The sequence below is a fragment of the Scyliorhinus canicula genome, chromosome 20 (genome assembly GCF_902713615.1).
Source record: "Scyliorhinus canicula chromosome 20, sScyCan1.1, whole genome shotgun sequence".
Lineage (NCBI taxonomy): Eukaryota > Metazoa > Chordata > Chondrichthyes > Carcharhiniformes > Scyliorhinidae > Scyliorhinus > Scyliorhinus canicula.
The window spans coordinates 41903193-41975281 of record NC_052165.1 but is presented as its reverse complement, the minus strand read 5'-3'; the positions used below and the strand labels follow the sequence as shown (position 1 = coordinate 41975281).

Here is a 72089-nt window from a genome sequence, read left to right as displayed (position 1 = left end):
ACTAGGTGCTGCACTGGAATCCAATCCCTAAACCAATAGAAATTGGATAAACAACTACATAATCTGTTCTTGTGATGTTGGTTGAGAGATAGAGACTGGTCAGAATGTGAGGTCCTTGTCACTGATCTTTAATTTTCATTGTTTATGAGCTGCAATGGGGTTTTTTGATGTAAGAATCTATTAAGAATGCCTGGCTGAGTATCAAATGCTACAAGACCATTGATCTCAGCATATTTCATATTTTGACTTACAGTTTTAAGAGGTTATTAAAGGATTATCTGTCTTTAATAGGGTAAGTGAATGAGTATTGATTTGTTTTATAACAGATTGAACATTTGAGAGATTGACATTTTTTGAATAGCTTCTGTGAATGAGAGTTTTTATAATTATGAAATATGTTTGAATGACAGATCTTTTTTTGTTTGGAATTTTTTTAACACCCATTTCAATGACATCCTCAGGTTTTCCCATCATGAATACTGGGCGAATGGCCATGGAGGATACATGGGGGTCATGGAGGAGGCATGTGGGATATGAGGGGACATGGAGTGACCATGGTGGATATGAAGGAGCAGGGGGAGATGGAGGGCGCAGGGACTGGGATGGGGATATGAGGGGACATGGGAGGTATGAGGGGACATTGAGGCGACATAAGCATATAAAGGCCATGGAAGATGTATGAGGGGTGTGTGGGGTGTAAGGACTGAGTTATGGGTGAAAATGAATGATATTGAGCTGCTGTTCATGAGAACGAAGATGGGCTTTCTTACCAGCCATTTTCTACACCCACACTCTTCCTGCATCACAGCTTGTAAAAACGGACAGAATTGCACACTCTCAGTGCTGCTTTGAGAGGTTCTGCCTGGATTTCAATGCTCACGTCTCGAGTGGGTCTCAAACCCACAATCTTCTGACCCAGGTGAGAGTTCTACCATTGAGCGACAGCTGACAAGCCATAGGAGGAGCAGCAGTACTCCTCCAGATATAAGAAAAAATATTAACAAGGTCATGAGATCAAATTTTGATCGTGTCTCAGTCCCTTTCACCGTCTTGCATTCCATGTGGGATGCAAGTCCGAATACACTTCCACAGCTCTTGTGTCATATGAAAATAAATCTTTGCAGTGACAGACCAGCAATCTGAGATTGTTTTTCCTTGTTTCTTGTCCAGGTGATTAAGCAGTTGCAGGATGCCTATGCTGGGACCATTGATGTGAGCAGCCCAGATGCTGTTGACTTTAAGTGCATGATCAACGCACTGCACAAAACTGTAGGTTGACTGTTTTCTCAAATATACAATGTTACAGCATTAGTGTACGTGAGAAAGTGAGCTTTGAATCACACCAGGTGGTTTGAGAATTTGAATTGAATTTGAAGAGTGGCCAAACAATATTTCAGAACAGAAGGAGGCCTTTGGCCGATTGTGTCTCTGCTGGCTCTTCGAAGGTCCTGTCCAATTTGGGCCTACTCCTCAGCTTTCTCACTATCACCCTGCACATTACATGTCAAATAAGAACAAAGAACAATACAGCACAGGAACAGGCATTTCGGCTCCCCAAACCTGTACTGGTCATGATACTACCCTTGGCCAAAACCTTAAAGAACAAAGAACATATTTACATTATTATATTACATATTTTGAAGCAGTATTCAAAGAGTCATCACAAATGTGATGGACTGAATGGCCTCCTTCTTTGACCTATGATTCTGTCTGCAGTCAGTATGGCCTACATTTGACTCCATGCTCACATCAACATGTTTGACTATTAACTGCGCTCAAAGTGACCTGGTCATTCAGTTGTATCAAACAGCTAGAATTCATGAAGAAGGCCCACAACACTGTCTCAGGACATCTAGAAGCATTAAAGATAACTTGTAGTCTTGCCAGCAACCCCCATTCTGAGAGTGAGTAATTCACATCCGGGAATGTTTTCACCTGAATGGAAAGTGGGAAATTGTGAATTGCATTCTGTTAGTTTTAATTTATTCTCTCATGGGATGTGGATGTGGCTTGCTCGGCCATTTCAGAGGGCAGTTAAGAGTCAACTACACATTTCTGTGGGTCTGGAGTCACCTGTAGGCCAGACCGGGTAAGACTGGCAGATTTCCTTCCCTAAACGACATCAGTGAAACCAATGCATTTTTACGACAATGATGGCCACCATTACTGAGACTAGCTTTTCATTCCAGATATATTGACTGAATTTAAATTTCACCAGTTGCCATGGTGATCCCAGAGCATTAACCAGTCCCTGGATTATTGGCTCAGTGACATTACCACTACACCATGGTATTGACATATTTAGCACATTGCAAAAAACAGGCACTTCACAAAGAATTCTGTGGCAATCCGTTAGTTCTAGAGGCAAATTCTAGCTGGGAAATTTAGCCTTTGTTTAAGGCCTCCCTGTTACTCTATGTAAACGGTGTGGAGCTGCGAGTGTGTGATGGTGACATCCCATATGGAGCTGAGCTAAAGTGTCATCCACTCAATGTGCGGTAGTCCCCACGGCACTATTCCTAATGTGGTTTGACCAATAGGCCAGCCTTCAATATCCTGAAAGAAAGAAAAACTTCAGTTCATAAAGCAATCTCAGGGCCACCCAATGTGATGGAATAATCTTCATTTACCTGGATAAGTCCTGTTCCAACAGCATGCAATAAGATCAACACCATCCAGGACAAAGCAGTCTGCTTGATTTGAGTCCCATCCACTACGTTAAACGTTCAATCCCATCACCACCGACACACAGTAGCAACGTGTGTACCATTTCCAAAATGCATTGCAGGAACTCACCAAGATTCCTGAGGCAGCACCTTCCTTATCCGTAAGCTGTACCATCTAGAAGGACAAGGGCAACAGAAGCCTGGGAAAACCACCACCGGCAAGTTCCCCTCCAAGTCACTCACTAACCTGACTTGGAAATACATCTCGATTCCTTCACTATCACTGGGTCAAAATCCTGGAACTCCCTTGCTAACAGCACTGTGGGTGTACCTACACCTCATGGACTGCAGTGTTTGAAGAATGTGGCTCACCCTAACTATCTCAGGGTCAATTAGGGATGGGCAATAAGTACTGGCTTAGCCAGTGACGTCCAAATTCCCTGGATGATCTTGTGTTTGAGGAATTGGCGCAGGATGATGGATGATCTCGTTGTATCTGCCTCCCTCCTGGAATCAACATCTGCTGTGCCATTTGTATGAAAACTGGGTGTACTCCAATTTTGTTCCTGACATAATTAGCCTGGGCGCATTTTCCGCCAACACTCAGAAGTGGACTCATAGCTGTTTAAGCCAGAATACGCTGTCTCAGTGACCCTCCTCCATGGTAATAACACTGGACTACATAGGGATATTGTGTTGAAACATTAGCTGAAACAATGAAACTGAATGGTTATTTGGCCAATTGTTTGTTAGGGTTTCTCTTTTGAGTTGTATGGTGTAAATGTTTTCTCCTTTCGTGCTGACTAACAGAAATATTTTTGGGTTTCAGTTGGGCTGCTGTGGTTACAAAGATAAACAGGGCTCGGTGAGAGGATGTACCACCGGATATAAGGTAAGGGTCGAAGCCTTAATATAATCTTTGCGGAAGCTGAGGTTGGTGTATATTGGAATAAACCTGGTGGACACTGCTCACTCCTCTTAACTGCTTTGGTTGACATGTAGCAAAGGGAAGGCAAAACATTAATGGGAAAAGAGGAATAACACAACTTGTATTTATGTCACTGTTTGAAGGTAATGATTTCCGAGTACTTCACAGGAGCGTTATAAACAAACTATAACAGTGAGCCACATAAGGCGATATTAGGTCAGGTGACTGAAAGCTTGGTTATTAATAAGTGTCTTAAAAGAGGGGAAGAGTTGCGGAGAGGTTTAAGGAGGGTATTCCAGAGCTTGAACCAGGGCAATTGAGGTCAGAGCCAATCACATTTAATTAGACTGGCTTCTCATTTAATATCTTCTCCGAGATACTACCCGGTGGCGTCGGGAAGTGCCAAGGAGGTGGATAATATAGGGCAGTGTACGGGAATGCCACATAGGGCGACCCATTGGGAAGACCCTGCTGTCCTGAGGCTGGCGATCTGTATTTGGGGTGGGGGGGTCGGGGTGGGGGGGTGAGAGGAAGGGGGCGGGGGGGGGGGCAGTGGAAAGATCAGGTCAGCGATCTATGTTTGTAAGTGGAATCATGCTATCCATGGAGGAGGGGTGTCCCCAAGGGCAGCACGGTAGAACAGTGGTTGGCATTGTTGCTTCACAGAACCAGGGTCCCAGGTTCGATTCCCGGCTTGGGTCACTGTCTGTGAGGAGTCCACATGGGTTTCCTCCGGGTGCTCCGGTTTCCTCCCACAAGTCCCGAAAGACGTGAATTGGACATTCTGAATCCTCCCCCTGTCTACCCAAACAGGCGCCGGAATGTGGCGACTAGGGAATTTTCACATTAACCTCATTGCAGTGTTAATGTAAGCCTATTTGTGACAATAAAGATTATTATATCCATGTGGGGGAGGGGAGGGGGATGTTTAATTTCACTTTTGAGTTTGGGGCACCCTTTAAAAATGTCGCCTGATTTCTGTGAGGCCAGGCTTGCTGGCGAGCTTAGGCTCTGCCCCTCACAATGATGGTGCCAACCCCCACCCCCCTTTCAAAAAGTGGCAAAGTGTGGGACGATCTGCAGAGAAACATGCCCGTTTTCTGACTGAACCTGGCACTTTGCCATTTTATTTTCAAAAATTCCGCACATCGTCTGACATTGCCCCACCCCTCTCTCCCACAGCACTCTGATTGGCCGGGTGTGGGAGGGGAAGACAAAATTTGGCTCTGTGTATTTATGTCCTTATGCTGGCAGACTTGAATGGAATCAATAACCTTTCTGAAAATCACCCTCGATTAGGTTTGTGTGATGTTTGCTGGCAAAGTTTGAATTGTGATCATTATTCAAGAGAATTTGCATGACGTGACCCTGAATAAAAAGGAACAACCATGCAGAACTCAGATTATTGGTAACTATGGAAACAAAATTTATATAGCACCGTTCATAGCCTCCGAACAGTCCAAAGCATTTTACAGTCAGCGAAGTACTATTTGAACTAAAATAATTGTTGTAGAGTAGAAACCAGAGCAGCCAATTTGTGCACAGTCAGTTCCCATGAACGGCACTGAGATAACAAGGAGATAAACAGTTTTTGGTCACATTCGTGGAAAGATAAATATTGGCCAGGTCATAAGGGATAACTCTCCTCTGGGGCTGAGCACAAAATCCAGGCTGACACTCTAGTGCAGTACCGAGGGAGTGCTGCACTGTGTGAGGCGCTGCCTTTTGGATGAAATGTTAAACCGAGGCCTCATCTGCCCTATCAAATGAAATGAAATGAAAATCGCTTATTGTCACAAGTAGGCTTCAAATGAAGTTACTGTGAAAAGCCCCTAGTCGCCACAATCTGGCGCCTGTTCGGGGAGGCTGGTACGGGAATTGAACCATGCTGCTGGCCTGCCTTGATCTGCTTTCAAAGCCAGCGATTTAGCCCTGTGCTAAACAGTCCCTTAATGAAGTTACTGTGAAAAGCCCCTAGTCGCCAGATTCTGGCGCCTGTTTGGGGTGGCTGGTACGGGAATTGAACCGTGCTGCTGGCCTGCCATGGTCTGCTTTAAAGGCCAGCTATTTAGCCCTGTACTAAACCAGCCCCCTGATCAGGGGCAGGGGCAGGAAATGATCAGGTGGACGTAAGACACTCCGTAACACTACAATGAAGAAGTGAAGGGATTTTCTCCCCAATGTCCCAGCCAATATTTATCCCTTAATCAATAACACAACAAAAAACAAATTATTTGGTCATTGTGGGAGCTTGCAGTGTACAAACTGGTCACTGCATTTTCTACCTTGCAACAGTGACTACACCTCATTGCCTGTAAAGCATTTGAGATGTCTGGTTGTTCTAAAAGATGCTACTTAAATACAATTTTATCTTTATTTTTATCTCTCTTATCTAAAGTGCCCAAACAGTCATCGGGAGTGACAAGAAATTTTATGCTTTCATGGATTCAGTCTGGGTTGATTGTGGAGATGAAAAGGCAATGTTCTGTTCCTGAATCATCACACTTCTTTCGTAATCCAGGAGGTTAAGTTCCCTCCAATACAAAGAGGTCATTAGCCTGAGTGGAAGTAGGGCTGGCTGGTAAAATGGTGTTGGGGGGGGGGGGGGGGGGGGGGGGGGGGGGGATTTGTCACTGCTCACAGATTTGAGCACCTAATGGTCAAACACAGCATTCAAAGTCCAGCACTCCTAATCCCCTGTTTTTGCAACAACCTTGAGTGGGATTCGAAACCACAACCTTCCCCTTACTGAGGTAGGAATGCTACCCATAAAGCAAGGCTCACTCCTAAATTATCTAGGGAGGGATGAAATTCAGGAGCTATGTTTATGAGCTAACTCTTATTTTCAATGTTTTTATGCAGGACTGTCTAGAAGCCATTGAAGAAATCATCAACTCCAAGCTTCACATCTTTGCAGCAATTGCTTTTGGCATTGCCCTCATTACAGTAAGGGAGATCTGTGATGTTTTGATTCAAGCCTTTACTTCAGGTTTCCTGTTTGTTGCTGATGTTTCTTTGTTATATTTCAGGTTTTCGGGATTATATTCACGATTCTGTTGCAACGATCTATCAAACCATCCGGTGTAATCTAACAATCAGAATGTCAACCACAAAGTGCCATTTTGAAATCAAATCTGTTTACTTTTTATAACACAAATGCTATTTAAAAAAAAAACTTTTTGGAAAAGTCCAGTCATTCATTTCCATGTACAAATTATGATTATTTTTGGCTAAAAGTTACTTTTGTTGTAGGGGTTTGGCTCTGCATTTCTATCCCCTTCTAGATTTTGTTACGACTTCTGCAGAGACCAATAACTTCTCAAAAGATTCAAACCACCAGTTATTAGCTGAAAGAGTGACAGGACAAGATTTTACATTTTAAAAACTTTTACTGTAACAAATGACTAAAAAAAAACCCACTATGGCCTAAAGACTGCATAATTTTGTAAACCTTAAAGAAGAGAAACATTTCCCTTTATCGCCCATTACACTCTCCACAGAATTACTGCCCTTTTATCAAACATTCTAGAGCTTCCAATGGGTTCACTTATCCCCGTTTCGCCGAGAAGTAACTTTGAGTGATTTTCCCCAGATATTTCGCTCAGTTTTCGGAGTGTTTCTTGAACGCATCGCCAGCAGTAAAAGCTGTTCCGATATGATTCTTCTTCCTCCTGCAAAGTGAGCCAGGCAATTTTCCGATACTCGCTACTGATCAGCATGCTCCGATTGCTGATCCAATAAAACAAATTGCATTGATACCACAGAAGTGTGATTTTAGGAATCACGTTCTGTAATTCCATCCCATTTTACCAGGAAGACCGCTGCCGGTAATGTGGTGGGAGAGCTGTTGGTAATTATAAAATAGATTGCGTTTAACATGATTAACAACTTTGAGTTCACCCGTGGGTTAAGGTTGATTACAATCTTTACTCTGCCAGTAATAAAATGCAGCTTTTATTGGTTACCACTTACCGCACGATACAGGTTACTACTGTCAGGAATAAAAAATAAATGTAAATGTCAATAATAAAGAGTGAAAAAAGATGTTTCTTTGTGTTTTATAAAGAATTACAAAGTAATTCAGGTATTTATGCTTCACACGCCCCTCATCCCACATCGCTTCACCTCATTTTGCAGCATATCTCTCTATTCCCTTTGCTCTCGTATTTTTACAATCCACTCAACCAATCCATGTGAGAGTAGGATTCACATTCTCACCACTCTCTCTGGGTGTAAACGTAAGTTACTTATTGAAGGATGTGTGGAAGGGCAAGTTTAGGCTGCTAGCAGTTAGTACCTGGTTGCAAAGGCTGCTGTGTTTCCTACATTATGACAGTGACAACACTTCAGAAAGTGCACTATTTGCCCCAAAACACTTCAGGATGTCTTGACGGTGTGAAGGTGTTCTGGAAATGCAAGTTCTATTTTTTCCTCCTGATCCCTTGAGATCTGCAAAACCAACTGAAGACCCTACCTAATCTTTTACACTCTCAGCCTGCCCGTTGCGGGAGGTGGGGGGGGGGGGGGGGAGCAGGACGAAGAATGATGAGCCCCGAACCTCCATGGTCCTGATATGAAGAGCCCTGAGGGAAGTCCTGGTGGTGGGGAGTGGACTGGATCCTGGTGGCTGATGCCACTGAGGTAACTACAGGTTTTAAACTATTTCACAGGAGGTGAGTGTCACTGCCAAGGCAGCATTTGTTGCCCATCCCTAATTGCCCTTGAACTGAGTAGCAGTGGCCAAGCGAATGGACCAGATGCCATAACTTTTTAAAGTTTCAATTTGGTGCGGAAAGATAGATTTGTTTCAGGAGTGATAGTATGAGAAATAGGGCTTGGTTATTTTATAAACAAAAATTGTTGGCAATAAAAAAACAGAAAACAATACTTACACTTGTAAACTTCAACGCTAACATTAACAGATTACATACAGTTTCTTAACTTTAAACCACTAGTTCCTATGAAATATCACTTTTAAATAAACATGCCGCTCACCTGCCAATTGCACAGAGTAGCAAAAACAATACTATCATTTACAAAGCAATATTTCTTCTGTTAGGGATATATTCAGAACTCTTTTCTAAAGCCTGCTTTGGTGCCAACTTTCATGACCTCTCTGGTCGGTTTCCACGGCCTTTTGGCTGGGACTGTTCAGAACAGCATTCTTTCTCTCTCTCGTTCACCCAGCCCCTCAAACAAAGATTCTCTCTTGTTTTGAACCAATTATCGAAATCTTGGCTGATTGCCCAATCCCATTTATACAAAGGAATAGAGCTATGCCATTTATATGCAACTAACCTTCCACTGATGGACAAATAGGTCATCCGATTCTGTGATGGGCTAATGACTGATCAAACAAGGTTATCCCAAATGACAATGGATCTTGAGTGCATCATCCCGGCTGAAGCAAGGCATCCTGTGTATTCCCACCAATGAGGTTAGGCTGAATGGGATTATGGTAACACAGGCCGTGGGCGTATCCCTCTGATTCTGCCTCTAGCAGTCTTTACCTTAAGTCTGTTTAACCCTAAAATTTAACCAGATGACTTTATTTTCTGAACCCTTTTCTAATCGAAACATTTTGTAAGATTATATATAGTTTACATTTTGTAAGGTATATATAATTGTACATTTTGGCATGCAAACATCACATAATATAGTCCATTGTAGGCTTTCCCCATATCACGGCCATGACAGGACACCAGAAAACAGCTTTTTAAAAATAAGTTTGCATTAGTTCTGTACAAGTAGTCAGACCTGAAAGTGGTCTCGGTGACAGTCTCCACACTTTCACAGAACAAAAATTCATCAATACTTCAGTTATATGTAGTTGTCTGGTTTTACCAGCTGAGTTTTCTCCTTAATCACATGATAGATGTTGATCGTTGTTGCAACATTCATCATCAGTTCATCACACATACAGTCGGCACAGTTTGCATATCATTATAATGATAATCTTCATTAGTGTCACAAGTAGGCTTACATTAACACTGCAATGAAGTTACTGTGAAAATCCCCTAGTCATCACATTCCGGCACCTGTTCGGGTACACAGAGGGCGAATTCAGAAAGTCCAAATTACAGAACAGCACGTCTTTCGGAACTTGTGGGAAGAAACTGGAGCACCTGGAGGAAACTCACGCAGACACAGGGAGAACGTGCAGACTCCGCACAGACAGTGACCCAAGCCGGGAATCGAACCTGGGACCCTGGCGCTGTGAAATAACAGTGCCAACCACCGTGCTCCCATTCCGCCCTAGCGGGCCTGGCCGGGTATTCTCCGGGGCAACCGCAATTCTCCGCCTCCGATGGGCTGAGTTCCTGACGGCGTGGTTCACTTGCGCTTTTAAAAATCGTGAAACCGGCGTGGCAGCTGCTGAGGGAGAGAGGGGGTACTGAAAATGTCCAATATCGCCATAGTGTGCTGACAGTTCTGCGCTGGCTGGGGAGCTTCTGCCAGGACCGGGGGGAGTAGTGAGGGGTGGCCAGGAGGTGTGCTGTGGGATCAGGGTGGACGGGCACGGAACACCATTGCCCCAGCTGGCAAGGCAGCCATTCAGCTGTGCACACCACTAACAGCCCACTTTGAACTTAGTGCCACGGGTCTTATAGGTGTCCCCCTCAGGGCACCCCACTGGCCCCAGCCAACCCATCAGCTGTATGACCATACTCCAGCATAACCAGTGCCATCTTGTTGCTTGGGATAAGTGTGTGTCGGGAGTGTAATGTGTCTGTACGGCTGCAGCTTGTCAGCCTCCTGATTGTCAATCACGGACCTGGCGAATCCCGTATCGTTTTTCATTGGAATCGATTGCATTCCACACGGCACCGGTGCTAGCCCCTCAATAGTAGCAGAACCGGTCCAGTTGTGGTGCCAGCTTTTCTGTTGTGAAAGTCCACGGATTCTGCATTGGCGTCAACACTTAGTCTCAGAAACGGAAAATCCTGCATCACATATCTCTTTATCTCTCACCATTAAAGATTGATTTGCTCCTGTATCCTGTAAGATCTTAATCTCCTTGCCTACTCCTCTTTGTACACATGAGTGAACTTTACCCTCCTAAATAAAATCCTTAAAAAGTTCTCGGGCAGGATACTGCCGGAATCAGCGGGGCGGGCAACTGCGGCGGGAAGGAGTGGCGTGAACCACTCCGGCGTCGGGCCGTCCCAAGGTGCGGAATCCAACGCACCTTCAGGGGCTAGGCCGGCCCCGGAGTGGTTTCCGCAGCGCCAGCCGGTGGGGAAGAGGCTTGGCGCCACGCCAACCGGCGCTGAAGGGCCTCCGCTGGCCGGCACGAGTTGGCGCATGCGCGGGAGCGCCAACGTGTGCTGGCGTCATCCCAGCGCGTGCGCAGAGGGATTCATCTCTGCACCGGCAATGGCGGACCGCTACAGCCGCCGGTGCGGAAGAATAGAGTGCCCCTATGGCACAGGTCCGCCCGCGGATCGGTGTACCCGATCGCGGGCCAGGCCACCATGGGGGGACCTCCGGAGGCCAGATCCCCCCGCGCCCCCCGAGAACCCCAGAGGCTGCCTGCGCTGCCATGTCCCGCCGGTAAGAACCTACTCTAATTTACGGCGGCAGGACCGGCGAAAAACGGGCGGCCACTCGGCCCATCGCGGGCTGGACAATCGCCGGGGGATCGCTGCCAGTGGCTGCCGACCGGCGCGATTTCCCCCCCCCCCCCCTCATATCTGCTTATCCACCAGCTTCTGAACAGCTTGTATACTGTAGCACCGCTTTCACTGGGACAGTGTTTTTTCTTTCCATTTTAATAAATCCTACCGGCTTATCCTGTTTTACCCAGACTGTCGTCCCAGTACATTTCAGAAGCCACCAATACTGCGACTTCACATGTCCAGCTTTATTACAATGAAGACACTTGTGTTTTCATGTCTCACTACCACTATCATTGGTTTCCTTTTTACTGTGAGGCGCACTTTCCTTAACATCACCAAGTACACCTCCTTTGCATGGACACCCTATGAACTTCTCATGTCCCCAGTTTTTATCCTTCGCAGATTGGAGTTGATGTCAGACACTAAACTTTGCTTTATGAACCAACTCAAATGGTGGGGGGTGGGGGAGGGGTCTGGAGACAATGGTGGGGTTGCTGAGGGGGGCTGAAAGATCAGGGCCACCTTCAAAAACGGCGTCCCGATCCACAAGTTGTATTCCTGCACTGGTGAGCTGAGCCCGTCAGTCCATGACTTTCTCGGCGCTGTAGGTGCCAAGAAACATCCCCCTCAATGTGCCCAAAACTGGACTCTGTTTTCTTCTGGTTCAATTGCACCCGAAGGTTAATGCAGAAGCGTGTGAGGTGATGGATTTTGAAAGGAAGAATGAGGTAATATAAACCCAATGGTATAACGTTCACGAGAGTGTAGAAACAAACATCAGATTGTATGTCGGCAAATCTTTGAAGGTTAACGTAAAATTGATTCGAGGTGTTCACTATTCTAAAAGATTTGTGTGAGGTATCACTGAGGAGACTTCTGATATAACCACAAGGTTTATTGGAAACAAGAAAAAGATTTAACTATAAACAGGCACAGTGGTATATCATACACGTCTGCACTCCACGATCCCTGGGTCCACACTACCTGGACCCCTGCTCCTAGAGCTCCGTGCGTTTCCCATATTAGCCGAGGTTTGCGCGCTACGGCGTGATAGGTCCCGAGCAGGTCAAGTGGCCCTCAAAAGGCTGTCCCTTAAAGGAGCCATACCATAACAGTTTGGATGGACAAAATAAGGAGAAATAAGTCAGCTCGCAGGGATAGTAACCAAGAATGCAGATTTAAGATAATTGGCGAAAGAGCCTGGGGTAGGGGAGATGGCCGGGTGAAGGAAATCTTTTCACGCATTTGAGTTGTGGTGATCAGGAATCCATTTCTTGAAAGAACGGTGGAATCAGACCCAATAGTAACTTTGAAACAGGAATCGAATGAGTACTGGAAAAGAAAATATAGATTGCAGGGAAATGGGGACAGAGTAAGAGAATTGAGAGTAATTGGATACCTCTTTCAAAGCAGCACAGGCACGATGGGCTGAGTGGCCATGCTGTAATGTTGTCTGGAGTCATGCACTCCCTGAAACAAAGCAAACGGAACAGAAAAGCACTAAATTGGGTTGAGGGTTAAGGTTAGGATTTTGACAGGATGTTAAGCATCAACAGCATTCTGATTTAGTAGATCAGATTTTTTAGAAAGTACTTCCTGTTTTTCTGCACATCACAATTTACGGAACAAATCCCTTAAATCATCTTTGCAGAAAAAATGAAAACGCTGAGATTAAATATTCCCAACAAAATGGGAAAAATAACAATGATAGGAAATGGCACAATATCCTGTTAATGAAAGATCCTTGCACTCTTTTACCACTGCAAAGCAGCTGAAAACTAAGATAAATTCAAGTTGATTGACTGAATACACTGAACATTTCAAGCCAAGGGGATGTTGAAACATTTTAAGGCGAGAAAAGTTATGAGAACGGAGAAACAGGCAGAGAAATAATCAGCCAAATAACTAATAATCAATGAGGTGGAATTAAATTGTGAATGGGATCAGGAGCTGTTCCAGTGCGATCCTGGACACAAAGGAACGTTCAGTATCACTGACAAGCTGAGAATATTGGGGAACCATTTTTGTAAATAAGAACTGTTGTGCTTTTTTAAAAGAAATAATAAGAAAGAAGAAACAACACAAAAGCCAACCGTGGCAACAGCAAACATCCTTACCCCCCCCCCCCCCCTCCCAACCCACTGCCACCCTGGCGTCTGGCCGCCCATTTTTAGCCTTTAACCTTCCCTGAACTGAAAAAAGAAACCCCCGCACCGTTGGCGACTCACTACTCCTTAAAGAAGTCAATGAACAGCCTCCACCTCGAGGTAAACCCCTCCTCTGCCCTCCTAATGGTGAACCTGATCTTCTCTAAGTGCAGGAACTCTGCCAAATCACTCACCCACACCCCTACGCTTGGCAGCCCCGAGTATTGCCAGCCCAACTAAATCCATCCCCGGGCTATCAGTGAGGCAAAGACCCACATATCGACCTCTCTCCCCATCGGAACTCCCGGATCCTCCAACACTCCAAATATTGCCACTTCCGGACTCGGAGCCACCGTTACCCCCAAAATATTTGATATTATATCCACACACACCTCAAAATCACCCCATTAACCTTTCTAAAAAATACTTGGGCACAATGACCGGAAGGTTCTGAAACACAAACAAAAACATTGTCAACACCATCATCATTACCGTCTGGACCTGGCCAGCTGATCCCACCTCTTAAAGTCCGACTTCATTCCCTCCACCATTGATTGATTGATTGATTTGATTTATTGTCACATGTACCGAAGTACAGTGAAAAGTATTTTTCTGCAGCCAAGGGAACGTACACAGTACGTACATGGCGGACAAAAGAATAATCGACAGAGGGGCAACAGGGTAGCATGGTGGTTAGCATAAATGCTTCACAGCTCCAGGGTCCCAGGTTCGATTCCCGGCTGGGTCACTGTCTGTGTGGAGTCTGCACGTCCTCCCCCTGTGTGCGTGGGTTTCCTCCGGGTGCTCCGGTTTCCTCCCACAGTCCAAAGATGTGCGGGTTAGGTGGATTGGTCATGCTAAATTGCCCGTAGTGTTCAAATAAAAAGTAAGGTTAAGGGGGGGGGGGTTGTTGGGTTACGGGTATAGGGTGGATACGTGGGTTTGAGTAGGGTGATCATGGCTCGGCGCAACATTGAGGGCCGAAGGGCCTGTTCTGCGCTGTGCTGTACTGTTCTATGTTCTATGTTCTAGTACATTGATGTGATGCATTGGGCTGGGTTCACCACACTCTGCAGTTTCTTGCGAACTTGGGTCGAGCAGTTGCCATACCAAGCTGTGATGCAGGCGGATAGGATACTCTCCATGGCACATCTGTAGAAGTTTGTGAGAGTCGATGCATACGTGCCGAATTTCTTTAGCTTCCGCAGGAAGTAGAGATGTTGTTGGGCGTCCTTGACTGTTTCATCAATGTGAGTTGACCAAGACAGACTGTTGGTGATGGTGACTCCCCAGGACCATCTTCACTTCGGAGCCATTGATGCAGATGGGGGGTTGTGTCGAGCTACGCTTCCTGAAGTTGATGGTCAGTTCCTTGGTCTTTCCGACATTTAAAGAGAGGTTGTTTTTGGTACACCATGCAACCGCGCCAAATTCAACTTATGCAGCTGAGCCCAACTCCGCGCCATTGTATCCCAAGATAATAAAAACCCACCCCTACCAACCGAACCACAGCACCCACACCCCAAATTCCTCTCCTGACCCTGGGCATTAATTGGGAATATCTCACTTTTCCCCACGTTGGGCTTATACCCCAAAAAGAGACCAAACTCCCCCAAAAATCCCCATGATCCTGTCGAAACTCCCGACTGGGTCCAAAATGCACAGCAGGAGATCTTCTATGTAAAAAGAAACTTGGAGCTCCACTCCCCCCTGCCCAGCCAATACCCCTCCACCCCCTCGAGACTCTTAGCACCATTACTAACGGTTCTATTGCCAGGGCAAGGATAAGCGGGGACAGTGGACACCCCTGCCTCATCCCCATGTGCAACCCACAGTACTCCAAGCTGACCCTGTTCGTCCGAACGCCCGCCTTAGCTGCCTTATACAACAGTCAAACTCAGTCCACAAATCCCTGCCCAAACCTAAACCATCCCAGCACATTGAATAAGTACGCCAAGTCCACCCAATGGAAAGCTTTCTCCGCCTCCATCGCCACAACCACTTCCACTTCTCGGCTCTCCGAGGGCATCATAATGATTTTCAGAAACCACCGCACATTTATCAACAGCTGCCACCCCTTCCCAAATCCTGTCTAGTCCTCACCTATCACCCCCAACATACAATCCTCTATTTGCGTCGTCAAAACCTTCACCAGTAGCTTTGCATCTACATTCAACAGCAAAATTAGGCGGTATACCCACGCTGCCCCGGATCCTTGGCTTTCTTTAAAATGAGGGATATCGAACCTGAGACAACGTGTGGGGGAGGGGGCAACCCCTCCCTCAACCTCGATTTATTATACATCTTGACTAACAGGAGCCTCAGCTCCAACCCAAACATCTTCTAGAGCTTGGCTGGGAACCCATCTGGCCCCAGGGCCTTCCTCGTCTGCATCGACCCCACGCAATCCATTACCTCCCTCAGCACCCCCCTCTGTCTCCTTGTACCTTCCCCTCCGCCACCCTCGGGAACTCCAGCCTATCCAAAAGCTGCCTCATCCCCTCATCCCGGTGGCCTTCAGTGCCTTCCACAACATGGAGGCAGAAACCTCCCCCCGTCTTATTCTGCTCGACATAGTTCTGGATAGACATCCGTATCTGCTCATAATCCTCTTTATCCGTCATTAACCCCACATCCAACATCCACTATGGCCATTGGGACTCCCCTTTGCCCCTCACAAATCCACCAAATACGATGTATGATTAGTCACCACAATCGCTGAAAACGCCGATCCAACCAACCCTGCCAACAGTGCCTTGTGCAGGACAAAGAAGTCAATCTGGAGACGTGTGAGAAGTACAAAAATACCTTCTCCCTCAGCCTCTCAAACAGGTCTGCCCCTTCCACGTGTTCCATAAAATCCGACAGCTCCTTTGCCATGGCCGACACCCTCAGGACACGACCGCTCCAATGTAGGGTCCTGCAGCATATTAAAATCCCCCCCTCATCCCCCCCTCTTAATTGGCCCATTCAATCACCAAACATTCCACGTAATCAACTTGGTTATGGAAGGGGGCCTCCCACCCCTTCCCCGATCAGCCATATGCCCTCTTTACCCAGCTACCCCAGGTCCATGCCTTACTCACCCTTTGGGCCTCCAGAGGATGCCCGCTGCCACCCCCCTTAACCAACTGTGCCACACGAACTCCACCCATGTCTTCATCGCCCCTTCCCTAATCCCAATTTTTAAACAAAGAACAAAAAACCACCTGGGAGGGAAGATGGGTCCTTCCTTGGTCTGACATCTCATCAAGAACGAAAAAGTAGCAGATTGAACAGTGTAAGTCCGGCACTGGAATGTCAGCCTGTTTTTATAGCCTTGTGTTTTGTGCTCAAGCCCTGGAATGGAATTTAATGCCCTTCCCCCATGTTGAGTTTGTGGAAACTGAACTGCACCAGCCATATAAATACTGTGGCTACAAGAGCAGGCCAGAGGCTGGGAGTCCTGTGGTGAATAACTCACCTTTTGATTCCCCAAAGTCTATGCACAATCTACAAGACACAAGTCAGGAGTGTGATGGAATACTTTTGTGATGAATGTAGGAATTTCAAACATATTGTGTTGTAAGTAATTGGTGAAGTCAGGGTTAAAGGCCTGACTTAGAGTGTGTGTGTTGACGTCTAAAGTCATGTTTTAAAAGATTCTTAGGTTGAAAGACAACAAAACTGTTAGGAGCCAAGGGTGTAATTAGCCATTATAAAAAGCTTGGGCTAATGCAATTTTGTTTTGATTAAGGGGATTCCCTGGGGAGTTAATTTGTTTTCAGCTTGGTAAGATGATGTCATTGCTGGGTGGAGTTTTTTGAGAAAGCATTTTCAGTTCAGTTCTGTTCTGGATGAAGCTGAGAGCGCAAGACAGGGTTTGCTTTCTGCAATTTAGGTCGAGATTAACAGTCTTTAAAGCAGTGCAGGCCTGTCTGAGGACAAGTGGGAGCTGAAACACGTCAGTTGAAACAGCTTTTGAAGCCACACTTCTAGAAGTTCTGACAGGAGTCAGGGCAGGATTCTCCGATTCTTGGATTCTCGGGGTGGCGGAGTGAATCCCGTCCCGCCATTCCGACGTCGGCTGCCGAATTCTCCGGCGCTGGTTTTTTGGTGGGCGCGGGGATTGCGCCGCGCTGGTTGGGGGCCATTGGCAGTGGCCCCCCGGCGATTCTCCGGTCCGGGCCGAGCGGCCACCTGTTTTCGGCCAGTCTGCTGGCATGGATTAGATCAGGTCTGTACTGGCGGGACCTGGCTCTGAGGGCGGCCTGTGGAGTCGGTATGGCCTGCCTGCCGGATACCGGGGAAGCCTGGCCAGATCTATTCTGTAAAGCAGTGTCAAAAGATCTCCTTCTCTATCTCTGGAAAAGAAGCATTTCTCTGTGTCGTTGGTATTGATGTTGGATTGGGAGCTGAGATGGTCTATGTTCTTGTGCTTTAAATGGGAATAAAGGTAGAAAATAAGGGTATGGTATTCACTGTATTTTTAAAAAATATATTTTTACTCAACAAGTTGTAGGAGAACATCACAGTGATACGACTTGTGAGCACCAGTATCCTTTAAGGGATCATTGTAAGCCATTTTCTAGTGTGATGTTAAAGATTGTAACGCCGTGTTAGTAATAAAGTATGTTTTAATATACCATATCCCTATTTCTTCGTGCAATCACTCCTGGGGCAAAGTATCCTGTCCTCATCGTCTTACAAAATTAAAACAAAATTTTGGGGTTTCTGTCCAGTACCCCAGCCACTGTTGGGGTCTGGGCTGGGATCGTAATACTCTCCACTTACCTGGATAAATGCAGCTCCAAAAAGAAGCTCAGCACCATCTAGTACAAAGCAACCCACTTGATTGGCACCTCATCAACCAACTTAAACATTCACTCCCTCCACCACTGACGCAGAGCAGCAGCAGTGTGCACCTTCTACAAGATGCACTGCAGCAACTCATTAAGGCTCCTTCGGCAGCACCTTCCAAATCTGCAATCCCCACCATCTAGAATGACAAGGACAGTAGATGTCTGGGAACACGATAGGAACATAGGAGCAGGAGTAGACCATTGGGCCTACCAAGCTTGCTCCGCTATTTAATACGATCATTGCTAATGATCCACTTCAATGCCTTTTTTCCACGCTATTCCCATATCTCTTTATGTCATTGGTCTTTAGAAATCTGCCAATCACTGCTTTAATGACTGTGCTTCCACAGCCCTTGAGGGTGAAGAATTCCAAAAATCCACGAGTCTGAGTGTTGAAAAAATCTCCTCATCTCGGTCCTAAATGGCTTCTACCAATTTTGAAATTGTGTCCCTTGATTCTAGACTCCTCAACCAGGGAAAGCATCTTATCTGCATCCACCCTGACTATTCCTTTAATTATTTTGTGGTTTCAGTGAGATCACCTCTCATTCTTCGAAACTCCAGAGAATACAGGCCCGGTTTGCTCAATCCCTCTTCATAAAACAGTCCCGCCATCCCCAGAAGTCTGGTGAACCTTTGTTGCACTCTCTCTATGTCAATAATATCCTTTCTGAATTAAGGGGACCCACTGCATACATTACACCAGGTGTGTCTAACCCAGGTTTGATACAATTGAAGCAAGACTTTGCGACAAAGGCTAACATATAATTTGCCTTTCTAATTGCTGCACCTGTATGTTAGCTTTCACTGACTTATTGATGAGGGTCCTTTGTACATCTACACTTTTTAAGACCTTATCATTTAAGAAAGATTCTGTACACCTGTTCCTCCTACCAAAGTGGATAACTCACATTTTTCAATCTGCCATGTTCTTGGTCACTTACTGTGTCTGTCCAAATCCCCTTGAATCCACTTTGTATCCTCCTCACAACATACCCGTGCCTAGCTTTGTGTCATCCGCAAACTTGGAAATATTATGCACCACTGCAAGTTCCCCTCCAAGCCACAACCATCCTGACTTGGAAATATATCACCGTTTCTTCACTGTCACTGGGTCAAAATCCTGAAACTCCCTCCCAAACAGCATTGTGGATGTACCTACACCACACGTACTGATTCAAGAAGGCTGCTCATGGGCAATAAATGCTGGCCTAGCCAGTGATGCCCATATCCCATGAATGAATAAATCAATAAAAAGGTGGGAGGTGACAGGCGGGGGACACTACCACCTTCTTGCCATTGCTCTGATTATCTGTGGCAATTAATGTCCAATTAAAGGCTTCATACTGATATTGCTGGTATTCACACAGTGGCATGTGAAGGGCATGCCATGCGGGTTTCTGGGTGGGGGGGGCATTGTTCGAAGGCACTCGGAGCCTTGCCCTTGCCCCTCCTCTCCAGCAACCTACATCCGTTGATCCCCATTCAACCATCACTCACTGTGTTTTTTGGCGATCCTAGACCTCAGGTCCGTATAGTACCAGCAGAAGTCACTGCCCCCTTGGTGGCACTGATGAGCAATAAAGTGCTGCTGGCCTCTAATTGGTTGGCAGTTCTTGGCGGGTGGGACATCTGGCCCTGCGACCTTGATCCTGGGGAAGTTCCGCCCCTGTCCGTTTGAGTGCCTGAGTGCTCATATTCAGTGGGTCTTCCCGAGAAGGAACAACACTGGGCTTTTGCCAGCACTCCGGCCAGCAGTCAAGACCCCCATTGCCTCCATTGAATACTGCTCCTGGAGTGGGACTTGAACCATAACATCTATTACATCTGATCAATTGTTTTTGGTGGTGGTGTGTAACCATTCACTCAGGCAACTAAAGTTGGATTTGGAGTTGATTTCAATTTAATTTATTGTCACAAGTACTGAGGTACAGTGAAAAGTATTGTTCTGCGTACAGTCCAGACAGATCGTTCCATACATGAAAAAACATAGGACATACGATAAATACACAATGTACATGGACACAGCCATCGGGTGAAGCATACGGAGTGCAGTACTACTCAATAGAGAAGATGTGTGGAGAGATCAGTTCAGTCCACAACAGGGTCATTCAGGAGTCTGGTAACAGCAGGGACGAACCTGTTTTTGAACCTGTTAGTGTGTGTTCTCAGACTTTTGTATCTCCTGCCTGATGGAAGAGGTTAGAAGAGAGAATAACCCGGGTGGGAGGTGTCTTTCCCAAGGCAGCGGGAGGTGTAGAAGGAGTCAATGGATGGGAGGCGCTTTCATGTGATGGACTGGGTTGTGATCACAACCGTCTGTAGTTTCTTACAGTCTTGGGCCAAGCAGTTGCCATATCATCGCTTCCATGCTTTCTATGGTGCATCTGTAAAACTTGGTAAGAGTCAATGTGGATCTGCCGAATTTCCTTAGTTTCCTGAGGAAATATAGGCGATGTTGTGCTTTCTTTGTTGTAGTGTCGACATGGGTGGACCAAGACAAATGATTGGTTATGTGCACACCTAGGAATTTGAAGCTGTCAACCATCTCCACCTTTGCTGTGATAACAGGTGCCTATACATGCTTGTTGTAGTCTGGAGCTATGGATAGTGGATGGTAGAGGCTCCAATGCGTTTTCCATCACGGCTGACCTGGAATTTCTATTATTACTGCCTGCAATTAGTGTGAATTGCAAGGATTTGCAGGTTGACACTCGACCTGTGTCTGGGATGGGTCTCGCGCCCAGAACCTGTAGTGAGAGACATGGACACTACCCACTGCACCGCAAGACCACTTCACAGTTCTCTGTGCACTGGAAGTCAAGAGACAGAATGACCAGATAATTCTATGTTCAGTAATAGACCAAAACATTTTATTATCCTTTTAACAGAGATGATGGGCGGCCCGCGACCGACCAAACGCGCCAGCGTAAATGGCGCCGATTCTCCGCTCCTCGGAGAATCGCCTGCCGACGTCGGACCGGCACTGCAGGAAAAAAATGGCGCGGACGCCGATTCTCCCATACGGCGCGACATTGGAGAATCCAGCCCCATGTCTGGAATTCCTTAGTGGATGATCAAATCTGTAAAATCAATACGTTTATTATTTTTTAAGTTTCTCACCACGTGATGCACTTGGTCTGATTACATTTGTAAATATGTTCACTTTTTAAAAATATGGGCTGCGATTCTCTGGTTCGCCAGATGTGTGTTCCTCGGCGGCGCACCCTCGCTGACAGCGGGATTCTCCATTCCCGCCACCTGCCAATGAGATTGCCTACTGTGGCCACACCACACCCCTGGAAAACCCACGGGCATGGGTGCACTGCCGGCGGAATGGAGAACCCCCGCCCTAGTTTAGTCTCATGATTAAGCGGCAAAAGCAATCACTATTGCCTATTAAATCTGAATTAAGCTGACTGCTTGCTTTGCTCCAACTGCGTTCTCTGGTCTAATCCTAAAAGCTGCAAGTTCGGTCACTTGAATATCAAAACTGATGCAAGCTTTCGCATTCCAATTTCAAAAATAGCATGATTCCTGATTCTGCTGAACTTGTTTACTTCAAACTTGTTTTTTTTTTATCAGCAATGTGAGGTAATTGGAAAGCAGGAAAACAATTACATTGTCTGTATAGCCAACCTCAAAACCCATCAGAATTATCTGCCGCCTGAGATAATGATTTTTTCTTTTACAAATTTAGAGTACCCAGTTATTTTTTTTTCCAATTAAGGGGCAATTTAGCGTGTCCAATCCAACTAACCTGCACGCCTTTGGGTTGTGGGGGTGAAACCCACGCAAACACGGGGAGAATGTGCAAACTCCACACGGACAGTGACTCAAGGCCGCGATTTGAACACGGGACATCAGCGCCGCAGACCCATTGCGCTATGTGCCGCCCTCGCTTGAGATAATGATATTGTTCATTCTTAAATGTAATCACAGAACGATTACAGCACAGAAAGAGGCCCTTTGGCCTGTCATCTTGGTGCCAGCTCCCTGGGAAAGCAACTCAGCCAGTCCCATTATTCTGACTGCCCCTCTTGCCCTCCAGTTCTTTTCTCTTCAGATAATAATCTGATTCCCTTTGAATGCTTTGATTGGCCTTGCCACCACTACACTTGTGGCCAGTGCTTCCCAAACACATACCCACATGAGAATGTTTTTCCTCATATCACCATTGTTTCTTGTAAAGGGTTGATGATTATGTTGATTAGACAATTATATTAATAATGATGTAAGCACGATATCAGGGGCAGATGACCAAGAGTCACCAAGGGAGCAAGACACTCTAGTGTCCACAGAACAATACTTACATGAGGCTTTGGAGATAAATAGTGTCAATAAATAATTTTAAGAAAATTTAAATACTGACTATCTCCAAGTCTCTCTTAGAGCAAGTGAAACCTCATCTAGACAGCATACAACACGGGTAAAGGGCAACAAACCAAACCATTTTGTTTGTTAATTGTCTTAAATCAGTGTCCTCTGCTTCTCAATCCTTCCAACAACGGGAACAGTTTCTCCTTAACTATGGTGTCCAGACCCCTCATGATTTTGGACACCTCTAAGAAATCTCCTCACAATTGCTCTCCTCCAAGGAAAAGAGTCCCAACTTCTCCAATCTATCTTCATAACCGATGTTCCACACTCCCGGAACACCCCAGCTTCTCCCATCCTCCCACATAACCGAAGGACCTCATCCCTGGAAACATTCTCGTGACTCTTTTCTGCACTCTCTCTCTCTCTAATGCTTTCACATTCTTAATTCAGACCGTTATAATATTCAAATACAGGTCCTGAACTGAAATGAAAACAGGGAAAATCGTTTACATGTTGCTGTTTCTGAAGCACGGTGTTGACAGGGGGAAGAGTGTCTCACAAAATTGGACATGGATGCCAGGGATCACTTCCTGCCCTTTCAATCTGCTGCCCTTTAATGTTGCCTGAATGGTTGGTGTATGCAGCCCTTGCTCCAACTTCCCATGGCAATGTTCTTCTCATTGAGCGCATTTTGTTAGGTGCTCAAACATTTCCACAAAACAGCCTGCAATATGGCACAGGGTCTCTACAACTGAATATTTATCCAGCCCCCTTCTAAAATAACATTTTGAGATGTAAATATGATTAACTTGAGGCCTGACGCGCCGTGAGTAGTGAATTCAGGATAAACCGGTGAAATCGGACTTATTCCCAACATTCTTCAGCACTCAGCATTTTCCTCACCTCATAGGCGCCGTCTCAGCTCATCCAATCAGGTGTCAGAGGGTCAATTTGTTGTTCTCCAGTCGGGGATGCAAAGGGGAGCTCGGCGCTCAATCGGTACTGTAGGCTGGGACAACATGTGGCAGAGGGGTAATGGCGCAAACAGGAAGCCAGTCACAGCTAGAATTATAAAGGTTCCCTACTCTGAATCTTTCTTAATTGTTTATGGCAGGCCCCTGAAAGTAAACACTTTTTAAAAAAAGACGGTCACCTCCACCTTCAACAGCAGAATTTGTTTCTACATCCAGCCATGGTCCTGGTGGCTGTTCTTGGGCCACCTTCTCACTGCTGCTGTAAAACCTCCCAAATCTACAAGGCACAAGTCAGGAGTGTGATGGAATCCTCTCCACTTGCCTGGATGAGTACAGCTCCAACAACACTCAAGAAGCTCAACACCATCCAGGACAAGGCAGCCCGCTTGATTGCTCCTCCTTCCACAGACATTCAAACCCTCCACCACCGACGAACAGTGGCAGCCATGTGTACCATCTACAAGATGCACTGCAGTAACTCACCAAAGTTCCTTCGACAGCACCTTCCAAACCCACGACTACTACTAGAAGGACAAGAGCAGCAGATGCTTTGGAACCCCACAACCTGGAGGTTCCCCTCCAAGTCACTCACCACCCTGACTTGCAAATATATCACCGTTGCTTCGCTGTCTCTGGGGCAAAGTCCTGGAACTCCCTCCCTAACAGCACAGTGGGCGTACCTACACCTGAAGGACTGCAGTGGTTGAAGAAGGCAATTCACCACCACCTTCTGACAGGCAACTAGGAATGGGCAATAAATGCTGGCCTAACCAGCAGCGGCCACATCCCGTAAATGAATTAAAAACAAAAAATGGTTTCACATCCGATATTCAAACAATGGAGTGGGCAACGGAAAATTGCTGATGAATGGATCGTTAACAATCTTGCTAATTGGTCATTTTAAAATGGCAGCATGCTGCCAATTTCCACAGCCGATTGCCCTTTGTAATTTTGGAGGCTGACGTGGTATTGCCAAACTGGCGTCGCCATGCCCTATTTCATGTTTGCGCAGGGTCAGATCGCCCAATTTGCAGATATAAAATCCAACCTCATGTCTGAGTCTGCTGTAGCCTCGTTGATAGAAATTGTTCACTGTGATGAGCCAATAACGTCACTATTGTTGTATCATGTGACCACTAAGATGGTAGACTTTGAATGAATGTGTTTTCTCATGTGCTTTAGGAGAAGCATGTATTTTGTGTTTATGTAATGTTCCCTTTAAAAGCTGGATGATCTGGGGAGTATTTTGAAAGTGGGTTAATTGGTTTCCTGATGATTACATCATCAGGTTCAAAGAAATTCCCATGTGACCTGAGGTTTCCAAAACAGCTCAAATGAAAAGGGTGAATGGAAAGCTAATTGCACCGGGATTGGGATAATCCCTGTTTCTGTTTGTTAGTTCAGCACATGCAGAGAATTCAAGCAGAGTGGAAATAAGCGAGGTTCTTTCTGAATGGAACAGTTTTCTTCTCGAAAGCCTTCAAACTGATCATGGTGTTGAGGCACTTCTCCGGAGAATAAAGTAGAGACTGTGGGTGAAATTCTCCCATCTGCAACTAATTCCCGTGGCAGGAGTAGGAACGGAAAAGGCGAGTGTTCCCCCGCTGCTGGGGGAAATCATGGCCCCGATCTCATTAATTGTGCACTGTGTTGTTACTCGTGTCTTAATAAAGCTCGTAGTCTCAAGTGTGGAGAAGATGCTTTATTGTGGGTTCGTTCAGTTTCCAGAGCTCGACCTAGAACTACCTTCCAGTGCTATCTACCAGCTTTGCTTACTGTGTCCTGCTTACCAGCCCGCCTGCTGTGAAGAGTGTATATGTGTTGCTCCAAGTTCTGCCCTCAATGAAGTGTGTCCTCACTTCCTGTCCTGATCTATTTATGTGGCTCTCCCGTGCTCCCTCTAGTGGTTGCTCAGTTGTGTTGCATCTGGTTAACTTGTGATCACCACATCCCCCTTTTTCTCTTAACATATTTTCTGTACATCGTTAAAGAAAATTGTACATCCTGTCCCGGTGTATTTGTAGCTCTCCCTCTGGTGTTTGCTCAGTTGTTTTGTATCTAGTAAATCTACAATCACCCCATCCCCCTTTTTCTCTTTACATATTTGCTGTACATCATTAAAGAAACAGTATTGAAAACAGTTACTTATGATATGCGAATCTATACAGGTGATGGTGCTATTGCATATTGTACAAAGCCACTGTAGTTATATGTCCAATCTCAATAAAACATTTATGAGTCCAAACTTGATGAATTTGTTCAGAGCTTTTTTTCTTTTTTTTTTTTTTGTTGTTGTTGATGACGTGGTGATATTGATATTGCAAGTCCGCTGTGAATGTTGTTGGTGTTCTTTGTTATTTTAAGTACCCAATGCATCATCCCGAGGTGTTTGCATGGTCACCTCACTGATGTTGACTGGCATGGCCTTTTTTCTGTGCTTGTGGTGTTGATTTATTGTCTCATCCGCCTTGGATGCTGGTGTGCTTGCTCGTTCTGGAGCAGACGTGAGTTTGTGCGATTCGTTGTCATCCCATGACATGTTTGTAGTCTTGTCATCGTTTTGCCATGCGCTGTGGCATTGTCCGTCATGTGCCAAGTAGTGCCATTGTGTACAAGTCGTTGTTTCATTGCTGTTGTTTCTGTCGTTCTTGTTTTTGTTGTTTTCATTGCCGTACTGGTCGCTGTTTTTGTCGTTTCCGTCTTTGGTGTTGGCACTGTTGTTGTTCCAGACTTTGTTGTTCTCGTTGCCGGTCTTGGTGCTGTTTTTGTCGTTTCTGTCTTTGGTGTTGTCGCTATCTTTGTTCCTGACTTTGTTGTGTTTGTTGCCATTCTTGTTGTTTCTGTCTCTGTCGTTGTCGCTATCTGTGTGCCTGACTTTGTTGTTTGTCTTGTCGCGCTTCATGTTGCTTTTGTTCTTGCTGTTGTCGTTCTCGTTTCTGCTGTGCTTCTTGCTATTGTTGTTGGTCTTGTCGCGCTTCATGTTGTTTCTGTTCTTGCCGTGTTTCTTTTGACTTTTGTTTTTTTTGTTATACTCTACGAGTGTCCCGAGTGGATAATTTGAGTCATTTAGCATGCCGTCTCGCGAGTGGTGCGAATGATCTGATGTTGCATCGGTGCAGGTGACATCAATCAGTTGTGGAGAATTGGATTCCGCATCTTTGCTTTCTTGGTGCTCCTCTTCCGGAGTCAAAGTCTTCTCGATTACATTTGACGCGGTGTCTGTGGACTCTTGCCGCTCCTCTTCTGGAGTCAATACCTCCATGATTACAATTGACGTGGTGTCTGTGGACTCTCGGCGCTCCTCTTCTGGAGTTAAAATCTTCATGATTTCTGTTGATGTTATCTCACTGGACTCCAGGTGCTCCTCTTCTGGAGTCAAAATTTGCATGGTTTCTTTTTGTTTGATGTCTCTGGACTCCAGGTGCTCCTCTTCTGGAGTCAGAATCTGCATGGTTTCTTTCGGCATTGTCTCTGTGGACTCCAGGTGCTCCTCTTCTGGAGTCAAAATCTGCATGTTTTCTTTTGGCGTTGTCTCTCTGGGCTCCAGGTGCTCCTCTTCTGGAGTCAAAATCTGCATGTTTTCTTTCGGCATCGTCTCTCTGGACTGTTGGGTGGCCCGACTCTGTGCTTCTGTACAGACAAGCTGAGAACTGTCAGTCTCACTGTGATCCTGTACGTCGAGTGCGAGCACCTTGTCACTGTTTTCGCTCTGTGCTTCGGTACAGACAAGCCGAGAACTGTCAGTCTCACTGTGATCCTGTACGTTGAGTGTGATCACCTTGTCACTGTCTTCGCATGCAGTGGGCAGAGGTGCATTGTCTTCTTCTTGTTCCTGTGAGCGTGTTGGACTTTCATAGTCCGCTCTTTCTTCTTGTTCCTGTGAGCTTGGTAGACTTTCATAGTCTGCTTGCGGTTGCTCAGGTACAGCGGGTTTACCTTCATGGTCTTGTTCATGCTTGGTGTCCGCCCGGGAGTGTTTGCTTGCATCCCTGTTGGCGTCTTTCATCACTCGCACTGTGGAGCCTGTCATCGCTCGCTCCGTGGAGTCTTCCTGTGCTCTCTGTGTGGCGTCGTCTTCGTCTTGGGTATTGCTGTCATCCAATGTATCGACGAGCTGCCATGGCACCATGGTGTTGGATTCATCCACCATGAGTAGAGTCGTGTTGAGCTTTGCAACGGTGTCGCTGATGCTGTGATCAGCATGTCCAAATAACTCCTCCATGTCTGAGTAGTATTCCTTGATAGCCATTTCATCTTCGTTGGCTTCTTCTACCACGAGTTGATTCGTGTTGAAGTTTGCGACCGTGTCGCTGATGCTGTGAAAAGCATATCCGACTGACTCAGCTGTGTCTGAGTAGTATTCTTCGAAAAACAAATCATCCTGGTTGGATTCTTCTACCACGAGTTGATTCGTGTTGAGCTTTGCGACCGTGTCGCTGATGCTGTGAGAAGCATATCCGACTGACTCAGCTGTGTCTGAGTAGTATTCTTCGAAAAACAAATCATCTTTTGTTGTTTCGGAATTCTTTTTGTTCTCTTCACTTTGGGTGGTGCAGACTGCTTTTTTCAGGGTGTTGTGCAAGTTGTTTTTAACTGTTGGTGTAAGTTCAGGCGTTTTTCTGTGTTCTGAGGCAAGAAAATTTGTGTTTACCACTTTAAGTGTCTTATTTTCAATTTTCGGGCATTTCCCTTTTAAGTGGGCGGGGTCAGGATGCTCAGACGTCATGACGTCACGCGTTGGCATGACTTGCGCATGCGCAAATCGGCTTTCCTCCTGCACTGTGCGGTTTCGTTCCCATTGCGCATGCGCGGATTGCGCATGCGCACGACGATCCGCGACGACGACTTTTTTTGACTGCGCATGCGCGGCTTGCGCATGCGCATAACGATCGGCGCTGCGATCTTTTTCAAACTGCGCATGCGCGACTTCCGGTTCCGGCGCATGCGCGACTTCCGGTTCCGGCGCATGCGCAGACGCGATTTGTAGTTCTTTGCTTACCAGAGACTGCACAATGTGCTCCGACGCCATTTTTTGCCGTTTTTCGCGGATTTCAGCGATTTTACTGTCCCACCAGGACTGCAAAATTCGTAAGTGATCTTCTCTTCCCGATTTGGACAGGGTTTCAGCGTTTTGGCTTTGTGAGAAATTATTTTTATTTCTTCTTTTTGATCTGTACTTTCCATTCGCGATTTCTTGCTCTCTTCGTGATTTTTTAAGTTTTGCATCACTCAGTCTCTGTGCAGGTTGGACTGTGAGCATGTCTTGCTGTTCAAATTTCTCACAGTACTCTTCAAATTTGTTTAGTACCGTTTGTAAGCTGTTTCTGTCTTCACCTTTTGAGTATTTAAATCCATTATAAACTTTCCAAGCTTCATTTCCTTCGATGAGAATTGCTATTTTAATTTCGTCTGAGGCTGCCGCTGCATCATATGCTATGATAGCGAAATCGAACATTTGTTTAAACCTTTCCCAGACACTTCTTACTTTTCCAGTCGTGTTCAGGTGAAGTGTGTGTCCAAGGCACATCCTCTCATCAGCAATGTCTTCCCCAGTCGAATGTCCAGCAGGAGATCTCCATGCCATTCTTGGTTGAGATTTCCATGCCATTTTTTTTTTGTTTTCTGTATCTGCAGCTGAGTTGTCCTGTCATAAGCGTCTGAAATCACTCCTAGGTACCATGTGTTGTTACTCGTGTCTTAATAAAGCTCGTAGTCTCAAGTGTGGAGAAGATGCTTTATTGTGGGTTCGTTCAGTTTCCAGAGCTCGACCTAGAACTACCTTCCAGTGCTATCTACCAGCTTTGCTTACTGTGTCCTGCTTACCAGCCCGCCTGCTGTGAAGAGTGTATATGTGTTGCTCCAAGTTCTGCCCTCAATGAAGTGTGTCCTCACTTCCTGTCCTGATCTATTTATGTGGCTCTCCCGTGCTCCCTCTAGTGGTTGCTCAGTTGTGTTGCATCTGGTTAACTTGTGATCACCACATGCACCAAGTATTTAGCAACGTATTCCGTGGCAGGATGGGCATGAATGCATGGGTCCCACCATATCTGGGTGCCATATTGAAAAGATGGCCAACATCACTGGTCCTCTGTTGAAGAAGGAAGAAGGACTTATTGAAAAAGAATATGGAAGTCCAGGGACTCTCTGAGGCTGAAAGATGGATTGCCTCAATGAGATTAAATCTGAAATATCCACCTGTAGGTAACCCCCACTGGCCCACTTCTCTGGTGTTGCGGGGTGCAGGGTTCCTGGCTTCCTCCATCCCAAATTCTGGGGCCCACCTCAGGCATTGTTCAGGGATGTTCCAACAACTGTACATCACGTTGTTCCCAATGTGTTCAGGACTGGTGTGTTTCCCTGCAGGCTTCATGGAGAATCGGGCATTGAGGGAAGATTCCAGTCAGGCCTCCATCCGCATCCTATGAGCAAGATGCAAATCAGTTTCACGCTGGTCTGCAGTGGGATTCCTGATCTGCCATGTTCCGGGCACCAGCAGAAGATTCTGTAGGAAATTAACAATAGTGTAAAACTAATTTTTGGACTCCCGATGAATTCTACCCCCCCCCCCCCCCCTCCCCCTCCCCCGCCCCCATCCACCACCACCTCCCCGCCCCCCTTGTCAGGGGCCAGAACACATTGGAACTGTTGGTCCTGGACAGCCCCTCTTCCACTTTAGGTTGCACTGATTGTCCTGGGTGTCCCCTCCCCAACCAATATCAGGAGGAATTCTGTTTGAGGTCACATGTAGCCTGAACCATGCCAATCTGATATCTTCTCATTAATCCCTGTAAACTCTGGCAGAGTCAGGGCTGGAGGACTCCAGTGAGGACAATTCTGGTGTGGTCTGTGAAATCCTGAATCTCCCAGGTTTCTCGACTTTCCAACATAGATAAGTATATTCCAGCAGAAGAATTCTTGTGGCATACATGTTGTAACATGGTTGGTCTCAGTACAAAGACCAATTTAACATCTTTTCTGCAAATGTTGTTAGGGAACCAGGGAGTAAAGAGAATGGGAGGAGGCTCAAGTGCAGCATAAACACTAGTATAGACTCTGTGGACCGAATGGTCTGTTCCTCTACTGCACATTCTCTGTAAATAACACAGATGATCTTCCTGAGTCTTTGCTAATTCAATTCCTAATGCCTCATATTCCGATTGGCAATTTGCTCGCATGATTGGTTAAAATGGGTGTAATGAATCCTGCTGATGTTCAATGTGAGGGTATTTCAAATCCCAGAAGGAAAACTTGGAATGTTGTTTCTTAATAGTTTATTTCTGTGATGAGGAAAATGAATCAGCCTTGTTCTAAATTATTCAAATAACAAGACGTTTATTAAGCATTAAAACACGCAAGAAAGGCAACAGTAAAGAACGACATTTACAATTAACTACAAGAATGCTTACCCAGACAGTATACTTAAATTATCCCCAAATTCAAATCTATCTACTGTCCCAAACTCTGAGAATGCACCTTCCCCAAAACAACATCCCATAGGTTCCAATACTATGAGCCAAATCCAGAAATAATTACCACACATGACCTGTAGTTTTCTTTTAGGAGGCCTTCATCTAGTTTAGAGTTGAATTCCTGTGGTCTAGAACAGTCAGCTTCTTCTGCTTTCCATACATCAGCTGGATGCCCTCTGAGGGAGAAACAAAGCGTTGTTTGCAAACTAGGTGTGGCTATGATCTAGGCCACTTGAGTGTTGGATTCCACTTTGCTAAACAAAGTATCTGTTTCACCCTGCTACTCGTCACCTTACGGCCCCTCAGCACAGATTATTTTATTCAATTCTTGACTTTTTATTTCATTCCAACTTCCTAACTCAGGCTTGCCTAACCTTTTCAAGTGGGGGGGGGGGGGGGGGGGGGCACTTTGCTCCAACATTAAACATGAAATTTTAAATAAAGTTGAATTATAAAAAGGAGAAACAGCTTCCTGAGCAAAAACAAAACCACGTCAAAACAAACATTGATATTTAAAAAAATGAATAAAGTAATTAAGAAAGATTACCATTGGTGTGTGAGAGGACAGAGCTTGTTTTCCTGGCTCACTCGCAATCTCTTGATGCTCCCACACTCACCCCACTGTATGAATGGGCGTGGTTTTGTGTTGGTGTCTGGGGGTGAGTATGAATCCTGAGACTGCCAGTGAGCCAGACACATGTACAATCCCACAGCTGCTCACTCATTCATTCTCTCCCCGTCACTCTCTTGCTTTCTCTCTCCCACGCACTCACATTCACATTCTCTCACTCTCCCACATTCACTCTCTCCCACAATCTCTCAATCTTTCGACTCTCTCTTTCCCGCTCACTCCCAAACTCTTTGAATCTCTCTCTCTTACACAGTCACTCTTTTTTGCTCGCTCTCACAGTCTCTCCCTCTCGATCACTTCCCACAGCCATTTTCTCTCCTACACTCAATCTCTCTCTCCTTCCCAAACACACTCCCTTAGTCAATCTCTCCCACACTCCAGGTAGCAAGTCGCACCCTCACCACATACCCCTCCCCACCCACACCATCGCATCCAGCTTCTGTTGGCCCATCAACTAGCCCCTACCCCCACCCAGCCCAGCACAGCATGGTTCGGCGCAGCATGGTATGAGCACCCTGATCCGAAATTCCAAAAACCAGAACATTCCAAAATCCTCACTTTTTTTAAAGTGCCGTCGTGTTGTCATGAGTTCCTGGGAAATGTGCAGGTCCCAATGCGTCACACATGCACAGTTCCCAACATGTCGCGCACGCACAGTTCCCAACCAGCTGCACATGCGCAGTTCCCAACACATCATATGTGCACATTATATCCCAAAATCTGAAAAATTCCGAAATCCAATACACACTCGGCCGCTGAGAATTTTGGATAAGGGATGCTCAACCTGGAAAGCAAGTGATCGTAATTCAAAACATAGCTATAGAGAATAATTACAATTAAAGTATAAAATAATAAAAGGATTGCACAATAGTGCTCATTTCAACATACGAATTATTACATACATTGATAATTTACAGAAAAGAAAGAAAGGACTGCAGCACTTTACGTTTTCTATTTAAGTCCAAGAATCAAATGTTCTCAAGATTTAGTTCATTAAATTCTCAATCATTTGCATACTATTTCTGAGTTTTAGAAAGAAGGTGATGGGGCTGTCTCCTAGAGACAGACCGTTTCCCCTGGGGGTGATAGTGGGGCTGCATGGGGAGGCAAGAACTAAGGAAACGGAATCTTAAAACTATCACATTCTGGTGTGAAGCCAGGAAACACTCCTGCACACAAAGGGTAATAATAAACTGGAACTCTCTTCCCCAAAAGACTGATGATACTGGGTGGCCACTGGAGATTTCAGAGACTGAGATCAATAGATTTTCATTGGGAAAGGTGGTTAAGGGCTATAAAGCCAAAATGGATAAGTGGGGTTGAGTTCCAGAGTCGTCCTTCTTGTGCGCTGCTGCCGTCACAAAAACCCAGAGCCAGGACAACAGTTTCACTTCCCTGAACAACATCAAGAAAGCAGTTGGGCCCATAAAATGATCCACAGAAAATTTTACATGTTATGCCCTGATTTATTGGAGAGATTTGAATTCATGGGCCAGAATTTGCACCTTCAAGGGTGTGAAACAGATGTTAGGCCATTAGGCCTGTATGGAGAGCTGGCACCCCAGCCTGACAATGGGTGCCCAACTCCAGGCAATTAAACTGCATCCTATCATGTCGGGAAACTGCAGGCCCACTAGAAAATTCCAGTCAATCTCCTTAAATTCTGCTTTAAAAGGTGCCAAATTAGCCAAATTGGCTACCCATCTCATGGGGGTGGGTGGCTCTTCGAGCCCAGAATCTATCTTCATCAAAATGGCCACTGATGTAGGAGTGAGGATGTGAAGCAAGGGTTCATAGCTAGAAAGAGCCAGAAGGAATGGGATATATTAGTGGAAAATCACAAGTGGAGGAGTTTGTTATTGAAGCCATTGAAGGAGGATGAACTTGTTGAGATAAGGGAGTTGATATCTGAATTTGTGAGCCGACTCATGACTGTAAGCCGAATAGCCTTGAGAAACAAGGAAGATGGCCGGATGACGGAATATGAAATGTGGGAGCCGTTTGCAACTATGGCTAAACACCTGCTGTTAAGCTAAGACTGCTATATACTCATGTGCCAATAGATAACCTCAAAGTCTGTAAAATCATGTATTGGAACTATGGCAATAACAAGTTTATGCTTTGTAATGGGGGCAAGCTCAAGTTAATGTAAGGGACAGCCCCCTAATAATACATATAAAAAAAGGATGTTTTGAGCAAAACTTTGGCACTCTCCGAGGTGGTTCCCCGGAATACCAAGAGAGCTGCCCCAATCGCAATAAAGAATATTCTGGAGTCCGAACGTGTTCGAGACTGTTTCCTCCGGACTGAGAGACAAGTGAATTAGAGACACATTCACAGGAGCAGTTTCAAGACCTGTGTATTGAGTCAGCTTCCACGTGTGGTTATTTCCTGTGGCTCAACTCAGTACAGAGAGGAACAAACACGACAACCTGGACAATATGGCTTATTTAATCAAGCTTGTTATGTGTACACACAGAACAGACTGGATATCTGCCGAGACCTGTTCGCTGACCAAAGACCAGAACACAGTACTTATGCAACATTCAAAAATCAATAGCCCGCCCCAGTTGGATGCGATCCAATCCCTGAAGCTGCTACTTTTAAACGTATCCAATAGAATTGCAAGAAGTGTTTAAACTTCACCCAATAGAATCGCAAGCAGTGCATGATTGATCCTCATCCTGATCTCAGCCACCTGTGCTGACTGTTTGTGAGAAACCGAACAACAGAACCAGCACCCTGAATTGTTTCACAAAGACAAGATGTCAGAAGTAATGTCCTTTTGGACAAGTTAGCTATGCTAAATCCCACTTCATTACCTATTACTGCTGTGTCCTAAAAATACATGTTTAATGGTTAGAAATGATTACTCAGTCCTATAATTCATCTTAATCCTTAATAAAATAACTTACGTAAAACTACTCTAGTGGCATGCTAACTATTCAGTTTTAAGAGGTATCACCACTGAATCCCCCTTCAGCCACCATTGAGAAAGCCATCAGGATAATTTTCATAGTGGCACCTACTACATTGGCATGGAGACATGTTCCCTGCCCAATTAACGGTGACCAGTGGGCTCTCGAAGCCGGGGTTGGGGGTGGGGGGGGGGGGGGTGGGGGTGCTAATCCGAAGTTTCAGAGCCTGAGAGGGGCAGCAGCTTTCAATGAGGGTAAGAAAGCCATCGGGGAAACTAGGATGCCTACCCAGTGTCGGTATTTATGGGCCACATCTGCCACTCTTCCAACCCTCAGTGGCACATGAAAATTCAACCCCACATGGGACTCAAATCCTCAAATGAGGTTTGATTTCAATAACTGCTGAAGTGGCAATAGAACAGCTGAAGAAGGTGACATATCTCCAACGTCCACCTTCTCAAGGAAATTAAAAATGGGCAATAAGTACAGCCTTGCCAGCGATGTTTCCATCCCAAACAGCCAGAGTCCGATTGTTCATTAAACTCCACTAATTATAAAGCAATTGTATTTCTGAAGGTCACAGCAGATTATGTTCTTTAGAGCTAATTCGCAAAGTGCACCCAGTTGCATTCAAGTTAATCTTCCCTTGTGTATATAAAGATAAGGTTCTTGTGCGTCAAAGTGCAGTCAGAGGCAGTGGTGCGTGTGGAACATGGGTCAGACCGCAGTACTTCCTCCCAGGAGGAAGGATACTTATGTATTGGAACTTCACGTGTGGTACAGGTAATCTTTTCCATCATTGCTGGCAAACTGTATTTGCTCACAAATCTTGTAGTTATTTTCTAAGAGATTGATCAAAGCAGAATCCAAATCAATATAATTGGACAGCAGACAGAAAGCATTTGCAACTGCTGTTAGCATTTAGCAAGAAATGAGAAAACTCACAAGGTGCAGTAGGTGGTAGAGTTAAGAATTATAATCAGGTTGAGTTCTGCCTGGACAATCACTGCCGTTTAACGTGTGGTTACAGTAACCCAGTAATAGGAATAGAAAATACTGGAGATACTTAGCAGGTCAGGCAGCATCAATGGAGAGAGAAACAAAATTAATGGGTGCGATTCAGTGGACAGATGTAGAAGCCTGCTTGAGGGCACGTTCAGTGTGCGCAGCATCGAGAAAAACCTCGCTATTCAACTGCATTTGGCCATTTTCTTTGGCCTCATGGAGCTTCTCCCCACCAAGTCAGCACTTCGATCGGGAAGCCATTTTGACCCCCCTTTCAGTCCGCCCTCGCTTTCTGCACTCCTCCACCCTGAACCTTGTTGAAGCCACTGGAAGCCCCTCCCCAACATCTCCCACACACCCCCCCCATCCCCCCCCTCCATTTGGCAAGGCCCTCTCAGGCCTGATCCCTTGCAGTGCCAAATTGGTTCCTGTGCACCTCAGTACTGCCAGGCTGGCAGTACCACCCGGGAACCCTGACATTGGCATGGTGGAAGTGCCAGGCAGAAGTGCCCTGTCCCTGACCACCTGTGAGTCTCCAATGCTGTGTGGGACCTGCCACCCTCCCTCATGAGGTGTTGTTACACCTGGTCCATGTGCTGATGTGGATCAGTACTAAACGGTGGGTGCCCTGGCCAGATCTCGCAGGCATGGCCATCGAATTTTCACTCAGTGCCAGGGTATTTAAATGACAAATTGGGCTCATTTAAATTTGCAGATCTGAACCACGCCCCAACGAGAGCAGGAGCCATATCGCAGCGAGCGCAGTGAGTCGGGTGACTCACGGTCGGCCCGGCGCTGAGCCCAATTTGAGGCTCTCACGCGATTCAGCTGTTACGCCTGGATCCACACCTGGCGCAATGGGGTCACTGAATTGCACCCACTGTGAGCCTTTGTCAGAACTATAAGTTTTCGGAATGTTACAAGTTTTGAGCCAGGCAAGGAGAGAGAGGAAAGGTGGGAAAAGACCAGACGGAAGCCTATGATAGGGTGAAAGACGGAAAGATTAATGGACAAAGGAGTTCATGGAAAAAGGCAAAACAAGATTGAATATTACTGAAAAGAGGGACATGTTGCTGAAGTTTTTGATCTTGTACTCATCAAGCAAATACAATCATGCAAAATTTAAAACAATCGCAACAATTCATACTACAGGAGAAAAAGATGCTGATAGGTTAACAAGCTTAAACATTAACTCCGGCTTTCTCTTCACCGATTCTGCCTAACCCCTTGAGTATTTCCCACATTGTAAAGTTTTAGGGACAGAAACAGTTATAAATTCATCCGGAGATATTTAGAATTAGAGCTTCAAGAGCTGATAAACATAGATTATTTTAATTTATTATTCTCTTGATAGACAAGTCCCTCTGCTGGTACATGTGTGTAACTTCAAGTGGACAGAATGCACAGTGCAATTTTCAATCCATTCCAAGCATTTTCTGTATTTAGATCAGATTTCCCACATCAATAGTACTTTGTTCTTATACAGTATCTCAGTTTTGTGGTTCTTTCTCACAGCATTTGTGCAGAACTGATTTGAAACAAAACTTCACTTGCATTGACTTTCAGATGGCTTCAAATTGGCAAAGTGTTCAAAGAGCAGATGCAAATACTGGAAGCATTCTTATGCACATCTGTGGAGACAAATGATTTGCTTATTTTCCAGCTCAGTTGGATCAATGACATCTGCTGCGCTCAGACTGCCTGCCTTGTGCAGTCGAGTGTGGCCGCCTCTTTCTGTTCCTCTTTCAGAGTTCTAGCTGCAGTCTGTTTTTTTGCTGTGCTTTACGAGCAAAGTTGTGCACAGCATTTACAGCCGCAAAGCATGATGGGAGTGTGCTTCAAAAGTCAGCAGTCAGGAGACAAAGGGTAGCAAGCTGAAGGGATGACTTTATACAGGACCTTTCGTATCCGCAGAGTGTTAAAGTGTTTGACACCCAATTAATTTGTTTTGAATCTAATCACTGTCATAATGTTGGAAACACAGCAGCCAATTGTCCACAACAAGCTCCCACAAACAGTAACGTGAAAATGGCCAGTATCTGAATGATATTCATTGAAGTTTAAATGCTCTACAAGAACCCAGACAAACTCCCTGCTTGTCATCAAAGTAGCACCTTACGATTCTTGACTTCCACCTGAGAGATTAGATGGGGTTTTTGCTTACCATTTTTGTCTGACATTTTATTAATATCTTGGGGAGTTACCATTGACCAGAAACCGACTAAATGTTGCTCGTTCTGGGTGAGTGTGCTTAACACTCGATTTGGCTCTGTTTCGTTACTTAGCTTTGGAGTCGCCAGGTATCGTTAAGATACCGCCACAAGTTTCAAGGTCAAGTTCAAAGCAATAAAACCATACAGCAATTAGTAAGTTCAAACAAATGAGTTTATTATAATACAATTATAAACTACTCATGCACACACTAAGATGACTTATCTAGTCCTACCACTAAATAGACCAATACTTATCTGAAGAAGGAACTGCCGGATCAGGGGACAAGGGCCTCTTACTCTGCACTGGGTCCGCAGACTTCAGGTTGGTACGGGTTAAAAGGGGTCAGGAGTGTCAATATCTGGTAGCGATCGTTGTGAGACACTTACTTGCTGGCGGCTGCTGTCCGAACCTCTCCTCTCCCTCGGTCAAGGTCTTCTTCGGTAAACGCTGGTCGAGAGGGCTGGTCAAGAGAGGAGGGCTGGTCAAGAAGAACAAATTAAGTTTGGGACCTGTCTTTTATAGGTCCCAGGGCTTTGCGCCCTTTTGGGCAGACCCTCTATCTGCTGGGGATCGATTGGGTCTCTTCCCAATCGATTTGTTTGAATCCCCCCAATACTGAGGCTGTCTCTCGGCTACTGGGCGGGCCTTCAGGTGCTTTGTCTTCGAACCCCGCTGGTGCCGGGGTGTCTGGCTTCCCATACACTGTTGCAATCACTTCCTCATTTGTGTCCTTTGTCTCTAGGATTGTTCCATTACTATGCTAACTGTCCCGGAGATTGCCTCATTAGTATGCGGAATGTTCGTTGCGGTGCTGTCTGCTCTCTTAGCAGACAGAATACACAGTGGCTTGTTGCAGCCTGCTTGTGCTGCAAACTTTGTCCATTTTACCCTGCAAGCTTTGCGTTCCTCCATTTTGTATTGAGGGAATGGCCAACTTCAGTGGCTACAGACTGGACCACAGTGGCTCGGGAAGGCGGCTTCTACCACCTTCTCAAAGGCAATTAGAGATGGGAAACCAATGCTGGCCTTACCAGCGATGCTTACACCCTGTGAAATAATAAGAATGATATCTCTTGACTCCCCAAAGTGTGCCCACCATCTGCAAGGCACAAGCCAGGAGTCTGATGGAATACGATTGCCTGGATGAGTGCAGCTCCAATAACACTCTAAAAGCTCAACACCATCCAAGAAAAAGCAACCCATTTGATTGACACCCCATTGCCTTCAACATTCATTCCTTCCACCACCAACAAACAGGAGCAGCTGTGTGTACCATCTACAAGATGCACTGCATCAAGTTGACAAGGCTCCTAAGGCAGCACCTTATAAACCTACCGCCTCTACCATCTAGAAGGACAAGGGCAGAAGATGCATGGGAACACCACCACGTGGAAGTTCCTCTCCAAGTCATTCATCATCCTGACTTGTAAATATATGTCGTTCCTTCATTATTGCTGGGTCAAAATCCTGGAGTTCCCTTGCTACCTGCACTGTGGGTGGACCTGCACCACAGGACTGCAGTAGTTCAAGAAGGCAACTCACTTACACAGAATTAGAGAAGGGAAATCAATATCGGCCGAGCCAGCGATCCCCACACCCAGTGAAATAATAAAAGAGACAGCATTCCCTTAGTGCTACACTGGGACTAAAGCTTTTGGCCATCTGCCCTAATATCACCTTATATTGCTCAGTGTCAGACCTTGCTTTATAAACCTCCTGTGAAACACCTTCGGGTGTTTTATTACATTAAAGGTGCTAGATGAATACAAATTGCTGCTGCTGTTGTTCCCAAGTCACAACATTCTGGACACAGAAGTACGAGAGCTGCCTATTAAACGACAAATGGATAATACGAAATATTGTGATTATTAACTGAAATGTATTACCTTATTACAGAAAATTCATCAAGGAATGCCCCAGTGGACTGATCACCCTTCATGAGTTCAGGCGACACTTTTGTGATGGGACTGTGGGTCCCAAATCTTCTGAATACGCTGAGCAGATCTTCAGGACTCTGGATGATAACAGGGTAACACAAACGAACACTAACCACTTTGACCTTTCTCCACTGGTTTTATTTCAAATCTCTTGCTGAACATGTCTGTCTGTGTACTGCACATGTTAAGCTGTGTACCGTGTATCATGTGTTAATATTGCTCAGGGTTTATAAACAAAGCACACTCTTTTCCATTGGGCCACTTAACAGTTATGAGTGAAGTGGCCATGTTTCCTGCTTTCGGTATCTCTGGACTCAGCCATTCCAATCCTCACCGAGTTGGCCTCCAAATTTCACCATCCATTAATATCTAAAACTGCCTGTGCCCTAAATTGTACCAAATCCTGCTCACTAAGCTATATTGGTTCTCAGTTAAGTAAGGCCTCGATTTAAAAAATCCTGTCCACGTTTTCAAATTCCTCCATGTGCTCGCCACTCCCTATCAAGACTCCCTATCCTACGTTAGGATAATTTTGAGATTTTTATTCCAGCAGCTGTGCTTTTATTGCAAGTGATACCACCTTAACCTCACGTTAAGCCTATCCATCCTTCAAGGTGATCTCACTCAGTTCTTCGGTACCTTCAACACTATCTCTCCTTTTTTGTATAATTCATTCATGGGATGTGTGCGCCACTGGCTGGGCCAGCATTTGTTGCTCATCTCTAATTGGCCTCGAACTGAGTGGTTTGCTCGGTCAGTTAAGAGTCAATCACATTTGCTGTGGATCTGGAGTCACATGTGGGCCAGATTTCCTTCCCTAAAGAAGATTTGTGAACCGGATAGGATTTTACAACAAACATTGATGGTTGCCATGCTGACCATTGCTGAAATCAGTTCTATATTCAAGATTTAAACCAGCTGTCATGTTGTGATTTGTTCACTGAGGATTAGCCTTGGCCTCGGGATTACCGGTCCAGTCGCAATCTCACTACACCACCATCTCCTCCCGACTCCCGAACTGTATTTCCAAAGACGGTTCCACTCTCAATCCCTCACCTTTTCTTATATGAGCTACTAAATGACTATTGCTTGTCAGAGAGCGAGTATCGATTGGCTCACAAGCTTATTTAAAGTTAATGGTTCACACTGGGATTAAAATAACAAACTGAGGAACATCATCAAACACACATTTGCCGCAATAATTTGCACCTGTGTTCGCCACGAGTGATGTCACATCAGTGAGGTTTACCACTGGTTTTTAAAAATGGGAACCAGACAGAGGGAACCCGGATGCGCACAGGTAAGTATATCCCCAGGGATGCCTGGGATGAGTACCAAATGGAGATCCTCCAGGGAGTTCCATTGGGAGGGGGGGTTCCCCTTATCAGTTGGAGGGGTTCCCCTTGTGCGTGTTGTGGGATCCCCTGTGTCCATGGGGGGGGAACGTTCCGCTGTGCCTGTGGGGGGGGGGGGGGGGGGGGTCTTGTATTTCAATGGGCACATTCCCTCTGGATGCTTTTTAATGCTATTTAATTTAATTGAGTTAATGCCTGATTTAATTTTTAAAACACATGGAGGTATTTGGCACGGGATATTGAAGCTTTCATTTGGGAACAATGCAAAGAGAGTACGAGGGAATACCTGGAAGGTATTCAATTACCAGCACTGTCTTCTGGGACCTTGTGGGAAAAGGCTGAAGAAGATTTTGGTCTTTTCTGTCTATCGTTTCGACAAAATTAGATCGGACTTTTTAAAAAACGTATTCAAGGGATGTGGGCGTTGCTGGCTCGGCCAGTATTTTCTGTCCATCTCTAATTGCCCTTCAGCTGAGTGGCCCAGTTCAGAGTCAATCACATTGCTGTGAGTCTAGAGTCACATGTAGGCCAGACCAGGTAACAACAGCAGATTTTCTTCGCTGAAGGTCATTAGTGATCCCGATTATGACAATGGTTTCATTATCATCCTTAGAATTTTAATTCCATCTTTCCTCTGAGATGGATGTAAAAGGTCCTTTAGCCACTTCAGGACATATGAAATAGGGGCAGGTGTAGGGCATTGGAGCCCTCAAGCCTCTCCACTATTCAACTAAATCATGACTGAACTTCCACCTCAACACCATTTTCCCTGCACTATTCCCCCAATCCCCTGCTATATTTACTATCTGAAAATCTCCTGAATTCTGACTTGACATGCTCACCCATTTCCTGACCCTCCCACCCATTCTCCTTCTTCCCTCCCATTCCCCGACCCAACAACTACCCTATCCCACCCTCCGAGGGTCTGTGTAACATCACCCCAGGGTGATGGGCCTGTGTCGGCACTGTCAGTGGGTCAATATACAAGGCAGGAGAGTGATGATACCTCGCTGTGAGGTTAGCTCTGGAATTCCTCCATTTATGCCATGGTCTGACTCCTGTCTTTCTGTTGACAGTACGCTCACAACCATCCTCTGATCGGCGTCTGCATCAGGGACATTAGATCTTGGGCCACTGTGCCTGGGGGTGTGGGGAGGGGGATGCGCAGAGAGGAACAGGGACTGGAGGTGCACGCAGACCCTGATTAACATGACAGAGGTTTCACATGTATCAGGTGTAACATGTTTTAATTGTGAACATCTTTCATTTCCATTCGCCCTAGCTACAGGTAATGACACCCTCCCTCCCATCCCTAGTTCCCACTCAATGAGCCTCAATTTTCTTGATCTTACGTGGTCTGGTGCTACGTTTAGGTGTGTCCCCAGGGTGCACATTAGAGGCGGAGGCAGATTGCTGTTTTTTTGCATCTTGTGGCCTTAGATGCCGTTGGCAGACATCGTCGGTAGCCAGAGAGCCCCGACCAACATATCAACACCATTGGCATTGCCGTGTCATTCTGTTCAGCCTGCTGCCCCTGAGGTGCACTGATGTCAGGAGGGGGTGGGGGGATTCGGAAGAATTGGAGCCCATCGTTGTCTCTGTGGTCTCAAGCCCCAGGTTGGCCTCCAGTGCTTCTTCCTCCCTGATGGTGCCCATAAGGCCCTGGGTGACTGCATGAGATGGAGGGGCAGCTGGAATGAGCTCAAGAGGCCCCTGTGTCATTTGGCTCCACTGTCCTGGCACCTCCGCATTGTCTGCACCATGGTGTTGATGCCGTTAGCTATGTTCCTCAGTGACTGGGCCATGCTCTACTGTGCCTCGCGAATGTCCGTCTGCATCTATGGCATGTCCGTCAGAGACTGGGAAATGATGTCTAGGCCCTCAGCCATGGTTGTCACAGGCTGAGCCATGTGTTGGGCGCCATTCAAGACGCTGGCCTCATGCTGCAGGCTTCCCACTGTGGTCACCACCCTAGCAGTGTTGGACTCAACCACGCATTGTCTGCATCATCTCCTGCGCCCATAGCCTTTGGGACTCTTTCAATCGGCTATGCATTCGCCTAAATGTCGCTGATATCCCCTCCTGAAGCTCACGGCTGTATCCAAGCATTTACAGCAGCTCTGGGATAAGCTTGTCAAGAGACTCGGCATCTGACTGGGATCCAGCTGAGTCCTGGGATCCAGCAGATTTCCTTGGATGTTCCTGCCTCTACCTGATGTGTTTCAGCAACTGTGTGGTGCTCACCGGATTGTGCTCCTGAAGCCTATCCATGAATGACCTCCACCAGGCTATGTGTCTCTCCACTGAAAGGACATGTGGTCAGTGAGAGGGAAGGATCACTTTGCCTGACATGAACAATTTACTTGATACACGTGATCTTGGTGAAGGGGCAGTGGATCCTCACCTCGACAGCACAGGTCAACCTCGCTGTCAGTGACTGCTCTCTCCTCTGTCAACCCCCCCAACCTAGAGGGCCCGTTTCTCATAGGGGGTGAGGACTCGGATCTCAGGTAGCCCCCCCCCCCCCCCCCCCCCCCCCCGTCTTGTCCCTACCTTGCCTATTATGAGCTATCTTTTCTGGGGAGATAAAGCGAGGGCTTTGTGAGCTGCACACTTGATGGATTGGGGGGGGGTTCTATGGCAGGTGGTATGTGTGGGCACTGCAACTGGACATGAAGGGGTTGTGTTGGGGGTGCTGAGCAACAAATACGAAGATTGGATGCGGGGAGGGTATGAGGGGTCAGCCAGTGACTTGGGGACGTTGGGAATTTGAGGGGTAGCAGGCGGAATTGGTGCCAGGAGAGACATGGTAACTTACCGTTGCAGTTCCTGCATTGTATAGCGGGCCTCCAGATCATGCTGCCCGCACTGACAACCGCTGCCACTGACTTCCAGGTGGCCCTGCGGCTGGGCTTCCAACTTCTTGGGGAACTGGATGTCATTCTCGTCTCCACAACTTCCAGGAGCCTGGCCAGGTCGGCATCACAAAAGCGAGGAGCAGGTCTGGGCGCTGCCTTGCTTGTGTGTTGACTGAGTGAGTGCTGAGGGAGAGTTTAAAAGCAGTCCCTAATGGCTCCTTTACAATGAGATTATTAATGAGCCCTTTCTCATTGCACAATACTAGGTCTAGAATAGTTCATTCTCTAGTTGTTTCCTCAGCATATAGTTCTCGAAAACTATCTTATTTATATTCCAAGAATTCATTCTCCTCAACATTATAGTTCATTAAGTTTACCCAGTCTATATGTAAATTGAAATCCCCCATGGTTACTGTGTTCCCCTTTTACACACACTTCTAATTTGCTGATTTATACCATGCCCTACATTGCCATTACTGTTTACTGGCCTATAAACAACTCAAACCAATGTTTGTTGCCCCTTGCTATTCCTGTTTGTGTCGCCAATTCATCTATCTTGTTGTGAATACTCTGTCCATTCATATGGAAAATAATCATTTTTATTATTTTTGCAACCTTAATTGCTGGTGCACTGTTAAGTTTGTACACTCTGCTCCTTCCTGCCACACTCCCTACTTCAAAGCAGAGCAAGGGAGTTCCTCCTGGTATCCTGGCCGACATTTATCCTTCAATTAGCATCACCAACAAAAGATTAATTAGTTTTTCATCGCATTGCTGTATGTGGGATCTCACTATGCACAAATTGGCTGCTGCGTTACCTACATTACAAAAGTGACTACACTATGCCATTGGCTGGAAGTGCTTTGGGATGTGAAATGCGCTATATTAATGCAACATGCTTTATTTCCTAAGATCAGGGTTGTTTGTGATTGGACTAACAGTAATGAGTGCTGTGTTTGTATTTAAAGGATGGGACAGTTGATTACCATGAATATGTAACTGCGGTCAGCCTGCTGATACAGGGCACTCCTGAAGAAAAACTGAAGTGGTCATTTAAACTATATGACAAGGATAAGGATGGAGCAATTAGCCGCTTGGAGATGCTAGAGATTATGCAGGTTAGTTTGTGTTCTGTTACTCCAAGTTTGAAAGGGGGTGTCATGGGTTTGTGTCAATTGTTGGGTGCAAAGTCTGTCAGCCCTGTATTGGTGGGGGGAGGTCAGTGCTTTAGCTACATTCTAGGCCTCAAACCTGAAACTTCCTGGGTGCTCACCACCATATTGTTATCGTATTACACACCCTTATTTGTTCTCTCCTTACATGCCTTGTGGGAGACTGACAGGATTAGTACCACAGCCTGACTAATACCTGATACCGGCTTTGTCAAAGGGAGGTTGCGTCTAATCTGTTAGAGTTCTTTGAGGAGGTAACAAGAAAGTTAGACAACGAAGAATCAGTGGACGTGATTTGTTTAGATTTCCAGAAGGCCTTTGACAAGGTGTCGCATAGGAGACTGTTAAATAAGTTAAAAGCCCATTGTGTTCAGATCCTAGCATGGGTGGAGGATTGGCTGACTAGCAGAAGGCAGAGAGTGGGGATAAAGGGGTCTTTTTCAGGATGGCAGCTGGTGACTAGTGGTGCACCTCAGGGGTCTGTGCTGGGACAGCCGGTGACTAGTGGTGTACCTCAGGGGTCTGAGCTGGGACCACAACTTTTCACAAATGTACATAAATGATCTGGAAGAAGGAACTGAAGGCACTGTTGCTAAGTTTGCAGATGATACAAAAATCTGTAGAGGGACAGGTAGTATTGAGGAAGGGGGCTGCAGAAGGATTTGGACCAGCTAGGAGAGTGGGCAATGATGTGGCAGATGAAATACAATGTGGAAAAGTGTGAGGTTATGCACTTTGGAAGGGGGAATTTAGGCACAGACTATTTTCTAAATGGGGAAATGCTTAGGAAATCAGAAGCACAAAGGGACTTGGGAGTCCTTGTTCATGATTCTCTTAAGGTTAATGTGCAGATTCAGTTGGCAGTTAAGAAGGCAAATGCAATGTTATCATTCATGTCAAGAGGGCTAGAATACAAGAGCAGGGATGTACTTCTGAGGCTGTATAAGGCTCTGGTCAGAACCCATTTGGAGTATTGTGAGCAGTTTTGGGCCCCGTATCTAACAAAGGATGCACTGGCATTGGAAAGGGTCCAGGGGAGGTTAACAAGAATGATCTCGAGAATGAAGAACTTATCGTATGAGGAACGGTTGAAGACTCTGGGTCTGTACTCGTTGGAGTTTAGAAGGGTGAGGGAGGATCTTATTGAAACTTACAGGATACTGCGAGGCCTGGATAGAGTGGACACGGAGAGGATGTTTCCACTTGTAGGAAAATCTAGAACCAGAGGGCACCATCTCAGACTAAAGGGGCAATCCTTTAAAACTGAGATGAGGAGGAATTTCTTCACCAGAGGGTGGTGAATCTGTGGAACTCTTTACCGCAGAAGGTTGTGGAGGCCAATTCATTGAGACAGAGATAGATAGGTTCTTGATTAATAAGGGGATTAGGGGTTATGGGAGAAGGCAGGAGAATGGGGATGAGAAAATATCCGCCATGATTGAATGGCGGAGCAGACCCGATGGACTTCTATGTCTTATGGTCTTATGATAGACAAGTGGGCAATTAACATCTGGCCTTGAATAATTGACACCCTGGCCCACTGGCATTGGCACAGGGGACACCCTAGCCAATGGACAACAGACCAATGGATACCCACTCACCAAATGGGCATTCACTCCCTGGTCACCATGCTCAATGGACACTCAAGTAGATACCCTGCATTGTTTCATTTTCTGTTAAAGTCGAGAATAGTTAAATCAGGTAAAGTTTTAAATCAAATATTCATTGCTGTCAGTTTCTTACCAAATGGGTTAGCCTGAAATCCACATTGTTGCAGGGTTTTGTTTATTCACTCATAGGATGTAGTCATTGTTGGCTAGGCCAACATTTATTGCCCATTCCTAATTGCCCTCGAGATGGTTGTGGTGAGCTGCCTTCTTGGATCGGTGCAGTCACTGTGGTGTAGGTAAACCCACAGTGCAGTTAGGGAGTTCCAGAGTTTTGTCCGAGTAACAGTGAAGGAATGGCAACATATTTCCAAGTCATGATAGTGTGTGACTTGAAAAGGAATTTGGAGATGGTTCTGTTCCCATGTGCCTGCTGCTCTTGTCCTTCTAGGTGGTAGAAGTTGCAGGTTTGGAAGCTGCTGTTGAAGGAGACTTGGTGAGTTGCTGCAGTGCATCATGTAGATGCTTACACTGTTGCTACTGCATGTCGGTGGTGGAGGGAATGAATGTTGAAGGTGGTAGAAGGGGTGCCAATCAAGCAGGCTGTTTTGCTCTAGACGATGTTAAGCTTCTTGAGTGTTATGGAGCTGCCATCATACTCTGGACTTGTCTCTTGTAGATGGTGCATAGGCTTTGGGGGGGTCAATAGGCAAGTTACTCGCCACAGGGATCCCCATCTCTGACCTCCTCATATCGCTGCAGTGTTTATATGACTGGCCCAATTCAGTTTTTGGTCAATGGTAACCACAGGATATTGGTAGTGGGGTGTCGTGGAAATTATAATAAAGACAAATTCTTCGAGGTTCGATTTAAGGAAATTTATTTACACAAATATATTTGCGGAGAGAGAGTGTCCTGGCTTTTTAGCCAGTCCACAACTCTCTGAGATTCGATTGAAGGAAGCATATCTTTATAGTCTGAAATAGCAGCTTGAAGTAAACAGCCATGTTTTTATTAAATATACCTTGGAAAGTATGTAAGATAAAATACGTAGTACGTATGTTCTTGCCCTTGGCTAAAAACAAATCTAGTACACATTTTGTTATCTTTTGGAGGACAATGTGTTATCATAATAAGGCCAAATATTAAGCATTATTTTGTTTATGTTGCCTGACCTACTTATTTTTGTTCAAAAGTAGTATTAAACTATATAGTCAAGCATTTCCCGGCATGTTTCTAAGTTGGCAACTCATTAATTTCCCTTCCACAATTCCCTCCTTGTTGATCCTTTGATCAACACCTTTTAGTAAATTATATTGTCCTCTGTAGAGAAGGGTGGTTTATAATGTAAGGGGAACGGACGTATGACAGTTCCCTGCATGTTATGAGCCTGGTAGCAAGGAGGCAAGCGGCTAGGGCTGTTCCTGTGTTTGTACAATAAAAATATCTTGCGCAACATTTAAACAGTAACCATACAACAATCAAGATTACAATGGCGATTCTAATCCAGAACACAATCCTCTGTCCTAACCATCCAAAGACAAAGTCCCATCCCTCATTTTCATGTAATCTTGTTAGCTCTCTACGAATGTGATCCACCAGATTATCAATTTTCTCTGAGTTATCAGGGGCGAAATTCTCCAACCCCACGCAGGGTTGGAGAATCGCCCGGGGGCGCCGATATTCCCGCTCCCGCCATGTTCAAAATTCTCCCACCCGCCATAAAAGGGCGTTCTTCAAATCCCGCCGCCCGCCTCGGAGAACGGCTGGCGCCGGCGGGATGCCATTGTTTTTTTAGGCTTAATTATTCTCCGGCCCGGGTGGGCCGAAAATCAAAGTTGGTTCATAACGGCGTCAACCATTGATGATGGTTGACGCCGTTCAGTTACCTACATCGAATGCCGCTTGGGGGGGGGGGGGGGGGGGGGGGGGGGTTGTGAAGAGAGAGTGAAATCACTTACATCACGTGCCGGGGGGTAGGGGGGTAGGGGTTGGGGTGGGGGGGTTGTTGGGGTAGGGGTAGGGGTTGGGGTGGGGGGTTGTTGGCGGTGGGGGGGTGTTGGGAAGAGAGAGAGATAAATCACTTACTTTGAGTGCCGGTGGGTTGGGGGGGAGGGTTTGTGAAGAGAGAGAGTGAAATCACTTACATCGCGTGCCGGGGGGTCGGGGTAGGGGTGGGGGGTGGGGTTGTTGGGGGTGGGGGGGTTGTTGGGGGGGGGGGTGTTGGGAAGAGAGAGAGATAAATCACTTACCTCGAGTGCCGGTGGGTTGGGGGGTAGGGTTTGTGAAGAGAGAGAGTGAAATCACTTACACCGCATGCCGGGGGGTTGGGGTAGGGGTGGGTGGTCGGGGTAGGGGTGGGGGGTAGGGGTAGGGGTTGGGGGTTGATGGGGGTGGGGGGGTTGTTGGGAAGAGAGAGAGATAAATCACTTACCTCTAGTGCCGGTGGGTTGGGGGGGGGAGGTTTTGTGAAGAGAGAGAGTGAAATCACTTACACCGCATGCCGGGGTGTCGGGGTAGGTGGTCGGGGTAGGGGTGGGGGTTAGGGGTAGGGGGTGGGGGCGTTGTTGGGGGTGGGGTGCTGGAAAGAGAGAGAGATAAATGACTTACCTCGAGTGCCGGGGGTTTCGGGGGGTTGGGGGGGGTGGGTGGGGGGACTATTTATATCATGTTTCGCCGGGCGGCATTGATGATGTCACCTGACGTCAACCGATGCGCCACTTCCGCAGCGGGAGATTTTGGGCTGATAAGCGGGCCCGAAGCCTGAGTCACCAGCGCCGTTTTTGCCCGCCGGTCAAGGGCATCACGATGGACTTCGGTGAATTTCGCCCCAGGGATGTACGTGCAGCAGTCACTTCCAATCAGAGCACAAGTACCTCCCTTTTCAGCTAACAAGAAATCAAGAGCCATCCTATTCTGCAGGGCAACTGCTCTTAGAGCAACCATCTCAGTTTCTATCTGGTTAACAGCTTTTGCAGCATCATCAACTACCTGTTCAAGGATGTCTCGTAGTTCGTGTACTTCGTATGCATTAGTGGCTATTCCGAATGGTGGTATCATTATTCCCAACATTTGTGCCCATGTCATAATAATTTGTGTCGTCCTGTGATGGGGATGGTCCTGCAATTGCTGAACATGATGAACATAAGGGACAATGTATCCCAAATAGCGGGAGCCTTCCGAATGTTCTGGTAACCAAGCGTACGTCTTATGGCCACAGATAAATAAGTGCCATTATATTCGGTCAGGTTTCCTTTACTATCAGTCATCATTAGTCTAACCGTGTCCCCTTCCCAGGAGCCTCCACTAGTTTGATTTTCAACTCCTGTAAGGTGGAACATAGGGGGTTGCCAATTCAAGGTCTGATCATACTGACTCGTGCCTACTGAGCAGGTCCCATACGTTTTATGATTTTAAAGCATATACTTGTAGCCACCTGAGTTGGCCACTTCCCCAAACAAAATGGAGAATCGCAAAGACAGCAGGGAAAAATGGACAGTCTAACCAAATAAGCAGTTTTGCAGAGTTCCTGTGTATTCTGCCTGCAAAGAAAGCAGACAGCACTGAAACCAGCAGCCATGCATATTGATGAGCGATCCCTGGGAACAATTAGCTACATTTGAGACACTTAATAGCAAGTCAGACTCCTCGGCGCCAACGGGAGTCCGAAACAAAGGAGACAAACAAGCCAGAAAGAACCGCCCAGCGATCGAGAAACAGCCCCAGTATTGGGGAATTCAAACCAATCGATTGGTATGGGATCTAATCGATTGGAAGTAAGCTCGGGGTCTGCCCAAAAGGGCGCGAAGCCCCTGGGACCTATAAAAGACAGGTCCCAAGTTCAGTTCGCTCTCTTAGCCGGCCCTCCCAGCTGAACATCTTAGCAGCTTGGAAAAACCCTTGACCGTGAGAAGGAGAGGCCTAGCTAACAGCTACGCCGACAAGTAAGTGTCCAGTCAACGCATGCTATGAGATAGGCGCTCCTGACCCTTAGTCCGTACCAGTTGGAAGCCCGCAGAACCCAGGATTGAACAAGAGGCCATTGTTCCCTGACCCAGTGGGTTCTTTTCCAAAGATAAGTATTGGCCTGTAGTGGTAGAGATAGTCTAGTTTTGTAGTGTTTATGCATGAGTAGCAATTAACTGTGTATATAATAAACGTGTTTTGATTTGAACCTTACTAATTGGTGTACCGAGTTATTGATCAGCACTTGAACTTGAACCTCGTGGTGGTATCATAAAGATACCTGGCGACTCTAGAGCAAGGTAATAAAACAGAGCCAATTGAGTGTAAAGCACACTCACCAGAACGAGCAACATACTTCCTTTTGGCACTCCAGTATAATTGGGAAGGATCAACCAGGCGGTTTACGTGTTACATTAAACCTAGGCCCCCACCATTCCTCAAACCTATTCATATCGTATCCAGCTAATCTCCAATCTAACATATTCTATGTGTCTTCACCACGTCTGTACTATTTCGTCTTAGAGCCCATTCTGCTATCTCTTTAGTGGTGAATGGGATAGTTCGCACAGGGAAGCCCTCTCCCGAGCATCTGGGAATTTGTGTACAAACCCAACAACTGAATTTATTTACCCTCTCTGCGTATGAGACATGTATATTGAGGTGTTAGTATTCAGTTTACCCTCTACATGATGTTGGATTAATATGATAATACATAGGAACAGTAGCGCCGTCATTCTCTTCAGGTCAGCGTTTCGCTAGTACCCTCAAAATTCCGCATGATGATGTTTACACTGAGTTGCGTAGATCCAAAATTGCTTTCCTTTCACCTTAATGGCTGTTCGAGTTGTTAGCAGCACTTGGTAGGGCCATTTCCATCTAGGAGAAAAAGAATCTTTGTTTAGTGCATTCACGCATACTTGATCTCCAGGTTTAAAGGGTGTGTATTTCCCTCTTTTGGATGCATCTGAGCCTGTCGCACCTTTTCATGTATTATTTTGTTTCAGCGGTTTCACACATGGCCTGGGCATATTTCAGTGATGCCTCATCTGCCCATATTAAGGCTACTACCGCTGGAGTCATTGGGGGTTTAGTTCAAGTTGTCACGGGACGTTCCATTAATATCTCATACAGGGTTAAACCTGTATTGCGATTTCTCTGATTTCTCAGGGTATACATTACTATGGGTATGGCATCTGGCCATATCAGCCCATTTTGTTGACACACTTTTGTAACTGCAGTTTTAATTATTCCATCCGCCCTTTCCACCATTCCTGAGGATTGCGGCTGATAAGATATATGCAATTTCCAATCAAATCCCATGGCTTCTGTGAGGGCTTTGGTCAATTTGCGAGTGAAATGAGTTCCCCTGTCACTGTTAATACCCATTGGTATCCCAAACCTAGGTATTATTTCCTTTAACAGAATATTTACCACTGTTCTAGCGTCATCTCTTTTGGTTGGAAAAGCCTCTCCCCACCGTGAAAACATGTCCACTATCACCAGCATGTATTTGTATCCTTAAGCCACCTGCATGTGTGCAAAATCTATCTGCACATTTCCCAAAGGCATTTCGGGTTGTGGTAAATGATCAGACAGCGGGTGTTTTTTTTTAACCCCGATTATTCCTCTGACAAATCATACATGTGTGGGCTACTTTTTTAATTGTTACTGCCATATGCCATTGTTGACATATGACATGTGTCATCCCTCCCTTGCCCACATGAGCCTGCCCATGGGCAAGGCAACATAGTGGCAAAAACAGACTTCTGGGGCATATTGTGTAGGTATTGGGGTGAACCCAGAATTTATGGCTGCCTTGGTAGCAACCGATTTTTAGCCAAGAGCGATGCTCCTCTGGGGAGGCTTGCTCCTGTGCCTGTTTTAACTTTGGTTCTGTTATGGTGGACGGAAGTTCTACTACAGCCGCTTGTAGTTGTGTCTGTGAGCCACTTCCTTTGCTATTTTATCAGCAAATCTATTACCACTGGAGACTTCATCGTCTGCGGTAGTATGCACTTCACACTTTAACGTTGCTATCTTGCTGGGCAGCTGAACAGCATCTCGGAAATTTATAACCAATTTAGCATGTTAAATAGGTTGGTCGGAGGAAGATATGAGTCCCGTTTTTGCATAATTGGCCAAAATCGTGAACTATCTCAAAAGCGTATCGATAATCAGTATAAATATTGGCTGCTTTATTTTTAGCTAGAATACATGCTTTAGTAAGGGCAAACTATTCAGCCGCTTCAGCAGACATTCCCGAAGGCAGAGCAAAAGCTTCCACTGTCTTAAACGGAGTTCCTATTGCATAGCCGGCCAGGAGGGTCATATCATTTGGTCGGTTTGCTGACCCATCGGTGAAAAAGGTGGTGCCTGGACTTTCTAGTGGGTGACTCAATAAATCAGGTCGAGGGGTTGTGGTGGCTTCAACCAATTGTAAACAGTCATGATCATACATATGTTCTGCTTCCGAGGGCGCGGGTAAGAGTGTAGCAGGGTTGACAGCTGGTGCACCCTTGTAGGTAAAGTTGGTTTTAGAAACGATTACTTCATACCCAGTGTGTCGAGCCGCAGTAAAATGCTGCGTTGCAGATGAAAAAAGCAGCAGCAAAACTGATTTTTATACTATGGCCGCCGTGGCTGCTACTGCTCTTAAGCAACTTGGCATACCCTTTGCCACAGCACACAGGGCGGCCGAGTAATAGGCAAGGGGTCTTTTCCCTCCTCAATGCTCTTGTACCAGGACCCCTATTGCAAATCCCCCTGCTTCATTCACATAAAGAGTAAAGGGCTTGCTGAAATAAGGAAGTCCCAAGGCAGGGGCACAAATCATGGCTTGTTTCAAATTACAAAATGCTTGCTCCCTTTCTGGGGTCCAGGTCACAACTGGAGGGGCATCCTGAAGGGTAGCCTTGCGCAGTACTGCGTCCATCTTGCTATAGTCCGGTATCCACTGCCTGCAATAGCCCACCATGCCGAGGAAGGTAAAGGTTTCCTTTTTCATGCGAGGAGTTGGAACCCTTGCTACAGCCTGTTCGCTTTCAGACCCAAGCCTCCACTGTCCTTGCTGCAGCTGAAATCCCAAATACTGAACTGTCTCCTGACAGAATTGCAGTTTGTCCATTGAAATGAAATGAAAATTAAAATCGCTTATTGTCACAAGTAGGCTTCAATGAAGTTACTGTGAAAAGCCCCTAGTCGCCACATTACGGCGCCTGTTCGAGGAGGCTGGTACGGGAATTGAACCTTGCTGCTGGCCTGCCTTGGTCTGCTTTAAAAGCCAGCGATTTAGCCCAGTGTGCTAAACCAGCCCCATTGAGGATCTATGCCCTCTCTGCCAGATGTGATAATAACAAAAGGGTATTCTGTTGACAAACTAGCCCTCCCTTTGAGGCTATCAATAAATTGTCATCATATTGAGAGAATGTTGAGCCTGCAGATAACTGGCATTTGTCCAAGTCTCTTTTAATACTGTAGATTCCGATATGTAAAGCAAATAGATATTGACTTTCCAGGGACTTTATGGAGAAAAAGGCTAAGAAAGTATCCATTGTTGTTGGTATAGAAGACAAAATGACATTTGTTTCCGGCACCAATGAAGCAATATGATAACAATTTTATTGATGGCTTTGAGATCTTGTCCAAACCACCACTCGTTGGGTCTTCCTACCTTTGGAATGGGGGTTTTGTGTTCTCTTCAGCACCCTTTGCTGTAATCATTGATCACTCCCTCTATCCCTTTTTCTGCTTCCTGTGCCAGCCTGTATAGTTTTAAGCAGGGCAGGGCAACGTTCTTCTGAAACTGCACACTATGCGCTGGGGCAGAATGTACTTTTCCAACATGATTTTATGTTGGGCCCATAGATGTGCCAGTACCTGGGCCAGGATTGAAGGGAGTAACTGATGGCTGTCTCGGGGAGGTTGTTGTCTTTCAAATGTAGGGGGCCATTGCTCCTCTTTCCAGGTCACTCTGCCCTCCTGTTTGCCATAAAATTCTATCAGGCAATTTTGTCCGTCCATTTCAATATAAATCCCATGCATTACTTTTTTCCTTTGGCCTCTTTGATCACTTCTCCTATTTGCTTTGCCTTAGCGGGATGTCTTATGGCCAATGTTAAATGGAATTCTGAAGTTAAACACATCCTTAAAAGGTCCCTCTGACTATGGGTCAACTGTACTAACATTCCTAATCCCACAACACCGAAAATTAAAAAGGAGTGATATGCAATGAGGTCTGCTTTCCTAAGTGACATTGCGCTTGTAAATTGTATGCGTGTTCATCTTCACGAGCATACCAAGCCGTGCAATGGGTCACTATATTCTCTAGTCTGGACTCGATCAGGTGTTTTAATAGTTGTGCCCAAGGGTCATTAACCTTTTGTAAGACTTCCTTGCAGTTTAAAAATGTGTTTTTGTTTTAACAGTAATACTGTAAGGGTTAACGTTCAGCTGCCAGCATACAACACAGACACAGAGCGATCGGGCGCAGGCTCAGAAGTATTAAATTTTGCAGCTGGTGAGCTCGTATTTGAGACAGTTCTATAAACATTCCATTATGAATGCAATGTATTACCGCTCCTAATTTGCAGAGTGTCTGTCTGCCCAAGAGGGGAAGGTGTCGCGAGGTGGGGGTACTCCTGGGGTTAAATGCTTCTTGTCTCTTGTATGATAGCCTCTTTCCCTCTATTTGCTAACCAGTGTTCGAGGGACTCATTGCCTTCATTCCAATGATTATCATTATTGGGAACCCAGCCCCCATTTATGCCAGGTGGGACTGCAATCCCATCCTTCAAAGCTGGCCAAGATGCACCATAAGAGTATTTTAGAAGCAGCAAAACATCCCCTGGGAGGGGGCTGTAAATACCACACATTCAAGTCAATTTCCAATGATTGATTTTATAGGCATTAGCTATTCTTAGAGATGTATATTTTTCTTTGTCAATTCAGAAAAGATCAACTGTCTGCTGAAATCATTAATGTTTCCTGCAGAACCTAAGGGGCGGAGAACTTGGAATTATACCATTTACGTCTTTCCACGTAATCTGAAAACTTATTTATGTTCAATTACTTTTATTCGTAAAGGCATTTTCTTTCTTTTAAACTGATTTTAATTTCCAATGTTTCAGTGCATTAGAGAAATTTCAACATAAATCACTTAAGTTATAATCTCGGACTCACAGTATCAGACGACAAAAATACAACCCACTTAGCACTTCATGCTTTGACGAAAATTAATTGGTTAAAACAAAGCGCACAGATTCTCACAGCTCACAAATATCATAGTTTTTTTTTAAATAATTTAGCGTACCCAATTATTTTTTCCAATTAAGGGGCAATTTAGTGTGCCCAATCCACCTATCCTGCACATCTTTTGGGTTGTGGGGGCGAAACCCACGCAGACACGGGGAGAATGTGCAAACTCCACACAGACAGTGACCCAGGGCCAGGATTCGAACCCGGGTCCTCAGCGCCGTAGGCAACAATGCTAACCACTGTGCCACCGTGCTGCCCAACAAATATCATAGTTAACCGTTAGCCTTATCTCACGCCACAGACACATCTGAATTCCCTTTTAGACAGGAACCCATCTGTTTCGTTTTTACCTTAATCTTTGATTTACTTTTACACCCCTGTTTTTTTTCTGAGAGGGGGTCAGCTTCATTAGATTCCTAAGGGGGACATAAAGGTTTCCCTACCTCATTCCGTTGCATTACGGTCGTTTCTTTTCATTTTCTTACTCGTTTTGACTCCCTTATCTGTCTTCTTTAAGGAGTTCATCTTCTTTCTTGCTCTGGATGTCTTTTCCGAGGCTTCGGGACGACCTGTCAGGGGGTGACCAGTTTATTGCTCATCTTTCCTTCTGCAAAATACTTTAGAACATATATATAACAATAACAACGACCGCAGAAATCATTCAATAGCGCACACCGGTGTTTATCCTTTCACGAACCTTGAAGTCTTTTTTAAAATTTTAGTCTCTAAGGCGCCTTTTTTCATCCCATGCAGCTATCATTAATTTATTAATTAAGATAACACATTTTCCTCGAAAAGATTACAAAATGGGTACTCATGTTATCATAATAAGGCCGAGACCAAAATATTAAGCAGTATTTTGTTTATGTTACCTGACCTACATATTTTCGTTCAAAAGCAGTGTTAGACTATCTAGTCAAGCATTTCCCAGCATGCTTCTAAATTGGCAACTCATTAATTTCCCTTCCTCATGGGGGATTCAGCAATGGTCGTGTCATTGAATCCCAATTACTTGCCACTTATCATGCCGAACCTGAATGTTGTCTCAATCATGCTGCATTTGGACATGGACTGCTTCAGTATATGAGGAGTTGCAAATGGTGCTGAACTTGTGCAATCATCAGCAAAAAAAAACAATTTCTGACCTTATGATCGAGGGTAGGTCATTGATGAAGGAGCTGAAGATGGTTGGGCCTAGGACACTACCCTGAAGAACTCCTGCAGTGATGTCCTGAGACTGAGATGATTGCCCTCCGACCACCACAATGATCTTCCTTTGTGCCAGGTATGACTCCATCCATAGAATTTTCATAGAATTTACAGTGCAGAAGGAGGCTATTTGGTCCATCGAGTCTGCACTGGCTCTTGGAAAGAACACCCTACCCAAGCCGACACCTCCACTCTATCCCTATAACCCAGTAACTCCACCCGACACAAAGGGCAATTTTGGACACTAAGGGCAATTTAGCATAGCCAATCCACCTAACCTGAGCATCTTTGGACTGTGGGAGGAAACCGGAGCACCCGGAGGAAACCCACGCACACATGGGGAGAATGTGCTGACTCCGCACAGACAGTGACCCAAGTTGGGAATCGAACCTGGGACCCTGGAGCTGTGAAGCAATTGTGGTAACTATTATGCTACCGTGCTGTCCTGTGGGGAGCTTTCCCACATAGACGCAGGGAGAAAATGCAAACTTCACACAGTCACCCAAGGCTGGAATTGAACTCTGGTACCTGGAGCACCACCGTGCCACCCGCAGATTTGTTACGCTTTTTTGTGCAGGACATACCTGGGCAATTTTTACACATTGCCAGGTAAATGTCAGTGTTGTAGCTGTACTGGAATAACTTTGCCAGGGACATGGCAAGTTCTGGAGCACAATATTATTGCTGGAGTATTATCAGGGACCATAGCCTTTGCAGTATCCCGTGCCTTCAGCTATTTCTTGATATCATGTATAGTGAATCAAAATAGCTAAAGATTAGCATTTATGATGTTGGGGACCTCAAGGGGAAGCTGAGATGAATTATCCACTCGGCACTTCTGGCTAAAGGTGGTTGCAAATGCTTCAGCCTTATCTATTGCACTTTTGTGCTTGGCCCCCCTATCATTGAGGATGGGGATATTTGTGGAGCCTCCTCTTCCTGTTAATTACTTTAATGTCCACTGCCATTCATGACTGAATGTGGCAGAACCGCAGAGTTTTGATCCGATCCGTTGGTTGTAGGATGCCTTGTCTCTGCTGGTTGACATGGAATTAATCCAGTGTTGTAGTTTCACAAGGCTGACACCTCATTTTCAGGTATTCCTGGTGGCGCTCCTGGCATGTCCTCCTGCACTCTTCATTGAACCAGAGCTGATCCTTTGGCTCGGTGGTAATGGTAGAGTGGGAGATATGTTGGGCTGTGAGGTTACAGATTGTGGTTCAACACAATTCTGCTGCTGCTGATGGTCCACAGCGCCTCATAGATGCCCAGTCATGAGTTGCTAAGTCTGTTGAAAATATATCCCATTTAGCACAGTGGTGCCACACAACGCAATGGAGGGTATCCTCCATCTGAAGACTGGACGTTGTCTCCAAAGGGACTTTACGGTGGTCACTCCTGATATGATCATGGGCAGATGTATCTGCAGCAGGCAGACTAGTGAGGGTGAGGTCAAATAGATGTTTCCCTCTTGCTGGTTCCCTCACCACCTGCTGTGTTGTATGTTGAATCTATCTATCTCCCTCTTAAAAATATTCAGTGTCCCTGCCTCCACTGCCTTCTGAGGCAGAGAGTTCAAAAGTCGCGCAGCCCTCCGAGAGGACAACATTTTCATCATTTCTGTCCTATAAGGACCATCCCTAATTTTAAAACAGCTACCTCTAGTTCTGGACACCTACAAGAGGAAATATCCTTTCAACATCTACCTTGTCAAAACTGTTCAGAATCTAATATAATTAACCCACCTTTCACTCTTCTAAGCTCGAATCAAAATAATCTAACCTCATAAGACAACCCACTCATTCCAGGTATCAATCTAGTAAACCTCCTCCAACGTATTTACATCCTTCCTTAAATAAGGAGACCAGGACTGCACACACTGAGCGGGATGTTTTGGCCATGCGGCCCAGCAAATGCAAATTCCCACCTGAGGTCAAAAGAAATAACATATTTTCCTATCTTTCTTTGTGTCATCTGCATGGTCCCCGTCCCACCCATGGTGATCTTGCAGCGGGCATGACTGAAAAATCCAGCCTTGTATTCAGAGTCTCACCAGTACCCATGCAACTGAAGCATAATATCCTTACTTTGATGTTAAATTCCTCCAGTTATAAAAGATATCATTCATCAGCCTTCTTGATTACTATCTGTACCTGCAAACTAACTTTTAGTGACTCATGCACGAGAACACCTAGATCCCTCAGCAACTCAGCATTCTGTAGTCATTCTCCATTTAAGCAATACTCAGCTTTTTATTCTTCCAGCCAAAGTGAACAACTTCAAATTTTCCCACATTATACTCCATCTGCCAGATTTTTGCCCACTCATTCAACCTATCTATATCCAGCTGCAAACTCTGTGTTTTTTTAATAACATATTTTCCTATCAATCTTTGTGTCATCTGCAATAGATACCATGCCGTCATTTCCCTCATCTAAATCATTGGTATAAAGTATAAAAGGTTGAGGCTCCAGCAAAGACCCCTGCGGAACATCCTGCCAATCAGCCAAAGACCCATTTATGCATACTCCCTGTTTTCGTCCAGCCAGCCAATCTTCAACCCAGGCTAATATGTCACCCACTACACCATGAGATTTCATTTTCCATAATAACCTTTGATGTAGCATCTTATTAAATGTTTTCTGGAAATTCAGGCACAGTATGTCTACACTCTACAGGCTCCATTTTAACCACAGCACATGTTATTCCTTCAAAGAAATCTAGTAAATTGGTTCAACATGATTTTCCTTTCATAAACGCAAACTGACTCTTCTCAATTACCTTGGGCCCGACAGCCGTGACCGGCTTTTCAAAATGCCGGCTGCAACTGGCTTTCAAGAATGCCGACTGTTCCGCATATGCGTGCCCCCTCGGCTGGATGTAGCAGTGCACAGGCCCGGAGCCCAGCGGGGCAGACCGCCTCCTCCAGACATCAGCACGCTGTCCGAGGAGGAGATTTTGTTCTAAATCGATGGAATCTTCCCGCCAGAAGCGGCGACAGAGAGCAGGTCATGCACCCCGCACTGACTCCATGTGCTCTGGGCGCAAAATCACTGAAGAGAGATTCCTCTATTTTGTAACTGCCACCGAGGAAGCAACAGGAATGAAGCATTTAAAATGGATCATTTTGTAATAAAGAAGAGACACAAACAGGCCATGATCTCACAACTAAATATGTTGAAGAGAGCCGCTCAGGAGAATCCACAGCAGGACAAAGCAGTGGTGGTGTGAACTGCTCAGCTACAGCAGGACAGAGCAGTGCTGGGGGCAGCAGGGTAGCATGGTGGTTAGCATAAATGCTTCACAGCTCCAGGGTCCCAGGTTCGATTCCCGGCTGGGTCACTGTCTGTGTGGAGTCTGCACGTCCTCCCCCTGTGTACGTGGGTTTCCTCCAGTCCAAAGATGTGCGGGTTAGGTGGATTGGCCATGCTAAATTGCCCGTAGTGTCCTAATAAAAATGTAAGGTTAAGGGGGTGGGGGGTTGTTGGGTTACGGGTATAGGGTGGATATGTGGGTTTGAGTAGGGTGATCATGGCTCGGCACAACATTGAGGGCCGAAGGGCCTGTTCTGTGCTGTACTGTTCTATGTTCTATGGTGTGATCTCGAGGGCCTCTGGCGAACAACCCATGAAGCAGAAGCTGAAATCAGGAACAAAGCAGTATAAAGATGATTTCTTGAGGTATGGCTTTATAAATTGTGCCAATGCAAATCAAGATGCAAAGCCCATGTGTGTTATATGCAGTGAAGTACTGGCAAATGAAAGTTTAAAACCCTCAAAACTTCAGAGGCATTTGAAGACTGAGCACGGTGAGTTCAAGGTCAAACCTCTTGATTTTGTTCAACGGATTATCATAGAATTTACAGTACAGAAGGAGGCCATTCAGCCCATCAAGTCTGGACCGGCTCCTAGAAAGAGCACCCGACCCATGGTCAACACCTCTACCCTATCCCCATAACCCAGTAACCCCACCCAATACTAAGGGCAATTTTGGACACTAAGGACAATTTATCATGGCTAATCCACCTAACCTGCACATCTTTGGACTGTGAGAGGAAACCGGAGCACCCAGAGGAAACCCTGCACACACGGGGAGGACGGGCAGACTCCGCACAGACAGTGACCCAAGCCGGAATCGAACCTGGGACCCTGGAGCTGTGACGCAATTGCGCTATCCACAATGCTACCGTGCTGACCCTGTAGTGAGAACTTAAATCGTCAGCTGAAGTCCTGAGCAGAAATATAACATTAGATGACAAAACAAGTGAGATCATGAGGACCAAGCAGGCTCACTTGTCTATTAAAGGTAAGCAAAATGGTGGATCGTGAAGGTCGGCCGGCGTGGGTTGTGAAGGTCGACCGGTGTGGGCCGCGAAGATCAGCTGGTGTGGGTCGCGAAGGTCAGTCGGCTTGGGTTGCAAAGGTAGACCAGTATGGTTCGCGAAGATTAGCTGGCGTGGATCGCAAAGGTCAGTCAGCATGGGTCCCGAAGGTCGGCGCAAAGGTCAGTCAGCATGGGTTCTGAAGGTCGGCTGGGTGGTGAAAACACTGTTTTAAGTGACCAGTCTTCTAGTACGACATTACTTAAAAAAATAGAAAATTCTGTCATTATCTTTTTCAAAGAACGTTTCCCATTTCTAGAGTTTGCTCTATTATTGCAGTAGTTCACAGTTACTGAGCCTTACTTAAATTACTTTTTTAAAGTTTGCTCGATCATTGCTCGGTCCTTTGACTCTGCTTTTGATTGGGATTTGTAATGGATGTCCACATGCTATGGTGGAATTATCAGACAGAGATATGGCATGTTAGGCCCAACACAAACAGATCAACCATGATCTTATTGAATAGGGGTAGCATGCTAGTGGGGCCAAATGCCCCACTTCTGCTCCTATTCTGTATGTTTATATGTTTGTATGCGAGCTACACAGCGGCATTCTCCCCTACCCGGCGTGACGGAGGGTCCCGGAGTAGGGGAGTGGCGCCAACAACTCAGGGGAATTCTCCCCACCTTTGGGAGCCAGCCCCGCGCTGGAGCGGTTGCCACCAGAAGACCGGCGCAAAAAACCGGCGCCCCCGGCAGCGGGGCTGGCCGAAAGGCTTTCGCCGGTCCGCGCATGCGCCGGCAGTGACGTCAGCGGCAGCTGGCCGCTGACGTCACTGCCGGCGCATGCGCGATGTGGGGTTCTCTTCCGCTTCCACCATGGCGGAGGCCGTGGCGGCCGCGGAAGAAAATAGAGCAGCCAGGGCACTGGCCCGGACTCTGAGGGGGGCCCTGATCGTGGGCCAGGCCACCGTGGGGGCACCCCCCGGGGTTCGAATGCCCCCCGCCCCCCCAGGACCCCGGGGGCCTGCTCGCACCGCTGAGCCCGCCGTTCCAGAGGTGGTTTAAACCTCGGTGGCGGGAGAGGCCACTCAGCGGCGGGACTTTGGCCCATCCGAATCGCCGCAGGGGCCTCTCCGATCGGAGTGGCGAGATTCCTGCCCCTGCCACTTCCCGGGTGGCGGAGAATCTCTGCCACGGCGGGGGCGGGATTTTAGGCGCCCCCAGGCGATTCTCCGACCCTGCTGGGGATCGGAGAATTTCGCCCTTGAGTCCACTCTGCTCCAGCCTCCATTACTGTTATAGAAAATTTCTGGTGATTTCAAACTGCTTCTTTGAAGTCAAGTATAGTGGGCGCAATTCTCTCCCCCACGTCGAGTGGGAGAATCGCTGAGGCACCGGGCGAGTCCCGCCACGCCGCCCCGGCACCCGCATGCGATTCTCCCACCCCCCCAAACCAGCGTGGCGAGATTTATGGCTGGCCGCTCGGAGAATCGCCGCTCGCCGTTTGTAACGAGCAAGTGGTGATTCTCCAGCCCGGATGGGCTGAGTGGCCTGCCCAATACGACGGGTTCCACACCTGGTTGCCGGCGGGAACAGCGCGGGAACGCTGGGGGTGGCCGGCCTGTGGTGGGGGGGGGGGGCTCAAAAGGGGTCTGGCCCGCGATCGGTGCCCACCGATCGGCGGGCTGGCCTCTCTGAAGGACGACCTCCATTCCTCCGCCGCCCCGTAAAATCAATCCGACATTTCTTGCGGGGCACTCGCGAGGAGGACAGCAACCGCGCATGCGCGGGTGACATCATTTACGCGGCTCCAGCTGCGTAATTTACGCGGCACCGCTTTTACGTGGCGCGTAAATGACACGGTGCCGCACCTAGCCCCCCGGGGGTGGGAGAATAGGGGGCGAGGGGCGGCCTCTGACGCTGGAGTGAAACACTCAGGTTTTCACTCCGGTGTCGGGATGTAGTCTCCCGATGGGAGAATCTCGCCCAGTGTCTTTATTTCCAACCGGAATGCAATTTTCTTCAATTTTTATTTTCAAATATTTCAGGGTCCTTCCCCTGCGGCTGCCATGTTGTATGTTGCTGTCTAAGGAAGAGGCTCACAGGCATTAGAGTCTGAACAGTAACTATTTATTATAGAACATAACCATGTGCATATCTACAAGACAGTACCCTTCTTCACTTTTGTCTCTTCAGAACTGCCTCTATTGAGACTTCTACCAGACATGTGACCCGTTTACATCAGCATGTGGGTCGTACTGTTTCTCCAGCCCCACATTAACCCTTTCAGTACTCAGCACCTTAATATACATGCTGCACATGCAGTCTGGCAGCCATGCCCATTAGGACACAGCCAGCCCAGTCAGTAGCGGTGCTGCAGAGCCACTCTTGGTGATGGTCATTGAGGTGCATTCTGTGGGTTCTTGCCATCTTCAGTGCTTTTTCCAGTTGGTGTTCAACATGGCGAAGTGTTGATTTATCAGCTAAGGGTGGATCTTCCACCATCCACCCGAATAGATAGACAGGGGGCGGGATTCTTCGTTGCCTGATGCCGATATCGTAATTGCTGATCGGCTGGAGAATTCATTCCGATGCCCTAATCAGGGGCAGTACCAGTTTGCCACCGGTTTTCGAGTCTCCGTCCCCTTCAACATGGCATCATTGCGTTGCGCGGCGTACACCATTGTAACACCGTTGGCGCGTCATCGTCAGGCCGTCCTGTGATGCTTGGCACCCGATGAGCCGAGTTCCTGAGCGCGCAGGTGACGTGTGGTCTGAGCGGTCGGGAACCCAGCATGGCGGCTGCGGACTGTGTCCTGTACTTATACACTTGGCTGGGGTCTGTGCCGCTGGCCGGGAGGCCTTCCACGAGGGGTGGAGGGATTGGTGGAGGGTGACCAGGGGTTGGCCTGTGGAGGCGCGGATGGCGGGTCGGGTCCGCGCACGGCCGGCGCCATGTTGTACGGCGCGACTGCTGCAGGTTGTCGTTTTGCGCATGCGCGGCCCGGGACTTAGCCATTCTCCAGCCATTTGCAGCATGGGAGCTTAGAGTTTTACCTGGCACTTGTGCTCGCCCCTCAGTCCCGGAAACGGTGAGAATTCAGCCCCGATTTTGGCGCCGTAAAACGTCCGCAAATTCTCTATTTCAGCCGGCACTTAGCCGCTGAAACAGAGAATCCAGCCAGGAGCTTTAGTTTTAACATCTACTTTCCCTAGGACTCCACCTCCAATAGTGATCAAGTCTTGGACTGAAATTTGAGCCTGAAACTGTTCAGAGACAAGACTGAGGCAAGTTGACAATATTTAAAAAACAGCATCAGAATCTTGCCAAATAATCAAAGAAAATATTCAAAGTCTTTAGTTGTACTAATAATAGAGCAAACTCTAGGAACAGGAAACCTCCTTTCAAAAAGATAATGACAGAATTTTCTGTTTTTTAAGAATTCTTTCATGGGATGTGAATGTCTCTGGCAAAGCCAGCATTTATTGCCCGTCCCTAATTGCCCTTGAACTGAGTGGCTTGCTTGGTAACTTCAGAGGGCATTTGAGAGTCAACCACATTGTTGTGGGTCTGGAGTAATATGTCAGCAGATTTTATTCCCTTAACAGACATTAGTGAACCAGATACATTTTTACCACAGTCAACACATGGTCATTGTTAGACTTTTAATTCCATATTTTTATTGAATTCAAATTTCATTGTCTGCCATGAAGGGATTTGAATCCGGCTCCCCAGAGCATTGCGTTGGGTCCAGGGATTACTAGTCCAGTGACAATGCCACTATACCACTGCCACATCACAGTTCTGAAGACTAAGTCCAGTGGTGGGTGGAAAAGGAGACGAGATTCCCGTTGGGCAGCAGAGCGGTGACGCAATCTTCCACTTTTCGGTTAATCAATTACGCATCAACGAGGAGCTTGGCACATTTTGTCGCAGGATGGGCAAGACGTCACCCGGACCGCCATTACTTCTTGTGATCAAAGGTCCTGGCACCATATTTAAAGGACATTCAGACAGCTATTCATTCATTGCCAGCGACAAGTTCTGCATTACTCCTTCAGAGTCGCTTCAGCCTCATGCTGGAGAATCTGGAAGTTGTGAGCAACCACATCCCAGAATGTATGAGGGTGCACCCAGCATTGCCTTTCGCTCATCTTTGGACAAGAGATGGCGATACACCCATGGCTGGGCCAATGTTCACTCTTGCTGTGGTCCATGTTCAGCAGCCTCTTAACGTCCTAAAGATCTCACTGCCTCCTGCTGCTCAGATCCTTGCTACTCATAGCCCTGTACCGTCTGCCGACAGGCCCTCCATCTCTTCATTTAGATGAGAAATATTACCAGGGTAGGGTTGCGTGCAACCTCAACACCTCAGTGGATGCGTGAACAGATTGAAGTGATACATTTTGTGAGCATGTCCTTTACAGGGTTCTCGCCATCAAAAAGCCAGCAGGCCGATGCTAATCCCTTCACCTGGCCTCCATCGAGAAATGGCATCTCCACCCCAGCTCTTCCAGGTAAAGGGCATCCTGGAGGACGAGAGGCATTGTTCTTTGATCAGCTCTTTGATGACAGCCAAGTGAGGACACTTTTCCACCCCCCTCCAAATTTGTTAGAAAGACCATCGCTTTGGCAGCAGAGAAAGACTAAAAACATAATCTCTTGTCAGCCATGACCATTCACCCTGTAGGATAGATGTTTGGAATCACGAGTTTACTGCCCTCCACCAGCTGTGCTCCTTCAAGGCATCAACCTCTCTCCCTTCCTTCACCTCGGCCTCCAACAGCAACCAATGGAAAATGGTACAGAATGAAAGGCAGTTCCACTCCTTGCTGGGATCTCAATGTTATGAGACGTATGAGTCAGGAACAAACTTGCTGTACTGCAGCCTTCACCATGGAGTGGAGAACACAAGGGAGCATCTTTCACATCCAGTTTGGTGTTCCTTTAGTTGGCTATTTGTGCCGATCTTGAACTCCACACACACAAAAAGACCCTCCTCCCACTTCGAGGATTCACATGTTCAGAGCAACTGTGTTGTCAAGGACAGCCATGCGAAAATATTGTGCATAACTTTTCAGACACGCTCCACCACCTTCTCCCCTCCCCTTGCCAACCCCCCCAATCACCATAAATCTATCCAATATCACAATTCCTCTCCCCTGACACCCTCGACCCTCCCCCTGTTACCGTGGACCCTATCACCATCCATCTCAATGTACCTTTCCTTCCCTTAGAGCCATTCCATGCCTACCCTAACTCTGACTCCTCCTGTTAACTGAGCCACCCGTCCTTTTCTCTTCCGTGACCCTCCCTTTGAGACCTTCAGCTGCCAAACTCTCACCCTGGGCAGCCTCTCTAGTGCATCCCACTCCCACCTCTGACTGTATATCGTGAGTTCTCAGCCCAGGACTCCACCATCGACAACAATGACTCCACTGCCTAAGACATTCCCCGGACACCCTCCTACCTTCCCTGGACTCCCTGCACTTCGCCAGATACCCTTCCCAACTTCCCCTATAAAACTACCTCCCCTGTCCAGCCTCAGAGCCTCCTGTGATACAGGCACCTGAAATCTCACAGCAACGCTCTTAATGGTAGACAAAAGCACCGGTTACGTACGCAGATGTCATTGATGAAGTGAGGCTTGCTTGGTGCATACCACTTACGCGCAGTCACAAAACAGATCATTTTAATTATTCACTTGTGGGACACTCAATTTAGAGGGGAATTTAATTCCCATGAGTTGACCTTTTAATGAGTATTCATGAGATGCAAATGAATACAAATATAGTTCCTGACATAGATCAGTGGGAATCTGGACCTGCCTTTAATCTGACATCAAAGTTGGGAGAACAAAAGTCCAAACTATTTTCACACTGTCCGAAAACTGACTTTTTCCATCATGCCAAATTTAGGGCTGCCACCCGTCGCGATTCCCACTGCTGGTGGGAGCAGTAAATTATTCCCAATGGTTTTCCATAAGCTAATTGAGTTGCCATATTGATCCATACAGTTTTTAACTCACTTCTATAAAGTAATTTTCTCTCTATTCAGGCGATATATAAAATGGGTTTGGCCGCTTCGCTCACCGAAGTTGACCCACAAACTGCGGAAGAATGTACCAACAGAATCTTCATTCGACTGGACAAAGACAGAGATGGTGAGTGAAACAGGTGTATACAAAGTTGTCCCATTGTTTCTCCAAGAACCGTGGAATTATATAGCAAAGAAGGCTAATCTTCCCTTCTTGACAGGCCTAGCTCTTTGAAAGAGATATCCAATTAGTGTAAATATACCAGTCTCTTCCCCTATCCTGGACTTTAATCTTGTTTTACCACTAAGTGTGTAAATTAACATTGTGACCCATCACACCTACTTTCCACACTTTGCTAATGATGAATTAGCCACACTCCAAATAGATTGGAGACTTATTTGGATCATTCAGGGGAGAGTCACAGGTTGAAGAAAGCTTTCTATAACCAGTGCTTTATTCACACTAATTTCTGAAAGCAGTTCCGAAAGCAAGATTCAGTCCAGTTTTTGTAACGTCCACATTCAATTATTCTGATGCTCTCCTAATTGGCCTCTTACCTTCAACCCTCTTTACACTTCAACTCATCAAGAAATCTCTGCTCCACATATCCTAATGATGGAAGAACAGCAATATATGCCCAAGTCAGGCTGGTGTAGGTGAGTTAAAGGGGGAGAACTTGGAGTGATAACTCAGTCTGAGCTCTCTGCAAGAGCAATGTAGCTGGTCTCACCGCCCCCCCCCCCCACCCCCCCCACCCCCCCCCCCCCCCACCCCCCTCCCCCCCCCCTCCCCGCCGCCTATAGCCCTGCATTTCTTGTCCTTCCAGTGATTACTCAGTTCCCTTTTGAAAGTCACAATTGGAACGGACTCCTTCACCATGGTGTTCCCATCCATCTGCTCCCTTGTCCTTCTGGGTGGTGGAGGTTGCAGGTGGGAGATTCTGTTGAAGGAGTCTTGGTGCAGTGCATCTTATAGGTGGTACTCACTGCTGTCACTGTGTGTCGCTGGTAGAAGGAGTGAATGTTGAAGATGGTGGATAGGGTAACAATCGAACAGGCTGCCTTGTTCTGGATGGTGTCGAGCTCCATGAGTGTTTTTGGAGCTGCAGTCATCCAGGCAAGTGGAGCAAGGTAACCGCAACATAAATCAATAGGGCCGTCAGAGAGCCATCAGGACTGGGATTGCGATGTGTGGATTTTAATTTATCTTTTATCGTTTCAGCTGTTATCAGCCAGCAGGAGTTCATCGAGGGAGCTTTGGGTGATCAGTGGATCCGTGCGATGCTGGAATGTGATCCCAGTACAGTTGATGTTCCAATATCCCCTTAGCTGTATCATTCTTCACCTTCACTTGAGTCAGTGAGGCATGGATTCAACCCCCGCTCCAGAGATTTTGGCACATCATCTAGACTAACACTTCAATGTAATACTGAAGAAGTGCTGCATGTTTGGAAGTGCTGCCGTTTGTTGTAAAATCTGTCTGCCCTCTCAGTTGAACATAAATATCCCATTGTACTATTCTGAAGAAGAGCAGTGTACTGGCTGATATTTACCCCGTGACCAAGAACACCAGTGCAGAATATCTGGTCACTACCACATTGCTGTTTGGGGGAGCTTGCTGTGCACAAATTCACTGCCAGTTTTCCTATGGCAGTGACCAGTCTTCTGAAATATTGTGTTGGCTGTAAACTGCTGTGTTACACCCTGAGGAGGTAAACAGCACGATAGAAATGGTAGTTCGCCTTCTTTCTTTCTTTTTAATGAATTGTAGGAGCAATGAATTGGAATATTTCCTCCTCAATTCCTACTGTTTTTCCCTGGTGTAGAGTTATACACTTTCTTTAATTAGAACATCCTTGCAGACCAGCGGCAGTTCAGGAGCAGAACCTTATATGGGGAGGAGATGCAGCCTCATTGCTTTTGTTTCTTACTCTGCTGGTGTATGTGGTTAGATTACTTGATCTGGCTGAAGCTTTCTGAAGCACATTTGGAGCAGGTCAAATTTTAAAACTTGTTGATCTTTCCCAACTGTGTGTACACAAACCATTTGATTCTCTGCCTCACACACTGAGACCCTGTCTCCTGATTTGTAACTGAATGGTAGTGAGCTGTATTTGGAGAATACAGTGTGGAGCCATGTGCATCAGAGAGTTTGACTTCGCCTGATGAAGGAGCAGCGCTTCGAAAGCTTCTGATTTTAAATAAACCTGTTGGACTGTTGTGTTGTGAAACTTCTTACATCGGAGAGTTAACAGAGAATCAGGGGTTGATGTTAACGCAACAAAATTGTGGCATTCTTTGGGGGCTGATTTGAATGCTGTTGCCAAAAATGTATCGATACGCAGCTTGCATTCATATAGCACCTTCATTGAGCGAAAATGTCCCAAGGTGTTTCACCGGAGCATGATTACAGAATATATTGGTCTCATTAGGAGGTATTAGAACAGGTGACCAAAAGCTTGGTTAAAGAGGCAGGTTTTAAGGGTCGAATTTGAGTGGGGAACTTGAAGGACTGAGTATCAGTTCTGGAGAAAATATACCGTGACTAAAAATCGCTATACAATCACAGCACAGAAGGGGAGCCTATTCAGCCCATCAGGGCAGAATTCAGGGCAGCTATTCAGGGCAGCAGGGTAGCATGGTGGTTAGCATACATGCTTCACAGCTCCAGGGTCCCAGGTTCGATTCCCGGCTGGGTCACTGTCTGTGTGGAGTCTGCACATCCTCCCACCGTGTGTGTGGGTTTCCTCCAGGTGCTCTGGTTTCCTCCCACAGTCCAAAGATGTGCGGGTTAGGTGGATTGGCCATGCTAAATTGCCCGTAGTGTCCTAAAAAAAAGTAAGGTTAAGGGGGGGGTTGTTGGGTTACGGGTATAGGGTGGATGCGTGGGTTTGAGTAGGGTGATCATGGCTCGGCACAACATTGAGGGCCGAAGGGCCTGTTCTGTGCTGTACTGTTCTATTATTCTATTCTATGTCAGCACCACTCCACATGGGCAATTGACCTCGTGCCATTCTCCTTCCTCCTCCCTGTAACCTGGCACATTTCTCCTTTTCAAATAACAGCCTAATTCCCTCTTGAATACCTCAATTGAATCTACCTCCACCGCTCTCTCAGACAGTGCATTCCAGACCATAACCACTCACTGACTGAAGTTTTTCTTCCTCATCTCATTTTCAGGTCTTTTGCAAAATTATCTTAAATCTGTGCCCTCCCTTTCTCGATTCTTTCATTAGCGAGAACAGTGTCTCCCGATCTACTCTGCCCAGACCCTTCAAGGTTTTGAATACTTCAATCAAATCTTCTCTCAGCCTTCTCTTCCCCAAGGAAAACAATCCCAAGTTCTCCTATCAGTGTACCTAACTCATCCCTGGAAATGTAACTCCACTGGTCAAGAAAGGATCGAGGGAGAGAGGAAACAGAACAATGCACCGTTTTGACTTTTTTTTTATTCATTCAAGGGATGTGGGCTTTGCTGGCTAGGCCAGCATTTATTGCCAATTGCCCATCCCTAATTACCGAATCACAGAATCGTTACAGTGCAGAAGGAGGCCATTTGGCCCATCAGGTTAGCACTGGCTCAAAGAGCATTCTACCTAGTCCCACTCCACTGCCTTATCTCCGTAACCTTTCACATTCATTCTTTTCAGACAGCCCTTTTGAATACCTTGATTGAATTGCTTCCACCAGCTTCTCAGGAGATCTGTTCCAGAGTCCAACGACTGTCTGGAAGAAAAGGTTTTTCTCACATCACTTCCCCTCCTTTTGCCCATTACTTTGAATCCGTCTTGATGCCCTCTTGAGTAGAAGCGTTTCTCACTATTTACATCCGTCAGGATCTTAAACGCCTCTATCAAGTCTCCGCTTAGCCATCTTTCTCCAAGGAAAGCAGTCCCAACATCTCCAATCTATGATCATAGCTACACTTGTTTAATCCCTAGAATTATTCTTGTGAATCTCCCCTGCGCTCTCTCCAATGCCTTCACATCCTTCCTTTTTAAAAATAAATTTAGAGTACCAAATTCATTTTATTTTTCAATTAAGGGACAATTCAGCGTGGCCAATCCACCTAACCTGCTCAAGTTTGGGTTGTGGGGGGCAAAACCCACACAAACATGGGGAGAATGTGCAAACTCCACACGGACAGTGTTCCAGAGCTGGGGTTGAACCTGGGACCTGGGCGGCGAGAGACAGCAGTGCTAACCACTGCGCCACCCATGCTACCCTTCACATCCTTCCTCAAGTATGGTGCCCAGAACTGGATGCAGTATTCAAGATGAGGCCTAACTATTGTCTCAGACAAGTTCAACATGACATAATTACCCTTGTACTCAATGCCCCTATTAATAAAGCCTATGATACTTTCTGCAAAATTCTCCATTTGGGAGACGAAGGGATGAATTCTCCGTCATTGGGATTCTCCGTTTTGCTGGCTTCCCCACAATCGGAAACTCCATTGACTAAGGAGCGAAACGGAGAATCCTGACGGCGTGCCACACCAGAAACCCGCCCTAAGTTCTGCAGCCGGAGCGGAACTGCACGTGATTTACGTTCTGTATCCCTCGCCAGACAAATTTATGGATGGTGAGGAATGTGAGGGATTCTCTTTCGTCATTGTGAGCAGGTGGCCCAGTAGCGAA

The 72089-nt window shown here is 46.3% G+C and overlaps 2 protein-coding genes across 2 annotated transcripts in view; both read left to right on the top strand.

Moving 5' to 3' along the window:
* Nucleotides 1-7638, top strand: part of LOC119955090 (CD9 antigen-like) — a 24152-nt gene extending 16514 nt beyond the window's left edge. The window contains exons 5-8 of the mRNA XM_038780960.1: nt 1171-1269; nt 3496-3558; nt 6457-6540; nt 6624-7638. Of these exons, the coding sequence (XP_038636888.1) occupies nt 1171-1269; nt 3496-3558; nt 6457-6540; nt 6624-6686 (309 nt within the window). The 3' untranslated portion in view covers nt 6687-7638. The remainder of the gene's footprint in view (nt 1-1170; nt 1270-3495; nt 3559-6456; nt 6541-6623) is intronic.
* A 27545-nt stretch (nt 7639-35183) lies between these two features.
* si:ch211-245j22.3 (uncharacterized protein LOC563798 homolog) lies at nt 35184-69669 on the top strand. The gene is made up of 5 exons (XM_038779923.1): nt 35184-35296; nt 39629-39761; nt 44851-45000; nt 67471-67576; nt 68672-69669. The coding sequence occupies exons 1-5, from the start codon at nt 35226-35228 to the stop codon at nt 68776-68778; spliced, it is 567 nt and encodes a 188-aa protein (XP_038635851.1). The 5' UTR covers nt 35184-35225; the 3' UTR covers nt 68779-69669.
* The last annotated feature ends 2420 nt before the right edge of the window (nt 69670-72089 follow it).

Bases quoted from the DNA above. Each gene is read 5' to 3' on its own strand.
- si:ch211-245j22.3 (XM_038779923.1), top strand. From the start codon at position 35,226: ATGGGTCAGACCGCAGTACTTCCTCCCAGGAGGAAGGATACTTATGTA. The intron at 39,762-44,850 runs GTAACACAAACG...TTGTATTTAAAG, and splicing joins GGACTCTGGATGATAACAGG to GATGGGACAGTTGATTACCA. The intron at 67,577-68,671 runs GTGAGTGAAACA...TTATCGTTTCAG, and splicing joins ACTGGACAAAGACAGAGATG to CTGTTATCAGCCAGCAGGAG.